Raw genomic sequence first — 72,089 nt, forward strand, 5'->3', positions numbered from 1 at the left:
TACCCCGGGAAGTTGATGTACCAACTTACCAAACGAGGCCCATAGTTTGTTGCTTCATCTTCTAGGGTTATGTTTTTGGATGTTTAGGGTTTTCCATTGTTTCTCAATAATAAATAGGCCTTTGAGCCTTATTGTAACATAGTTTAGAGGCATGCAGCCGCCACATCTCTTCTTAGAGATAAGCTACCATCGCCCGAGCTAGTCTTACTTCCATTCTGTTTGTAAGCATATTTTAGTATTTGGTATTGATGAAATGAAGTGTTATTTCTACTGCATATTTGTATTTATGGTTATATATGTAATTTTTTGTGTTCCTGTTTAAATCTAGATCAGTGGTATGAGAGGAGGTCTTCTCTTTCTCTATTTTCCTTTGCATGTCCCCAACGAGGTCGAGATATAAGGAGTTAGGGCTCGATCTGGTTGAACCTTTGCAAGATCAGCCTTGCAAACCTTGATGGCTGCCCATGGAGGAAGAAAAGAAAGACGAGGGGGCAAGAGCTCCTATCCAAATATTGCTCGAGGAGGCCCTCGAGAAACAAAGCAACGTGATGATGGATAGCTTTGCCCATATCCTTCAACGGATGCCCACCGATGGTGCATCCACATCCAACAGCCACTATGGAGGCTCAACTCCTTTCAAGGTACAAGTAAACTTTGAAATTCCTATATTTGAGGGCCAAATAGATGCAGACACCATAGATAAATGGTTAAATCTATTAGAAGGATATTTTTCTGTTCATGATTTTTCCAGCTGATAAATATTACTTTTGCTCTTCTCAAACTTGCCCCACATGTCAAGGACTGCTGGGAAATCTACTGTGAATAGAAGGATGAAAGTACGACCTCACTTTTTTTGGCCACACCCACTTGGAATTTGTTCTTGGATGCCATCAAGGAGAAGTACTACCCTATTAGGAGCTATGAGGATAAATACATCAAATGGACAGTGCTGCGATAGGCAAGGGACCAAGATGTACCAGAGTTTACCAACACTTTTCATACCCTTCACATGAAATTAGGTATCAAGGATTCTGAGAAACAATTGGTACTCAAGTACCGTGGCTGCCTACATAGGTATATATAGGATGAGATGGAGTTCTTGGAAATCTCCTTGCTTGACACAACGTACCGATATGCCGTTAAGATCAAGCAAAAGTTTAAACAGAAGAAGCGAGAATTTGGATCTGCGAATCCCAAGCAAGGGAAAGGTGCCCCCAAACCGCAGAACAAAGGATGAAGCCAAGGCGGGGTGGTCCAGGACAACCCGCCAAATCCATAAGGAAATAACAACACCGTGAAGCCGAAGAAGGACATGGGAAAGTGGTGTGAGTTCCATAAGAGCTCCACTCACAACACAAGTGAGTGGAAGCACATGCAGTCACTGGTGGCCAAGTTGAAGGCTTCAGAATCAGATGCATGTTCTAACTTTGAGTCAGAAGATGACAATGGGAATGAGAAAGGGAAGCAGATTATCAATGCGGAGCCCAACACCACTGTTGCCACCATGAAGATCTAGAAGGAGGAACTTGAAGATCCAGAGGACGAGGAGTACATCTTCCACTCCCAAATGTTGGTAAATGGTTCCTCGCTACAGTTCATTGTTGATAGCGGGAGCAAAAAGGACCTGATTTCGGGAGAGGTTGTAATGCGTCTAGGCTTACCGACGATATCACACCCACAACCATACAACATTGGGTTGCTTAACCAAGGACAAGATCTGTTATGAAACCAGCTCAAGAAAATATAGAAAAGATAGATCAACGCCTTAGAATTCAGCCTCTTCGAGGGGGCAACCTCCTTTACATTACATAAATGAACAATTCTTGGATGATACAAATGAAAAGACCTCCTTTCTATATATAGGAGTCTAAGGGGTTATAACATAATCAGAGCCGACATAACAATAATAATGTAAGGGCACAATAATAACAATAGTGGGATTCTATGTGGCGCAATAGTAACAATATGGGCACTACATGGGTACATCAATATAATAAGTGGGTTATACTAACAACAATAGGGCGTTACACTAGTAGTATAGGGGCCTGACATGCCCCTCTCCTTCAAAAAGCGTTGTCCTCAACGCTTGAGTAGTTCTTGATGCTTCTGTATAAAATTCTTGTCCTCCCATGTGGAATATTCAGCGGGTAAGTTCTTTCACTTGATGAAATACTTTGAAATTGATCGATTTCATAGCTATCGGGTTCTTGTTTCTGTGACTGCTCCAGGTTCCAATATGATTTTTCCTTCCTCTTCAATTTCTGACAATATTGCTTGAATTGGGATCTTTTGCAACTTTTGAATAAGTGGCTGGATACTTCTTCGTCCTTCTTCCATTCATCCCTTGCTTCGTTTATCCAATTTGGTTGGATAATATAAATAACAAAAAAAAATGCTTCCACATCCTCATCCTTGAAGAGTATTCTCATTCGGTAAGGTCGCCATTTTTTAAGTGCATGTAGTATTGCCAATATTTCCTTCTCATAAATAGCTTGCTTGAGATGTAGCAGTAAAAATACCCAATCACCTACATCAAAACATTTTTCACTACGATGTTGATCTACCTGTTGTTTCGTTTGATTTTGCACCGAAGTGGCGTTATCCTTTAAAAGTTGGAGAACTTGTTCTTGATGCTTGATGTGATCTTTCTCTGCTTGAACCTTTTTCTTCTTGATATGCCCTTCTAGATTTTGAGGAGTGGTAATTTATTCCCGTCCTTTACAAGATATGGTCGGATTCATTTCTTGATGCTCAATGTGATCTTTCACTTCTTGAACATTTTTCTTCTTGATGTGTCCTTCTATCTTGATAGTTTGAGGAGTGGTAATTTCGTCCATTGAATTACAAGATATGGTTGGATTCATTTCTTCTTTCTCGATGTGATCTTTCACTACTTGCACCTTTTTCTTCTTGATATGTCCTTCTATCTTGAGAGTTTGAGGAGTGGTAATTCTTTCCAATGCTTTACAAGATATGGTCTGATTCATTTCTTCTTTCTCTGGGGTGGTGTCCTGGCATATATCCTCTTCTTTTGATGTTTCTTGATCCTTTTCTTCCTCCTCTTCATATTCTATGTAAAATAATTTCTTCTCAGCACACCTATGACCTTTAGTGCATTTGCTATCACAATTGTAACAAAGCCCTTTTTCTCTTTTTTCTTCCAATTGTTGTGGTGTAACCCTTGTAGGTTGTGGAAGGCTAGGAGAAACAACACTTCCATCTTTATAGTTGTGAGGGTATTCTTCCTGGTTTCCATAATTTTTCTTTCCATTATGTCACAAAGCCCTTTTACTCTTTCCAATTGTTGTGGTGCTGCTCTAGAGAAGCTGTTGCTCTTTGTATCCTCATAATGTGCTATCATTTCCTCCGTGAAAATTGACCACGTAACAAGTTTTTTACGAGAACAAAGCCCTTCATACCATAAAAATTGATCTGGGTCTAAATATGAAGATGCATTACATACCTTTTGTAACAGTTGTACACCATGTAGATCAAAATATTGCTCCATTTGAAGTATCCAATTTACCGGATCCTTGCCATCAAACTTCCTCATCTTGCTTTTTCTTGATTTTAGGAGCTCGACCTTGAAATGATTGTAACTCTGTACTTTTCAATCACCTAGTTCTAAATTTGTGACCTGTAGTAGCCCTCTGTGTCCTCTTTCCAATGCCACAAGTCTGACCCAAATTGGATTCTCCAAGGAAGAGTTATGCGAAATCTCCCACAGTGACTTGATTATAGACTAGTTCAGTAGAGCGAACTTGTACGACGTGCCACGAGTCACTGTTTCGACCTTTGGATCTGAAAAACACACACAAGAAACTACAGTCCGTCCTCTTTCTGTACCTTCTTATGAAACTTCAATCCGATCCCCAGAGAGAAAGTTATGATGATTTTCCCCAGGTCACCTGTTTTGAGTGTAATTCAGGAGTCTGCAAAAAGACCAACTTCCTCAGATCATATATCCGAAAATTTCGTGCGAAAAGCTCTGAAATTCCTACCCAAGGTTTAGCGCGATTTCTTCTCAAATGGGTTTTTTTTGCGACTTCTGAAACGTCATAGAAAAAAAAGTTATAGCGAAAATGCCACGATGACCTGTTTGGAGCAGTGAAACCCTAGAATCCAAAGCTCTGATACCAAATGTTATGAAACCAGCTCAAGAAAAGATAGAAAAGATAGATCAACACCTTATAATTCAGCCTCTTCGAGGGGGCAACCTCCTTTACATTACATAAATGAACAATTCTTGGATGATACAAATGAAAAGACCTCCTTTCTATATATAGGAGTCTAAGGGGTTATAACATAATCAGAGCCGACATAACAATAATAATGTAAGGGCACAATAATAACAATAGTGGGCTTCTATGTGGCGCAATAGTAACAATATGGGCACTACATGGGTACATCAATATAATAAGTGGGTTATACTAACAACAATAGGGCGTTACACTAGTAGTATAGGGGCCTAACAAGATCTTCACGTCAGCTAGTAGTTTCGCCTTCCATACAACATCAAGCCCTTCACGGATGAGGTATTATGTGATGTTGCTCCCCTTGATGTTTGTGTTGTATTATTAGGCCAACCATACTTGTGGAAGTGACATGCTATGTATGAGTCAAAGGCTTGCACTGTTATTGTTACTTTGGGAAATAAGTTGTACAGGATACCAGAGGTAGCACTGCTTATTGTCATCTATTTTGTTACTGCAAAAAAGTGTACTAAGCTCATTTCCGAAACCAGGAAATTTGTTTCCTTGATGACATGCCCTTAGGCAAGGAAGAAGACGGTAGCCATGGCCTCTCGATAGGTCCCCTCCGTATGACACTAATAGATGGAAAAGTTCATGGAGGAGTACAATGACATCTTCACCACCCTCGTAGGGGTGCCTCTGCACTGTGAGGTCAAGCACTCCATCGATTTGACCCCAAGTGCATCGTTGCCCAATGGACCAATATATTGGCGCTCCGTTCTGGAGAATGATGAAATAAAGAGGCAGATTGAGGAGCTGTTGAAGGAATGACTGAGCTCATTTCCCTGTGGGAGCACAATCGTGTTGGTAAAGAAGAACGATGGGACTTGAAGACTCAATATTGACTATCGGGCACTGAACAAGATTACTGTTTGGAAAAGGTACCTGATCCAAAGGATGGATGACCTTCTGGACCAACTCAAGGGTGGGGGGAATGTTTCAACAAGATTGAATTGAAGTTTGAATATCACCAGGTACCAATCGAAGCCTCCGATGTGTGGAAGACTATCTTCAAATCCAAGGAGGGCCTTTTCGAATGGTTGTTTATGCCTTTCGGGTTGACAAATGCTCCTGTAAGCTTCATGAGGTTGATGGATGAAATCATGTGACCATTCACCAACTCATTTGTAATGGTATACTTGGATGACATCTTGATCTTCAGCTAGAGTTGGAAAGAACACCTCCACAACATCTGGCAGGTTCACCAAACACTACAGTAACACAAGTTGTGTGCCAATTTGGAGAAATCCACTTTTGTCATGACCTAGGTTCACTATCTGGGATACATTATTGATGAACGGGGGGTGCATATGGATCCAACCAAGATCCAAGTCATTTGGAATTGTCTAGCCCCAACCACTCTGACAAAGTTGCACAACTTTTTGGGTCTTGCCAATTTCAACAGTAGGCTCGTGTTAGGATTATCTCATATAACTTGGCCCTTGAGTGAAGTCACCAAGGGAGGAGCGAAAGTAAAATTCTTTTGGTTTTAATATTAACAAGAGGCATTCATAGAGTTGAAACATTGCCTTTGCTCTGCACCAGTGCTCACTTTACCAGACTTGCAACATCCATTTGAGATCAAGACATATGCCTCTGACTATGCTATTTGGGCAATCCTTACTCAATAGAGGAATTGAGTGGCATATCACATTGAGACACTTTTAGACACAATCTGCAAGTATCCCACTTACAACAAAGAGATGTATTACATTGTGCAGGCCTGCCAACAATGGAAGCATTACATTTTGGGGAAGGAAATGGTCATCCACGTAGACCACTGACCCCTGTAGTTCATACAAACAAAAGGGAAGTTGCAGAATGATCGCCATCAGAAGTGGTCCACATACCTGCAACAGTTCCATTTGAATATAAATTATAAGAAAGGCAGAACCAATACTATTGTAGACGGCCTCAACTGACCACTGATCATGGCATTAATCACCATGCTCAACTCTTGTGGGCACGAGACTTCTAATTGGCCACTTCTCTACGAAAGCGACCCAGAATTCGGCGACACATACCAGACACTCTTGGAGGGTCAACAAGTTCTTGATTTTCACCTCTAGGATTCTATGTTATGCCACCTGAGATACCTTTGTTTTCCTTCAAGTGAGCATGCCAAGATGATTTGGAAAGCGCACTATAGTCGAGTTGTTGGGCATTTCACGGTCGAGAAAATGGTGGCAGTACTACAAATGTATTTCTATTGTTTGAATCTTCGACAGGATGTTGAGAAGTACAATAGATCCTGCACTCCCAATGCCATTGCCAAACCAACCATCTAGAAGCAAGGCATCTACACTTCGCTCCCTACCCCTAGTCGACATTGAAAATCCATCGCCATGGATTACATGTCGGGCCTTCCTTCTACTATGCATGGCAACGACTGTGCTTTTGTGGTCGTCGGCAGATTCTTGAAGATTACCATTATGGTGGCTTGTAAGAAGAATATCACAACAGAAACCACTGCTAAACTCTTGTTTGAATGAGTGTGGGTACACTTTTGGATCCCAAAGTCTATCATGTTAGATCACGACAACAGGTTCATTAGTGCATTTTGGTCCAGTCTCTAGTCAATGCTGGACATGAAGCTCACTAAGTCCACAACTTTCCATCGCCAAAATGGATGGCCACACAGAGGTCCTCAATAGGATGATTGTACATATTTTGCACATGTACAATTCAAATCTCCCATGGACATGGGATGAGAGCCTCCCCTATGTCTAGTACAGCTATAATCGGGCTCTCCATAGCTCAATTGGCCACAACCCTTTACAGGTGGGCTTGGGATTCCAGCCACTATGTCCCATTGATGTCTCCATATCATTTGCGGTTGCTGAGCTAGATTTAGCTCATGTCTAGTCGGAAGTCGATACAGCAAACAACTTCATTAAGAACATCCAACATATCTACGAATAGGTTAATGACATTCTGGAGAACTCAAATGCCAAGTACAAACAACGACATGATGAACATCGGGTGCAACACAAGTTTCAGGTGGGTGACAAAGTCTGGTTGCATTTGCAGAAGGAACAACTTACCAAAACCTATCGGAAACTCATACCACTTTGATATGGTCCTTACACCATTCCCAAGGTTGTGGGAGACAATTCATTTGAGCTCATCATTCCCTCATTCCTTGTCCTGCACCGAGCGTTCAATGTGGACCGCCTTCGACCATACTTCCAACCATTGTTGGACACATCAGACATTGCAGAACATCTCACACCTACAGAGTTAAATCCAGATTACATGGAACAAGACACATCTAATCGAATCATGGACACGTAGTGCAAGAACAACCGATAGCAAAGGATCCAACTATATCGAGTTGTCAAAGTAGGCCAAATCCTTCTCCAGGGCAAGTGGCTCACTAATGACCAAGTTCAGGAGAAGTTTCCTCATCTCTTGGAGGAACTCAACGCAATGCAGACCATTGCTTCCTAAGGGGGGAGGAATAATCCAGGTGGATATTTGTGGCCACCCACCTATTCCACTTGGACCCCCACCATTGTTTATTTTAGTTTTTAAGTTTCCTTATTTGTAGCACAATTTACTATTTTTGGCAGTTTTTCAAGTCGTGAACTTTTAGAGTCGTTTTGAGGCCATAAACGACATTTTCTCAAAAAACTGGGACCAACATGGGTCATTGTCTCATGTTGGCCATTCAAAAGTTGTATTCCTTAGATATATATTTCTAACGAGGTATTGCGCACATCAAACAAAGATCATATTCCAAAGGTATGACCCCAGGAAGTTGATGTACCAATTTACCCAAATAGGGCCCATAGTTTGGCGCTTCATCTCCTAGGGTTATTTTTTGGATGTTTACGGTTTTTCATTGTTTCTCAATAATAAATATACCTTTAAGCCTCATTGTAACACAGTTCATAGGCATATGTAGCGACCACATCTCTCCTCAGAGATAAGATACCATCAATCGAGCTAGCCCTGTTTCCATTCTGTTTGTAAGCATATTTTAATACTTGGTATTAATGAAATGAAGTGTTATTTCTAATGCATCTTTGTACTTATGGTTATATCTGTAATTTGTTGCATATGTTTAAATCCAGATGAGATGAGTAGAGTAGATTCAAGTCTATTGTTTTAGTAAATTACAGTTAGCAGTTTGAATTTACAATGAATTTCTACAAGACGAGATTTGTGCCTATAGTATATCATAGGCTACAAGCCATACTTTTTAATACTTGTATCCACTTTCTATTTAGAGAAGTAGAGCATAGAAACTTCACCTTCTAGCTACATTTTTCTCCCAAATTAGTTTACTAGGTCATATCTTGTGTCAAACCATGGTTTGTGAGTTTTGATTTCACTATTATTTATTTTTTGAATAATTTTAATTTTCATGCATACACAATTAATAGGAATTTATAGTTCTCAAAATGTAAAGAGAAATAAAACCCTGATAGTGTAGATTTTGGATTTTCAAATATAGTTTTATCATATATGTTTAAGAAACCATCGAGTGGAATATCCATGATAGTTTACACATCAAAATAAATTTAGCAAATAATGATATAATAATAAATTAAAGTCTAATGATTGCTAAAATAAGGTTAATGATCTATTTAAGTATTTAAGGTTGTTGGAGGGGAGAGACTTGATGCCACAGAGACATGTGATGGTTTCTAACAACACATCATAAAACTTGATTAACTAGAAAGGACAAAGGATTTAGTAGATCCATGAGGATCTACTCATAATCAACATCACTTATCTATGAGCATAGTAAAAGGGAAACTTATGCCTATTATTTTGTATATGTGTGGGTGTTGGCTAAGTGCTAACCAAGTCCCAAGTTGCACTAATAAGACTTGTGTGTGATGCAAATAATTGAAAAGTTTTTAATGGTGAGGATGTGAGGGAATCAAGGAAGAGGAGATTCATCACACGGAAAACCTCCTTGAAGAACCCCATTGTCATCACTAGAGCTAGCTCTCATATTGTGCTCCCTAGAGGTAAATAATGAAATCTTAAGAGGGCACCAAATAACTGAAGGGGAAGTAGAGCACCTTCCATTAGGGGTGGGAAATCCTGAGGGATTGGGGGAGTATAATAGATTATCTCCAACTAAGGACACTAATAGGGAGCTCCAAAATATTAACCTCCTAGAATTTGCTAGAAGTCATACCAACGAACAAGTTGAAGCATAGTGAGAGGGAATGACAAGATGTTTCACACTGAGAACATATACATAGAGATATTCCAACTTATTAATAGTTATATTGATTCATATTATAATTAATGAAAAAATTAGTATGATTTAAAAATTCTTGATTATAAAAATATTTCAATTAGGTTACTAAATATAAGTAGATTCAATTGATTTTTATATATTATAAACACTTTATTTAGAAGAATACTAACCATGTGTATATTACATTAAAAGAATTTTAAATAATGATAATTCATATTAGTAACTGTGATATTTTATAATGAAGAATATTTTCATATTTAAAAATATGAAATTTATAAATAATACTGTCAAGGATGAGCATAAATTTTATCCTCTTAATCTTTGAAAAAAATCATATATATATGTTTGCCAAGTTAGAGAATTCAACATGCTTGACCTTTGGCTTGAGAAACCATTACCTAGAATCATTTAAACCATCAATATCACCAAGAAATTACACAATAGATTTTTGTGTAAAATTACTAAAATTCACATCAAAACCAAATAAATTACATAAATATATAATTATTTTAATTAATATTAATTTCCTATAAAATTATATTTATATAAATATAATTATTCTAATTCATAATTCATATTATAATTAGCAAAATATTTAAGATTGTTAGTATTATATTCAATATGAACAGATTTGAGTGAAGTAATGGTAGATTCAATTTAAGCTTAGGATATGGTTATTTGTAGATGCTCCTTTGTTTCTCTCGGGTTCTTATTAATTTTATTGCAATTTTATTTGTTTTTAAAGAAAATTTATAGATTAATAAAGTTTTTGCCATTAAAAAATTATATTTATTTTATTTTTTATTTAATCTAAGATTTTTAATATTTTATATTCATATTTATTTTATTTTTTATTTAACCTAAAATTTTTAATATTTTATATTCATAGTGTAGATATATTAATTTAGGATGTATAGATCAATTTTTTGTCCATGTATGGGCTAGCCTTAGGGGTAACTGTGTGCTTCTAGTATAGAGAGGTAGTAGTAGTTATTTCTTTTGGATTTTTCTATTCTTGAATTTGGAAAAAATTAAGTTGAATCAAGTAAAATCAACTCTCTCCACCATCAAGTAAAATCATCCATCCATCATAGACATAGTAGTATAAGGCTAATTTGTGTAACCAAGTTCTACAGCAGATGTTGGGCTGGTCAAATGTTTGTCCTGATGGTACTACTTCTTCTTTTCAATGGCGGTAATGCTATACTCCGGGCTGACTAAGGGGAAATGGGTGATCAGAAAGAAAAGAAACAACAAAGCAAGAAAAGCATGGGTGAACTTAAACCGGGAATGGGTGATGCCCTAGAAGGGTAAGGTTAATGATCTAAATAGTTATTCGAAAAATTAAACCTTTTGACATTGATAATGTATAAAATTTTAAAAGCTATTTACAAGTGGAGAGTTGGAATTGTATGTGATTAATAAATTCACTATTAGCTTTATATATATGAGGTTGTAATTGTATGTGATTAATTGATTCACTGTTAGCTTTATATATGACAATGCCACGTTAATTATTAAAAAGTATACCATCTCCTTCATCTTGAGCAACATGTTAATGAAATAAATAAATATTTGATTTGTAATTATTTTTCATTAACCTTATATAAAATATATTTTTACCAATCTCTCGTTACAAACTTATTCTCTAAATCTCCTATATACACTAGAAAGCGTAGAGCACTACGCCTGTCAGCCCCTTGGTTTTATTAAATAATATTTCTACTTGTCTATACTGAAAGCGTAAAGCACTACGCCTCTCAGCCCATTGGTTTTATTAAATAATACGTCACATCATCTTTAATATTTCTACTTGTCTATACTGACTCGGTGTTGAAGGGGCTCATTCGTTGGTCCTCTCGAAGAGAGTGTTGGTCATTGGAATTTGCGCAATGACCATGATGTGGGGAACGGTTTTGTCAGGACAGGCGGCCACGCAGCCAGAATGACAGATGTTAGCCATAATCCTACCCATACACAGACAGATGTTAGCCATAATCCTACCCACACACAGCCATCCCCGCGAGGCCTACCATAATGCACAGACAGATGTTATCCATAATCCTACCCATACACAGCCATCCCCGCGAGGCCTACAAATGGAGGCTGCATTGGTGGTTATATACCATTCCACCCAGCGTTTCCCATTTCCCATTGTAGAGGTTATATATATCATTCGAGATGAGGTACTCATTTGCTTTTGCATTGGCAGTAATGGTAGTAGCACTGGTTGTGGGCAGTGCTGTAACACGCAGAAGATCCCAAGCGGAAGTTCCTTTTATAGTACTCTCGGATCCCTCCTCGTAGATCTAGAGGGAAACACTGCCTTCAGCGGTTACGACTACAAAGCATCGCGAGCAGGCTCACCCACCGCCTATGGGCGTGGGGTTTGCAATCAGGGAATCTCTCAGTCTGATTGCACCGCCTGCCTTAAAAACCTTGGGGGCCGCATCTGGAACATTTGCGGAAACGCCATCGGTGCTCGAGTTCAGCTAACTGACTGTTTCATCCGCTACGAGCAGAGCAGCTTCTAATTATATATTCAACGTCTGCCCAACTGCACAATACGCATCTAATATCTCGTCTGCATATATCTATGTTTATGTTAGTGTCAATAAAGCGTCTCACATGATCCTCTGAGCAAGAGAATCTGATGTTGTGCTATTCTCACCAGTCACCATAATAAAACTATCGTGCAGTTTCGTATTTTATTTTGCGGCCCGGTGTCGCTGCCAATTTCTCATTTTCGCGGTGTCGCGGCTTTTGTTTTCTAACGTATTACGTTTCACATCGAATTATTCATTCACTGAAATGTTATAATTCACTGGACTTTAGTTGCGGATAGTGCCGCTAATGTAGTTTTGAGTTTCGGTATTCTTAATTTCATCCTTTGAAGCTTCATAAACTAATAAGCGAAGTTCTTAATATTTTTATTCATATGCTCTAATCTTTTATATTAATCTTGTATATTCATTTCAGCGAAGTTCTTAATATTTTTATTCATATGCTCTAATCTTTTATATTATTCTTGTATTTTTCTTATGTATTAAAATTACTGGTTATACCCAAACTTGATTATACCGTGTGAAACCATCTAGCAGGGACATCATTCCAGAACCTGTTATCCTTAGCAACGTGGTTTCCATATTTGGTAAAAGATAATTATCCTTCTTACATGCTAGATTAAGGTTTCTGAAATGGACACAAAGTCTGATCGTTCCATTCTTCTTTCTAACAATCACCACATTGGAACACCATGATGAAAGCCTAGTCTGAGCAATGATTCCAGCTACTAGCATTTTTGCATTCTCCTTTTGGACTAAAGGGGCCAACCTAGGGTTTATCTGCCTAAGCTTCTCACCAAAGGGCTTAGCATTCTCATTCTTTAACAGGATGGGGTATTTAATGTAAATGAATAAATTTATTTAGAAAAAAAGCCAATATAATTTCTTTTAAATATAATTTCTTTTAATACCTTATAGATTTGGTTGAAATGATGAAAATTACCTTTTAAATAAGGTTTACGGGCTTATTGTAATTTTGAGGAGGAAAAGAATGGAACTACAAATTTTAATTTAAATATTTCATATAACAATAAAAGATATAAATTTAAATTCTTGTCAATAAGAATAAAAGATATAAATTTAAATTCTTGTCTAATTATTGATGGCCACCTCTATTAAAAACTTAACTTTTAAATATCAAGAACTTTTAAATATGAAGTTTTATGGTTGATTTGAAAAAATGAAGGTGGGGAAGTTATTTTTAATTTCGTTGTTATATATATATATATATATGAATGATAATGGTAAATATAATTTTTTCTATAATTATTCATTTTTAGCTTTTATAATAATAATAATAATAATCATCATAATTTTTTTTAAAATGTAATCAATCCTTCTAGTTTAGAGTGGACTTTTTTGTTCTTCACCTCTTCAATAAAAGACTTAATTTTCCTGTGCCCCTAGAAAAAATTTTATTCATGATATTATATGTAACATCGAATTTGGAATTAAGGACTTTCCACATAATATCATGGATGTCATTAGGAAAGACTTAGCTATTATTGTTAAGAAAGCTAAGCCTCCTAAAAGAAACATTAGCAAAAGTTAGTTCCTTGCCTTAAAAGCCTTAAGGGAAAACCCTAATATTGTACTAAAGGCTCATAAAGGAGGGGCATTCATGGTCCTTGATAAGGCTAACTATGTTAACAAAATGATTGATTATCTTCATAATGGCAGTAGCTACATTAAGCTTAAAAAGACTCCCCTTAAAAGAGTGTCTAAACAAATCACACTAGCCATTAAATCTAATGCTTATATTGATCCCCTTAGCAAAAAGCTTATTGGGAGCAATCCTCTTACCCCCAAATTTTATGGTCTTCAAAAGGTCCATAAAAATGGAGTCCCCCGAGGCTAATTGTCAACATGTTATGAAACCAACTCACAAAAAGATAGAAAAGATAGATCAACGCCTTAGAATTCAGCCTCTTTGAGGCGGCAACCTCCTTTACATTACATAAATGAATGATTCTTTGATGATTCAAATGACAAAACCTCCTTTCTATATATAGGAGTCTAAGGAGTCACAATATAACCCAACCGACCTAACAATAATAATATAAAGGCAGAAACATAACAATTTTAATAGAGGGATTCTATGGGGCATAATAATAACAATATGGGGGCAATAGGGGCACAACAATACTAATAAGGGGTATAAGTACAATAGTAATGGGGTAATCACTAGTATTATAGGGACCCAACATGCCCCTCTCCTTCAAAAAAGTGTTGTCCTCAACGCTTGAGTAGTTCTGGATACTTCCGCATAAAATTCTAATCCTCCCATGTGGAATCTTTAGCGGATAAGTTCTTCCACTTGATAAGATACTATGAAATTGAACGATTTCGTAATTGTCGAGTTCTTGTTTCTGTGACTGCTTCCGGTTCCAATATAATTTTTCCTTCCTCCTCAAGTTCTGGCAATATTGTTTGAACTCCGAGCTTGTCGCCTATAACCTTTTTCAAACATGAAACATGGAAAACTGGGTGCAATCAAGAAGCTGCAGGAAGCTCCAATTTGTATGCCATAGTACCAATCTTTTGCAACACCTTGTACGGACCATAATACTTTGGTGATAATTTATTATCCTTCTTAGCTTGCTTGAGGGACATTTGCTTATATGGTTGTAGCTGTAGGAATACCCAATCACCTACATCAAAACTTCTTTCACTGCGATGTTGATCTCTGTGTTGTTTCATTCTATTCTGTGCCAACACGAGGTTATCCTTTAAGAGTTGGAGGACTTGTTGTTGATGTTCGATGTGATGTTCCATTGCTTGAACCTTAGAATTTTCCCTTAAATATGATGTGATGGATGGTGGTTGATACCCATAAAGTGCCATAAATGGGGTCATTTTTGTTGCTGTATGGAAGGAAGTGTTATACCACCATTCAGCCAGAGGCAACCATTTGACCCATTGTGTCTGTTTATCAGATACAAAGCAACGAAGATATCCTTCCAAACATTTGTTTACTATCTCAGTTTGCCCATCAGATTGAGGATGATAAGATGAGCTATGAGCTAACTGAGTACCAAGACAAGAAAATAATTCTGTCCAAAAATTTCCAGTGAAAATGGGATCTCTGTCACTTACAATAATCTTTGGGTTTCCATGTAGCTTTTGAATTGTTTCCATAAATGCAGTAGAAACTGTACTGGCTTTAAATGGATGTGATAATGCACAAAAGTGTGCATACTTGGTAAGTCTGTCAACTACCACCATGATGACACTCTTTCCCTCAGACTTGGGTAAACCTGTGATAAAATCCATTGAAACCTCCTCCCAACGTTGGCTTGGAATGGATAAAGGTTGTAATAGACCCGGTGTCTTAATTGTTTCAACTTTATTTTGTTGGAAAACCAAACATTCAGCCACAAACTTTTGAATATCTGATTTAAGGCCATCCCAAAAAATTCCTTCTTAACCCTGTGGTAAGTTTTTAAAAATCCTGAGTGCCCTCCTAAGGGAGAAGTGTGCAATTCCATAAGAATCTTTTGTTTTAGCTTGGAATTCTTACAGAGGTATAAGCGATCTTTGTACCATAACGAATCATTTTTCCAGCTAAATGTACGAGACGTACTGGAATCTTGTTGTAACTTTCGAATAAGTGCCCACACTTCTTCGTCATTCTTCCATTCCTCCCTTGCTTTGTTTATCCAATCTGGTTGGATAATAGAAATGGCGCACAACAATGCTTCCACATCCTCATCCTTTCTTGAGAGTGCATCTGCCACCACATTTTGCTTCCCCTTTTTGTAGATGATTTCAAAGTCATAACCCAACATCTTTGTGACCCACTTTTGTTGCTCTTCAGAGGATAATCTTTGTTGTAAAAAGTATTTGAGGCTATCAAGAAACGTTCTTACCTTGAAGTGTCTACCCATTAGGTAGGGTCGCCATTTCTTAAGTGCATGGAGTATTGCCAACATTTCCTTCTCATAAATAGCTTTGCTTAAAAACTTTCCCTTGATTGGACGACTTTCAAAAGCAATGGGTCTTTCATCTTGCATTAGAACAGCACCAATTCCATTTCCTGAAGCATCACATTCCACAATAAAGGTTTTTGTGAAGTCTGGTGTAGCTGATATGGGTGCTTGGCTCATTGCCTCTTTAAGATGTTCAAAGGCCTTTGTTGCTTCCGGAGTCCATGAAAATGGATCTTTCTTCAATAATGTTGTTAGAGGTGCTGCTATTCTCCCATAATTCTTAACAAACTTGCGATAATACCCTGTCAACACGAGAAATCCTCGCAGATGCTTTATGGATGTGGGGATTTTCCATTCCTTAATGGCTTTAATTTTGCTAGGGTCTACCTTAACTCCTTCATGAGATACAATATGACCCAAATATTCCACCTCCTGTACTCCAAAGAAACATTTGGATCTTTTTGCATATAATTGTTTCTCCTTCAATAGTTGTAGCACCTTGTCAACATGTTCAACATGATCCTTCCAAGACTTGCTGTAGATTAGTATATCATCAAAAAATACTAACACAAATTTTCTAAGGAATGGTTTGAAAATTGAATTCATCAAACCTTGAAATGTTGAAGGTGCATTGGTAAGGCCAAAAGGCATGACCAAAAATTCATAATGACCCTCATGAGTTCTAAATGTTGTTTTCGGAATGTCTTCAGTCTTCATTCTGATTTGATGATATCCTGAATGAAGATCCAACTTGGTGAAGTAAATTGATCCATGCAATTCATCCAGTAATTCATCAATGACAGGAATGGGGAACTTATCTTTAATAGTGAGCTTGTTGAGCTCCCTATAATCCGGACACATGCGCCATGATCCATCCTTCTTGTGCACCAATACTACTAGAGTAGAGAAAGAACTTTGACTCGATTGAATTATACCAGCCTCTAGCATTTCTGCAACCATACGTTCAATTTCACTCTTTTGGACATAGGGATATCTATACGGCCTGATGTTTGGAGGAACACTTCCTGGAATCAGATGAATAGCATGATCATGATCACGCATAGGTGGGAGACCTTTGGGAGTCTCAAATACCTTGGAATGATTGTCCAGGACTTTTTGGAGATTTGACGAAATAGATGATTCCGATGTGGAAACATCTAGCGAGCATAATTGTGCAATTACACCTCTTTGCTCCTTTCTTATAAGCTTTGTCATACTATTAGAGCTGATTATCTTTCTTGGTTTCCCTGCAATACCCCTTAATTCAACTTCCTTTCCTTCTGTAGAAAATTTGATGAAAAGTTCTTGAAAATTAAAAGCTATTGTACCCAGGGATTGTAGCCATTGGACTCCTAGTACAACATTAGCGCCTCCCATTGGAGTGGAAAGCATTGGGCTAGTCAATACATATTCTACCATGGATAGCTTGATATTATGGCACTTACCAGAGCAATTTATTGTTCCTCCATTTGCAATCATCACTTGACACTCTGGCGCTAGATATAGGAAGCAGTTCAATTCTTTTGCTACCTTACAATGAATACAATTGTGGGTGTTTCCTGAATCAATCAACACTATTACCTTTTTCTTCTTGATTTGTCCTTCTATCTTGATGGTTTGAGGAGTGGTAATTCCCGCCAATGTATTACAAGATATGGTCGAATTTATTTGTTCTTCATCTAGGCTTTGTTCCTGGAGTATATCCTCTTCTTTTAACCTTTCTTGCACCTTTCCTTCTTCCTCTTCACAATCTATGTAGAATAATTTCTTCTCAGCACACTTATGACCTTTAGTGTATTTGCTATCACAATTGTAACAAAGCTCTTCTGCTCTTTTTTCTTCCAATTGTTGTGGTGTCAACCTTATAGGTTATGGAAGACTAGGGGCAACAACACTTCCGTCTTTATAGTTGTGAGTGGGATGCTTTATAGTTGTGAGTTAGATATTATCCTTTAAAGACCCTATGAACACATAAATCCTATGCTCCTCTGGAATATCTTTTACCCTTATGTTCAATTTTTGGAACTCCTTAATGTGCTCCATTATTGAACCCTTTTGTTTGAGACTTATCAATTGGCTAAAAAAAGTGTTGCTTTTTGTATCCTCATAATGTGCTATCAATTCTTCCGTAAAAACTGCCCAAGTGATAAATGGTTTATGAGAGCAAAGCCATTGATACCACACAAACTAATTTGGTTCCAAATATAAAGTTGCCATATGTACCTTTTGTGTGTTTTGCACATTATTGAGATCGAAGAAATGCTCCATCTGTAATATCCATGTGGTAGGATCCTTTCCATCAAACTTCCTCATATCGATTTTTGGAATATGGTGAGTCTTCGATCCAACATTAGCGTCTATGGAATCATGATTAACATTTCTTTTGTTCTCATCATGAGTTTCCTTTAGTACCCTTTCACCCTTAGGGACCATTCTTGTAGAAACTTATTCATATTTATCTTCAATTCGTCCATGTTTGTCTTCAAATCTATCTTCAAATCATCCATCTTATCTTCCACGTCAATCATCTTAGCTTCTATGCCTTTATTTAAACAGTCCATCTTAGCTTCTACACCTTTCTTTAAACCATCCATCTTAGCTTCTACATCTTTCTTTAAACCATCCATCTTAGATTCTGTTCCTTTTTGTGCAAGGGACAGTTGTTGCACTTGGTCTTGTAATTTTGATATATCATGTTGCATTTCTTCTTCTTCTTCATGAGTCATGCTAGAGCTTTAAGGTTCCTTACTAGGTGTTTGCATTTTCTTTCCTCAGGGCATTAGTTATCGATAATAATGATCTACTATACCCTTTGAATTCCTTCAAAATAAATTTTCAAACCAAGCTTAAGAAAAAATTTAAGAAAAGCTACACACCTTTTTTCACCTTGTAGGAGCTCGATATTGCCTCTGATGTATCTCTGTATTTTCCAAACATCTAGTTCTGAATTTGTGAGCTGTAGTAACCCTCTGTGTCCTCTTTCCAATCCCACAAGTCTGACCCAAATTGGATTCTCCAAGGAAGAGTTATGTGAAATCTCCCATAGTGACTTGCTTATAGATTAGTTCTGTAGAGCGAACTTGTACGATGTGCCACGAGTCACTTTTTGACCTTTGGATCTGAAACATGCATACAAGAAACTACAGTCCGTCCTCTTTCTGTACCTTCTGACGAAATTTCAATCAGATCCCCAGAGAGAAAGTTATGACGATTTTCTACAAGTCACCTGTTTTGAATGTAATTGAGGAGTCTGCAAAAAGACCAACCTCCTCAGATCATATCTCCACAAATATCGCATGAAAAGATTTGAAATTCGGACCCAAGGTTCAGCACAATTTCTTCTCAAATGGGATTTTTTTGTGAATTCTGAAACGTTACAGAAAAATAGTTATAGTGAAAATTCCATGATGACCTATTTGGAGCAGCGAAACCCTAGAATCCAAAGCTCTGATACCAAATGTTATGAAACTAGCTCAAGAAAAGATAGAAAAGATAGATCAACGCCTTAGAATTCAGCCTCTTTAAGGGGGCAACCTCCTTTACATTACATAAATGAACAATTCTTGGATGATTCAAATGACAAAACCTCATTTCTATATATAGGAGTCTAAGGAGTCACAATATAATCCAGCCGACCTAACAATAATAATATAAAGCCACAAAAATAACAATAGAGGGATTCTATAGGGCACAATAATAACAATATGGGGGCAATAGGGGCACAACAATATTAATAAGGGGTATAACTACAATAGTAATGGGGTAATCACTAGTATTATAGGGACCCAACACAACACAATAGGCGGGCCATCTTATCTTCTCTCTAAATTCATGGCTCAAAAGCCCAAACTTCTTGTTGGTCTCACTCGGTCCTTTAAAAAATACTTTGCTTCCTTTATCAAGGAGGTGAAAGATATTATACTTGAGCGAGGGGATCAATTAGTGTGCTTTGATGTTGTTTCCCTTTATAACAAAATCCCCATAGAAGAGGCCATCACAATCATTAATCACATAACTAATAATGACACTACCAAGTTAGTAGCTTTGTGAGTTACTTCCACTTTTTTCAAATTAGAAGGTGAGTTCTTTGAACAAATCTGTGGGGTTGCTATGGGTTCTCCTCTTACCCCCATAGTTTCTAACTTATTCATGGAATATTTTGAGATCAAATCTTTCGCCTTTGCTCCCTTTTGCAATAAGAAATGGAAAACATTTGTTAATGACACTTGTGTCCTTCGACCCCATGGGAGGGAGAAATTATATTTGTTTCTCCATCATATTAATTCCAAATATGAATTCATCAAATTCACTATAGAGGTCAAAGTTAATGGGTGCCTTCCCTTCCTTGATATTCTCCTCTCTAGGATGGATGATGGTTCTGTTTCTCACCAAGTTTTTCGCAAAAAAATATCACATCGAACAGTATCTCCATGTCGCTTCTCATCATTTCCTCGCACAAAAAATGGGAGTTGTTAACACTCTTGCCACCTAAGCTCTTAGGATTTCAGATGAAAAACACCTTGAAGAAGAGAAATCTCAACTTTTGAGTGTTTTTGAAAATAATGGCTATAGGAGACAGCAAGTCCTCAGAGCCTTTCAAAAAGTCTGTAAAGAATCTTGAGTTAGGCGTGCTCCTCATGAACATAATTCTAATGTGTTTGTTCCCTTAATCGAGGGTACCACTGATAATATTGCTCATATTATTAAAAAGAATAAATTTTCTAAGATTTTCAAGCCCCTTACTACCATTAGAAACTTTCTTAGATATGTTAAAGACCTCGTTATCCCTAAATACATGAAATGTGTATACTCAATTCCTTGCTCATGTGGGGTTCCTTACATTGGTGAAATTGGTTGATCCATCAACCAAGGAATTGAGGAACATGTAGAAGACATTAGACATTGTCGCTCTCATTCCTTAACTTTAGTCGAGCATGCAACGAAATCTAAGGACCATGTCTCAATTGAGGATACCTATGTCATCAATAGGGTTAATAATTTCTATCATAGGAAGCTAAGAGAAGCCATTAAGATTCAAAAACATGTGATCAATATCAACAAAGATGATGGTTGGAAATTAAGCAGAATTTTGATCCCTACCCTTTCCTCTTGACCGTTTTCTTTTCTATCATGTATGTTTTTTTTTAATGTATAAAAACTAGTTTTAGTTTATTTTTATTTTTATTTTTATTAATTTAACATTATTATTATTATTTCGTCCTCATTCTTTATTCTATTTAGAATCAATTATCTTACATTATCTCATTGAAATTAATTAACAATTTAATTATTAAAACATAAATACTATTTAGTTTATAACCTTGAATATGAATAGAAATAGTCAATAAATAAATATTATCCCATTAATTTATTATTATTTTATATTATAATTCAATTTTAATTCATTTTATTGATTATTTAAATAATTGATTAATTAATTAATTAATTAGTTTTATATCACACTAACTAATTCTGAACAACCTTTTCCTAACGACTAGTTTATAATGGTTATTCGAGAATGATCAATTCTCAACAAGGATACTTCTCTCCTATTTAAAAAATTGTGAAGATTGAATTTTTCACCTTTGTCATGAGGATGAACCACATTAGTTGGTTTGAAGCATCGACCAAATCTCAAGAATGTGATCAATCCGAAAGATAGTAGAGTTAACAAAAGATAAAAAGGAACAATATAAGAAAGTTAAATTAAGAGAAATATTAAATTAAGTAAAACTTAAAATAAAGAAATAAAAATTGAATGATCACACATAAAATGTGTGTATGTGGTCTACTTTCCATTTTTTGTCTATTTAATGGCGAGTGAGGAGGATGTGATTCATCCATTCCTTTATCCATTCTCTTGGGAGAAAAGTGTTGTGAGATAAAGGATTCTGTAGCAGTAGTACGTTGATTGACGGCTCAAGGGTGGCTAGTTGTAGAAAGATTATGTGCAACTAAGCCTACTATTGGGTGGAGATTCGTCCCCAAAATATTTGTTGATGTTAGGACAATTCAAAGATCATTCAACTCCAAAAGCAGAAAATATCATCGATACAAGAAAGTCGTCTCTACTCGTGTTTTTGAAAAATCTATGCTAAATAGTTGAATAATTGGGTCTCTTGACTACAAATTGCATAATTGATCTAATTATTTATATATTTAAATTGTGGGTTGTTACATATGGTAAGTCGGGTTCGACTCTATGTGACCTTTAGGTAGAAGTTTGAGAAAATTACTTAATTAAATTCATCAATCATTTTGCTTGCGATGACATGGAGAAATTTTATGAAAATAAAATTGAGAAATAAATACAATTTTTATCTTTCTTCTATAATAATTATTATATATATTATTAAATAAATATCTTTATTTTTACTATAATTATAATGAAAATTATTAAATAAATATCATTATTTTTACAAAAATTATTATGAAAAATATTAAATAAATATCATTTGTTTTGTGAAAGTAGATAAACTCTCTTTTTTAATAAATTTTGGATGTATATACATACTCTACAATATAGTAACATGGATACTTTAAATACATTATTATATTTTCTTTTATGTTTAAAAAGTAAAGAAACACAATTAATATTATATGTGCATAAGTTATTAATCTCAAATTATAATTTTTACATATTAAGTATAAAAGTGAATTACTTTTTTGAACTAAAATTTTATTTTAATCTTCTTATTTATTTAACTTAAAAAATATTATAGGTTAATTGTTTATATAATTATTATTATAAACTTTGTGATTGTATTATGAAATAAAAAGTTAATAGTTATATTTCAAATGGAAAACTAGTTATTGACAACTATACGTTATATTTCAAACATACTAGTTATTAACTAAAAGTATTTTAAATTTTATTATTATTATTTATTTTAACTAACAGTTATCTTAAGTTAGTTATATATAACTCTTCATAAATAATGAAGAGTTATTTTAGTGTTCTTTTAATCTTTTTGATTTATTTTTTAAGTTAGAAATTATTTGAGAATTAGCTAGAATAAAAACTAATTATAAATAATTAAAATTAAAATTCTTAATTATAGATAACTAGAGTTATATCTCAAACTCAAAAGAAAAACCAAAAAATTAAAGAGAAGTTCTACTTAATTTGTTATCACATACATAATAATATAAAAGTTATGTATTTGTAAAAATAGAATAATAATGATATAATAACATTGTTAGAGAGGTGGAAGTTGGCCTTGTCCCAGATCTTCTCACGATGAAGAACTAGGTTTTGAGCTAGGGTTTGGTGCTGGTAACCATGACGGATCGAGGAGGAGGGAGTTTGGCTCCCTCCTACAGTCAAATAACTGCGAACAGAAGCAAGGAAAAGGATCTGCACAGCTTCAAGAAACCAACGGAGGCGATAACTGAGGACACCAACACAGGAAATATCAAGATTCATGAACAGAGAGGAAATCATGAGGAAGATAGCAAGGAGAAGAGGAAAGAGGGTAGCAGTCAGAAAGATGCACCCCTAAGGATAACAGGGATCTACAAACCCAAGATGACCATCACTCCTAGGGTCATTTTGAGTGACCCAATGCTACAGGTACACAGAGATCACATGACAGAACATGCGATCATATGCAAATTTATGGGGATCTGGCCGACAGAGAAAGCTTTACATGCATGGATAAGAAACCACTGGAAACCCAAAGGGGAAATAAACCTGCACCTTGGATCCAAGGGCTTTTTTACGGTGGTGTTCACAAGCTTAGAAGATAAAGACAAAGTGTTTGAGGGAGGACCATACTTCTACGCTATTGTAGGCCTTTACATGCGACCATGGGTGATAAATTTTGTCCCAGAATGAGAAACGTTCACCTCAGTACTGGTATGGATAAGACTATACTCCCTTCCTTTAGATTATTGGCTGCCAAAGTCCTTAAAAGCTATTGGCAATAAACTAGGTCATTTTATTAAGATATCAGATGTGACATTAAGAGGCAAATACACTTCTTTCGCCCGAATCTGTGTGGAAATGGACTTGTCTGGAGCACTCCCAAACGAGATCATTTTAGAAGTTTATGATGAAGAGTGGGCACAGATGGTAGACTATGAGCACGTACCATTTAGATGTCGTAAATGCCATGAACACGGGCACCTTTATAGAGACTGCCCATCAAACAAAGTGGAGAACAACAAAAAAACCACCACAAGTAAAGATCCCGAGGGTTTCACCAAGGTAGCGGGAAAGGGGAAAGGAGGAAAAAGGAATCAAAAGAAAATCAATGAGGATGAACAACGGAGCCACAACAGTTTCAAAATCTTAGAAGAAAATATAGGAAATAAAGGGGAAAACCAGGGATTGGAAACTAAAACAGATGAGAAGGACAGGGACACTAGTATGGAGGACATACCAGAGGACAGACAACTACAAGATGATACAACAAGATTTATGGAGCTCAACAGGGACCATGAGATGACCCCAAGTGAGGCAGGAATGGAGGACCATGAACTATAGGAGATTATTGAGAAGGAAAACCTAGATCTGGAAACATTTCTAGAACACGGTATTAACAAAGTAGTTGACTCCCTGCCAAAGGAGGAGTTTAATAGGGTTCAACAGCTCTTCCTATGGTGCTCACAGACGAAGAATTATGGAGTCAAAAGAAAACATGATAGCCAGGAAAATAAAGGGATGAAGATCATGGAAGAAACACACAGGCAATCCTCTAAGAACCCGAGTAAGAAACGAGGAAGGAAAATATAGATATGAGTTGTTGACACAATGTGGAAAACACATGATCAACTCAGGTAAGATGAAAGGTCTCACCAGTTACTATTTTACAAACCTATCTTAATGAAGTTTACAACATGGAATATCAAGGGTCTAGGTAGTAAAAGGAAAAAATAAATCTTAGCAATAGAATAAAAGAAGAAAAACCTGTTATGAAACCAGCCCACAAAAAGATAGAAAAGATAGATCAACGCCTTAGAATTCAGCCTCTTTGAGGGGGCAACCTCCTTTACATTACATAAATGAATGATTCTTTGATGATTCAAATGACAAAAACTCTTTTCTATATATAGGAGTCTAAGGAGTCACAATATAACCCAGCCGACCTAATAATAATAATATAAAGGCACAAACATAAGAATAGAGGGATTCTATGGGGCATAATAATAACAATATGGGGACAATAGGGGCACAACACTATTAATAAGGGATACAACTACAATAGTAATGGGGTAATCACTAGTATTATAGGGACCTAACATGCCCCTCTCCTTCAAAAAAGTGTTGTCCTCAACGCTTGAGTAGTTCTAGATGCTTCTGCATAAAATTCTCATCCTACCATGTGGAGTCTTCAGCGGATAAGTTCTTTGACTTGATGAGATACTCCGAAATTGATCGATTTCATAGCTGTCAAGTTCTTGTTTCTGTGACTGCTTTCGGTTCCAATATAATTTTCCCTTCATTGTCAAGTTCTGACAATATTGTTTGAATTGGGAGCTTGTCACCTATAACCTTATTTAAAGATGAAACATGGAAAACTGGGTGCAATCGAGAAGTTACAGGAAGCTCCAATTTGTATGCCATAGTACCAATCTTTTGCAACACCATGTACGCACTATAATACTTTGTTGATAATTTATTATCCTTCTTAGCTCGCTTAAGGGACATTTGTTTATATGGTTGTAGCCATAGGAATACCCAATCACCTACATCAAAACTTATTTCACTTCGATGTTGATCTACCTATTGTTTCATTTTATTCTACACCAACACAAGGTTATCCTTTAAGAGTTGGAGGACTTGTTGTTGATGCTTGATGTGATGTTCCACTACTTGAACCTTAGAATTTTCTCTTAAATGTGATGTGATGGATGGTGGCTGATATCCATAAAGTGCCATAAATGGGGTCATTTTTCTTGCTGTATGGAAGGAAGTGTTATACCACCATTCAGCGAGAGGCAACCATTTGACCCATTGTGTCTGTTTATCAGATACAAAGCAACGAAGATATCCTTCCAAACATTTGTTTACTATCTCAGTTTGCCCATCAGATTGAGGATGATAAGATGAGATATGAGCTAACTGAGTACCGAGACAAGAAAATAATTCCGTCCAAAAATTTCCAGTGAAAATGGGATCCCTGTCACATACAATAATCTTTGGGTTTCCATGTAGCTTTTGAACTGTTTCCATAAATGCAGTAGAAATTGTACTGGCTTTAAATGGATGTGATAATGCACAAAAGTGTGCATACTTGGTAAGTATGTCAACTACCACCATGATGACACTCTTTCCCTCAGACTTGGGTAAATCTGTGATAAAATCCATTGAAACGTCCTCCCAACGTTGGTTTGGAATGGATAAAGGTTGTAATAGACCAGGGTTCTTAGTTATTTCAACTTTATCTTGTTGGAAAACCAAACATTCTACCACAAACTTTTGAATATCCGATTTAAGGCCATCCCAAAAGAATTCCTTAACCCTGTGGTATGTTTTTAAAAATTTTGAGTGCCCTCCTAAGGGAGAAGTGTGCAATTCCATAAGAATATTTTGTTTGAGTTGGGAATTCTTATAGAGCTATAAGCGATCTTTGTACCATAACAAATAATTTTTCCAGCTAAATGTATCAGATGTACTGGAATCTTGTTGTAAATTTCGAATAAGTGCCCACACTTCTTCATCATTCTTCCATTCCTCCCTTGCTTCGTTTATCCAATGTGGTTGGATAATAGAAATGGCACACAACAATGCTTCCACATCCTCATCCTTTCTTGAGAGTGCATCTGCCACCACATTTTGCTTCCCTTTTTTGTAGATGATTTCAAAGTCATAACCGAATATCTTTGTGACCCACTTTTGTTGCTCTTTAGAGGATAATCTTTGTTCTAAAAAGTATTTAAGGCTATCATGATCTTTTTTTACCTTAAAGTGTCTTCCCATTAGGTAGGGTCGCCATTTCTTAAGTGCATGTAGTATTGCCAACATTTCGTTCTCATAAATAGCTTTGTGTAAAAACATTCCCTTGATTGGATGACTTTCAAAAGCAATGGGTCTTTCATCATGCTTTAAAACAACACCAATTCCATTTCCTAAAGCATCACACTCCACAATAAATGTTTTTGTGAAGTCTGATGTAGCTAAGACCTGTGCTTGACACATTGCCTCTTCAAGATGTTCAAAGGTATTTGGTGCTTCTGGAGTCCATGAAAATGCATCTATGTTCAATAATGTTGTTAGAGGTGCTGCTATTCTGCCATAATTCTTAAAAAAGATGTGATACCCTATCAACCTGAGAAATCCTCGTAGATGCTTTATGGATGTGGGGATTTTCCATTCCTTAATGGATTTAATTTTTCTAGGGTCTACCTTAACTCCTTCATGAGATACAATATGACCCAGATATTCCACCTCTTGTACTCACCCAATAGTTATAGCACCCTGTCAACATGTTCAAAATGATCCTTCCAAGACTTGTTGTAGATTAGTATATTATCAAAAATATTAACACAAATTTTCTAAGGAAGGGTTTGAAAATGGAATTCATCAAACCTTGAGATGTAGAAGGTGCATTGGTAAGGCCAAAAGACATGACCAAAAATTCATAATGATCCTCATGAGTTCTAAATGTTTTTTTAGAATGTCTTCAGTCTTCATCCTGATTTGATGATATCCTGAACGAAGATCCAACTTGGTGAAGTAAATTGATCCATGCAATTCATCCAGTAATTCATCCATGACAGGAATGGGAAACTTATCTTTAATAGTGAGCTTGTTGAGCTCCCTATAATCCAGACACATGTGCCATGATCCATCCTTCTCATGCATGAATACTACTGGAGCAGAGAAATAACTTTGACTAGGTTGAATTATACCAACGTGTAGCATTTCTACAACCCTATGTTCAATTTCACTCTTTTGGGCATAGGGATATCTGTACGGCCTGATGTTTGGAGGAACACTTTTTGGAATTAGATGAATAGCATGATCATGATCACGAATAGGTTGGAGACCTTTGGGAGTGTCAAATACCTTGGAATGATTGTGCAAGGATTTTTGGAGATCTGGAGAAATAGATGATTTCGATGTGGAAACATCTAGCAAACATAATTGTCCAATTACACCTCTTTGTTCCTTTTTTAGAAGCTTTGTCATACTGTTAGAGCTGATTATCTTTCCCGGTTTCCCTACAATACCCCTTAATTCAACTTCCTTTCCTTCCACATAAAATTTCATGAAAAGTTCTTGAAAATTAAAAGATATTGTACCCAAGGATTGTAGCCATTAGACTCCTAGTACAACATCAACACCTCCCATTGGAATGGAAAGCTTTGGCCTAGTCAATACATATTCTCCCATGGATAGCTTGATATTATGGCACTTTCCAGAGCAATTTATTGATTCTCCATTTGCAACCATCACTTGACACTCTGGTGCTGGATATAGGAAGCAATTCAATTCTTTTTCTAGCTTACAATGAATAAAATTGTGGGTACTTCCTGAATCAATCAACACTATTACCTTTTGTGTGTTTTTCACATTATTGAGATCGAAAAATTGCTCCATCTGTAATATCCATGTTGTGGGATCCTTACCGTCAAACTTCCTCATATCGATTTTTGGAATATGGTGGGTCTTCAATCCAACATTAGAGTCTATGAAATCATGATTAACATTTCTTTTGTTCGCATCATGAGTTTCCTTTACTACCCTTTCACCATTAGTAAGTATTTCTTGTAGAAAATTTGTCAAATATGTCTTCAAATCTATCTTCAAATCATCAATCTTAGCTTCCACGCCATTCATCTTAGCTTCCACACCCTTTATCCTAGATGCCACGCCATCTATGTTAGCTTCTGTTAGCTTTTGTGACAATGAAATTTGTTGCACTTGGTCTTGTAATTTTGATATATCATGTACCATTTCTTCCTCTTCTTCATGAGTCATGCTAGAGCTTTCAGGTTACTTACTAGATGTTTGCATTTTCTTTCCTTGGGGAATCAGTTACCAATAATAATTCTCTACTGTGCCCTTTGAATTCCTTCAAAATAATTTTTCAAACCAAGCTTAAGCAAAAGTTTTAAAAAAATGTACACACCTGTTTTCACTTTGTAGGAGCTCGATATTTCCTCTAATGTATCTCTATAATTTTGGATCATCTAGTTCTAAAACAGCGACCTGCAGTAGCCCTCTGTGCCCTCTTTCCACTGCCACTAGTCTGATCCCAATTGGATTCTCAAAGGAAGAGTTATGCAAAATCTCCCAGAGTGACCTGATTATAGACTAGTTCAGTAGAGCGAACTTGTACGATGTGCCACGTGTTCCTATTTCAACCTTTGGCTCTGGAAGATATATACAAGAAACTACAGTCTGTTCTCTTTCTGTACCTTCTCATGAAATTTCAATCTAATTCTTAGAAAGAAAGTTATAACGATTTTCCCCAGGTCACCTGTTTGGAATGTAATTCAGGAGTTTGCAAAAATACCAACTTCCTCAGATCATATCTCTGCAAATATAGCGTGAAAATCTCTGAAATTTGGATCTACGCTTCAGTGTGATTTCTTATCAAATGGGTTTTTTTTTTCTTCTGAAACGTCACAGAAAAATGTTATAGAGAAAATGCCATGATGACCTACTTGGAGCAGCGAAACCCTAGAATCCAAAGCTCTCATACCAAATGTTATGAAACCAGCTCACAAAAAAATAGAAAAGATAGATCAACGCCTTAGAATTCAGCCTGTTCGAGGGGGAAACCTCCTTTACATTACAGAAATGAATGATTCTTTGATGATTCAAATGAAAAAACCTCCTTTCTCTATATAGGAGTCTAAGGAGTCACAATATAACCCAGCCTACGTAACAATAATAATATAAAGGCACAAAAATAACAATAGAGGGATTCTATGGGGCACAATAATAACAATATGGGGACAATAGGGGCACAAAAATATTAATAAGGGATAAAACTACAATAGTAATGGGGTAATCACTAGTATTGTAGGGACCTAACAAAACCCGACATGGTGTTCATTCAGGAAACTAAGTATTTGATGGATAAAATCAAAGGAGTCCACAGTAATTGGTTAAGTAGGTTTGAGTATCTAGAAGTTAAGGCAGACAGCTCGGCAGGTGGGATTCTTACACTTTGGAACCCCCAAAAACTTAGCATCTTGGATGCAGAAGCATCCAGGAACTATCTTTTGATGGTAATACAGCCTGTGGGTGATAAGGAAAATTACATGATGACAAATGTCTATGAACCTCAAACACTGGAAGAAAAAATTAATCTTCTCACCTCCCTTGAGGAGCTCAGACGAAGACATCTCAATCTACCTTGGATTCTCGCAGGATATCTCAATATGATCAAATCTATTACAGAGAAGAAAGGTGGCACTAGAGCACTAGGAAGAGACTCTACTTCCTTGCAGAACTTCATTAATAACATGAGATTAGTGGATGTTGAAACAATAAATGGCATCTTCACCTAGAATAGCAAGAGAGGGGGGGCTTCTCAAGCTGCCTCTAAACTGTATAGATTCTTAATCTTAGAGAACCTTTTTCTTACAGGCCCTGACATGTCAGCTGTTATCATTCCATTTGGAGGATCAGACGACTGGCATGTCCAACTTAAAGAAACTTTTATTGGCTCACTAAGGAACAAACCTTTCAGATTTGAAAATGTCTAACTCTCTCACCCTGACTTCACTAACAACATTGAGAAATGGTGGATGGAAAAGTTGCCCTACCACGGCACTAAAATGTACATGCTACAACAAAGAATTAAATACATCAAGATCAAACTCAAAGATTGGAACAAGAAGCAGTTTGGTAATATTTTCAAAGCCAAAAAAGAACTTGAACATCAAATCTAGGAGATCAATCAGATTATGATTACAGATGGCTTCACAGAGGAAAGGAATTCACAATTTGTTGTTCTTAAGAGGGAATGGAATGAAAAATGCAAGCAAGTGGACATTTTCTAGAGACAGAAATCAAGAGTTCAATGGATCAAAGAGGGGGAAAGAAACACAAAATTCTTTCACAAGTCAACTCTAAGTCACAGGTCACATAACAAAATTTTGAAACTCAAAGATTCTCAAGGGAAAGAGCTGGTCACCCACAAAGAAATGGAGTCTCTCCTAGTGCAACACTTCCTTAGCATAGCGACAGAGCCGCTTTTAGACAGGTCATAGTTTATTAAGAAATTCACAAGGTACATCCCCAAGCTTGTAACGAGGGAAGACAATCATAATCTCAATCATCCAATATCTAAAGAAGAGGTCAGGGAAGTTATCAACAAGATGCAAAATGGGAAATCCCCTGGCCTGGATGGCTTTAATGTAGATTTTTTCAAAGCCTGCTAGAAAATAGTCAAACAAGACATCTTGGATGTAGTGGAAGACTCAAGAAGATCCAAATCGGTCCTGAAGGCTCTCAATGCCTCCTTCATTGCTTTAATTCCGAAGCAAGAAAAATCCATCACATCGAACAAATTCAAAGTAATAGTTCTATGTAATGTGGTGTACAAGATTATATCCAAAGTGATCGCTAATAGACTCAAGCCACTCCTTCCAGCACTCATATCTGAGGAGAAAACTGGTTATGTGGAAGGAAGACAGATTCTCAACAATATCATACAAGCACATGAGATGGTCCACTCCTTGAAAAGCAACAAGCAAGCTGGAATGATCATACAGCTTGACCTAGAAAAAGCTTATGATAAGCTAAGCTGGTCTTATATCAAAGAAATGTTGAAAGCTTATGGTTTTGACCACAACTAGATCAAATGGGTCATGGCCCTGGTTTCATCAGCCAGTTTCTCAATCTTGCTCAATGGTTCACCCTCAAGAACTTTCATACCTTCTAGGGGACTAAGACAAGGTGATCCGCTCTCCCCCTTCCTCTTTGTGCTCATGATGGAAGGACTAGGAAGAGGAATAAAAATGGCAAGTGCTGAGGGAAGAATCCAAGGTTTAAAATTCACCATAGATGGCAAGGTATCAACTCACCAACAATTTGTGGATGACACTATGCTGCAGGGCATTCCCACAGTCAAGGAAGCCAAAGCTTTTAAACAAATCCTGAATGACTTTGCTATGGCGGATGGCACAGAGGTAAGCCTGGAAAAATATAAAGTTTTCTTTTTTAACATTGACATTTCTATTCAAAGAAACCTCACCAGAATTCTAGGGTTCCAAAGGGATCAGTTACCCTCTAAATACCTTGGCATCCCCCTTACAGACAAACCCCTGAGCAGGGAAGTGTGGGAGCCGGTTGTTAACAAGCTTCAGGACAGAATAAGGAAATGGACAAGTAGATCTTTGAATTTAGCAGGGTACCTTGTGCTTACAAAAGCTGTCCTCCAAGCCATACCTATCTTCATGATGTCAACTCTGCCTGCCCCTAAAGGAGTTCTGCAGAAGATCAGGAATATGCAAAGAGATTTTCTTTGGGGAAAGGGGAGGAGAAAAAGAAATGGGCATTGGTAGCTTGGGATAAGCTTTGCAAACCTAAAACCCATGGAGGTTTGGGGCTTCATGACCCCAAAACCCTTAGCAGAGTCTCAGGTGCAAAAATCTGGTGGAGATGGCTAAAGGAATCGGCATCCCCTTGGGCAAAGGTTTGGAAACAAAAATATGCACAAAATTGGCAGGAGAGGGATCATATTCAAATGTCAGGGCTTATCAAGGGCTCCCACATCTGGAATCTTTCTTGGGAAAATAGAAGCATTATCCAGAAGCATAGTTTCTAGGAGATTCGAGATGGAAGCTTGGCAAGATTTTGGGAGGATAACTGGCAGCAAGAACCAAACATGTTCAGGGAAGAACTAACCGATCTCAAGAATGACACTGACAACAAAGGTTTATATCTGGTTAAGGATTTCTGGGATCAGGATAGGAGCAATGACAAATGGAGAACTTGGAAGGATCTAGGCTACAAGGAAGAGAGCCCTTTGAAAGCTCAGGCAAATTCTCTGGCTATGGATTTGGAACAGAGGAAGATTTTGGTTTCAAATTCGGTCGATCAATTAAGATGGGGAAGGAACACAAAAGGTAACTTTAACCTCAAAGAAGCCAAGCAGATAGACACAGGGTGTGCTTATCAGTACCCAAATGAGGTCTGGAAGAACCTTTGGCAGGACCCGCATTGGATGAAAATAAAGCTCTTCATATGGTTGGTTCAACAAAAGAAAATTCTAACTTGGGATAATCTTCTAAAGAAAGGTTTTGTCAGCCCATCCAAATGTTATCTGTGTGGTACACAGGAGGAGACGATGGAACACCTACTCAACCTTTGCCCTTTCACCTCTACCCTGTGGGATTGGGTGGCCTCAGTTTTCAGACAAACTGACAGGGATGGCCTCAGCATTACCAACACTCTGAGTAGGTGGAGAAGAAACTTCTCAAGCAATGAGCTCATAAACAATGCTTGGACTCTGGTTCCAGGCTTCCTAATCTGGAATGTCTGGAAAGAAAGAAATGGCAGGATTTTCAAAAGAAAAACTGAATCAACCCAACATATTATTGCACAGATTTTAAGACAGCTCAAAGAAACTATTGTTGCCATGTTAGGGGGACCTACTAAGATGCCAAATCGGGCCCAAGATGATAGTATAATGCTGCGATTGGGTCTCCAGTCACTTGTTCCCCAGAGCACACATAAGGATGTTAGACAGATAAATGTTGATAAAGTTTTTTGGCAACCTCCACCACATGGTTTCTTGAAAATCAACATAGATGGAGCCTCTAAAGGTAACCCAGGGATGGTTGGTTTTGGCAGAGTTATCAGAGATGAGCAGGGGTGTATAAAGGACATCTTTCATAGTCATCTGGGCATAGCCACAAACAACATGGCGGAGCTCATGGCCTTAGAGCAGTGCCTGGAAATACTGATTGAGGCAAATTATCATAATGCCATTATTGAAGCTGACTCAGAATTGGTTATTAAAGCGGCCAAGTAGCTCTGTAATGGAAAAGCACCTGAAAAAGTTTCTACATAGTGGCGACTTTTGCAGGTATTTCAGCGCATACATTCCCACCTACAAACCCTGAGACCAGCCAGACTCGAACATGTGCGTAGAAAAGCAAACATGCTAGTTGATCGTCTAGTGAATGAAGGAGTGGTATGCAAAGACAGTTACAAAAGATATGAGTGGGACTCAACTCCCTTGGGAAAATTGCGGGAGGATTGTCAAAGACAGGCAAACAAAGACATGGAAGAAATCCAAACCACTAGGACTGAACATGAAGGAAGACCAGAGGAAACTAGAGAAAGCAGAAGTATAAGCCTTTCATAAGCCTTTCGTAGGTGAAGAGAGAAGAAAATGGTGTGAAAATGAGCGCTCCATAGGAGAAAAGCTCTGGATAAACAACAGGCACCTTTTTCGGGCGCTGACAGTGGATCACACCTGCCTGCGCAATCATATGGATTTCGGGTGGAAAAGCAAGCAGAGGATAACCGCCTTTTCAGACCCAAAGTTTTATAGATTGGTGGTTTCATTCCTTTTCGGGTCCGATTGGAAAATTAAAGAACGTGCAACTTTCTGCTCCGAAATCATGGAGAAGCGTCAGATCTTCCGGGGCCGGATCGTATGGGTTTCGGGCTCAAAAAGTGCTCATAACTTTAGTGCCAATTCAGACCCGATGCTTTATAGATTGGTGGTTTATATTCCTTTTCGGGTCCGATTTGAAAATTAAAGGATGTGCTACTTTCCGCTTCGAAATCATGAAGAAGTGGCAGATTTTCAGGGACAGGATCATATGAACATCGGGCTAAAAAAGTGCTCATAACTTTAGTGTCAAGCAGGACCCGAACTTTGATTAAACTTTGGCTCTCTCTCATTTTTTCGAGTTCATGTTTGGGTAAATAAGGATGCTTGGTATCTTTCTGCTAGTGTTTAGGACCATCAGTTTTCCCAAAACCCTGGATAGGTTTTTGTAAGCCTCCCATTGAGGGTTTCAAGTCATCTGAGTTTTGTTATAGCTGGTTAACTTTAAAAAACCTGTGTTAGCCTGTTCTAGTCCTTAGTTTGTAAGGCTTTGTAAATTATGTAACCTATCTTGTGGTTAATAGAAGGACCAACTCTTATTTGACCAAAAAAAAACATTGTTAGAGAGGTTTATATATATGTATATATATGTGTATGTGTATTAGAAGAAAAAGAGGTGGAAATAGATGGTTTTTATAAAAGTATTTGGGAGATGACTAAAACAAAATTCTATTTATGATTTGAATATAGGGTAGTGATTTTTCTTTTTACTATGGATATATTTTCATGGAAATCATATCAATTATTTAATGTAGAACATGATACCTTCTTTTTAGTTATGTGAATCTTTTTTATATTCAATTACTTATACTTTTATTATTTAAATTATCTTCTAATGAATGAACTAAGATTTTGATTCCTTGAAAATAAAAATAAAATAAAGAAATCAAAATCAGAAATCTATGAAAATTATTAGCGTACCTCCAAGGCTCTCTCCCTCTTCCCTCCATTTGACTCGATCACAAGGATGGGATAAAGATAAAGCATAGTAATTCAAAGTTAGGGATTTAGTAGCTTTTGAAGCAAATCCAAATCATGTGAGCAACAAAATTTTCTTGCTATACTAAATAAATAAATAAATACTAAAAAAATAGTTTAAATAAGGTTAGGGATAATAAAGATTTGTGCCTAAAATTTTGTTTTTGAAGGAGTTTGTTATTTGGAAAGATAAATCTAGTTATATAATAAATAAAAAAATAAAATCAGTTGAGGTATTAAAAACGAGTGTTGTGTAGAATATATATTGATATACAATACAAAAATGAGTAGCAGTTTTAAAGATTGGGACGAAATTTATAAGTTTAATTATTATTAAAGTACTATGTTGAAATGGGTAATGAAGGTTGAATTTCTTTAGTTAATTTTAAAATATTGTGTTAGGATTGATAAGCTATTATTTTATTTTATTATGTATTAGAAGTACGTTGTAATATTTCATTGTATGAAAGTTTATAAAATTATTGTCTATATTAACTCTGAGTGTGGCATTTGATTTAATAAGAACTTTGAGTGTAAATTAATATTTGATAAAGAATTTATTTTAACATTAAAGGAAAGAGAAGATGAAATAAAAGAAGAAAAGATGCAAGTATTGAGATCATATTTGATTATTTACATTGGAGGAGAAGTGAATAAATAAAAACCTAGTGATAATGATTTGGATTAGTAGGTTAAGTAAGATGGCGTGATTGAAATTTTTGATTGGTGATGAATATTGGTAGTTTGTTGGTTGGCTTTTCTCTAAGGATGTAGCCTCTTGAAGAAGGAAATAATTGTAATGAAAACCTAACTATGAACATTAGGAAGAGGTCATCCAATATGAAGTAACATTCAAGACTAATAATCGGCTAAAATTGCCTAATTACATCTGCAAACTAGGCGCGGGAAATCATATGTGAGTGAATTAAGGTGGATTATGTACAAATTGATTGTTTTGAAATTAATGTAATTCATATGTGCCTTAAAGAGGTTGTATTAAAAAATAACTATAGGAATTGCATTTTCACAAAGATATTTATGTTTTCACTTCCTAAGTTGCACACCTTTTAGAGTGGTGCATTATGGAAACTTAACGAAATATTCGAAGGTTGAAGTGTTTTAAGTCTTTTATATCCCAATGAGATGAGGGCCAATCCACAAAAAAAAGAGTCAAACTTATTTATGATGAAACTATGGGCCGTGAGTACTATGACAACCTACTAGGAATGATGTATTTTGGAAGTGAGAATTTAGTGATATAAATGAAAGGAGGTAATGCTTATCAATTAACATGTTTTCTTATCAAATGCAAAATATTAGTACAATATACAATCCATAAAGAATTGGGAGTTTCATGTGGAAAGTATTTAAAGTGTATGGAATATATTTAAAGTGATTATAGAATAAAAGTCAATATGGTATGACTTTGTTCATTGTTCAAATTATCTTTCGGATACATCGCATAAGGATTCTTTTTCATCGACGTTCCGAACCAGCAATGGTGGTTCATCTTCAGGATGTGAGAGAATGTTGAAAGACTGGTCTTATTTTTCACTTATATATATGGAGATGCTTAGCCGACAGATGTAATTGATTTAATTATTCTTTTTCCCTTAGGTTTATGGTTAAAAGGGGAAATAAAATGATACAACATTAAAATAATAGTGCCAACAGCTACCATTGTGGAAAAATAAGTATAAGGAGACAAGGGTATTAAAAATTATTAAAAGAAGAAAAATGGAGGGCTTCTAAGATTGCTCCTTAATCTAAATGGTATATGAAGTTATATAAGAAGGAATAATGATGGAGGAACTTACAAATTTATTATTAATGATAATGAATGGTAGTCATGGTGACCAAGATCAACTTGGAATAATGAGACAAATAGAGAATAGTATTGGATACGTACTTAAGGGAATGAGTGGAAGTTTCATAAACAAGTGTAAGAAATCAACAAGAAGTAATAAACTATCCTAGAATGTGATGGAAGATTTTGTAATAGACATTGATAACAATTAATGAAGTTTAATGATCATGATAATTATTAATTTCATTACAGTTGTAGGGTAAACTATGATTACATAATCCATGAATGTCTACATGACCGGAATAAAGAAGCTAAAAATAGAATTTTGGAAGAGTTTGTGAGTAGAAACTTAGAAAATGCCCTAGGATTAAGGTATTGTTTTCATGGTAAGTCCAACATTAGTAATATTTGAGCATGGCGGTAAAGTGAATAACAACAATATGAAATTTTAAAATTGGAGAAGCTAATTAAATTTCATACAATTATTAAGGTGCATAACATTAAAGTGTGAATGGAGCTGTGAAAATGTAATAATGTCTAGGGCTAAACTATTGGGTCTATCTCTAGAAAGTTCTCTTAAGAATATTGATGAGTAGATTGAAAAATATGATTGGTATGAGTCATAGTGATGACCTAGAAAATTTAAAAGTGTCAAGATTGGAATTTGTGAATGCTTGTAATTGGTGAGAAATGACAAGTGATAAAATAGAGAAAAGTTTCAAGGATACGAATTGTTTAAATTTTGGAAAAAGGAAATAAACTATGTATACTAATGAGAAAACATTGAGTATGAAGCATGGTCAAGCGGTATCAATATGGGAACTCGATGAAATAAGTAGATATTTTGTGGATGTACAATAACAATTACGCGTGTGATGGATAAATCACCAAGGGAAAACAAGGCTTCATGAAGGTGGATTAATCATGGCATAAGACTTAAATAATGATGACCTAGTGTATTTGTTCCATTTCAATAAGAAAAATATATATAAGATCATGGGATTTTAATTGATATTGATAATTTAGAGAATGATTGTACAACCAGTAATATGTTAACAATGAATTCCACTAAAACTTCCTTGGGGAAGGAAGATTACATGACAAGAGGTTATGTCTCAAGATGATGATGCTAATTTTAAACTTAATGATTTACTTAAATTAGTATACCTACAGTGTAAATGATCAACTTCCTAGTTCATAGTAGTGGGAATTATTATTGAAAATTAATCGGTATCTTCATGAAAACATGACACTAATAGTATTGGTGAGATAGCCTATAGCCTAGAGAGATTTTGAATAGTCTTATTTCTTAGTTGGTATTAATTGTTTATACAAGCAAATGAAATTGATTTTATGAACTATGATCAGAATGTGTATAGTGTATTATTGTTTTATATCTCATAAGTATTGAGATGATTCTCATATTAATGATGTTTCATGAGGTGATGGTATGTGGTAAATGGTATAGTTATGATGAGAGGTGAATGACGCATATGTGGTTCTTTTATATATATTTTTATGATAATGATGTTGTATGTTTATGATGAATATGATATTCACAGTGATTATGATGTTATGATATGAGGTATATTGACATGTGCACTTATTATGTGATGATATGTCTTTGATGTTCATTAGTTGATTTTATAACTTAGGAGGATATTATGATGTGAATTATGTGGTAATTGTATGTAGATTTATGATATGTAGAATTATGTGATAACAAATATGTTATGTTCTGATAATGAAATGCAAGAGTTGGCATGGGAGTTATGTTATATGATTTTATAGTTATAACTAATGCATCGGATGTATGTTGAGATGCGGTGATTGACAAAAAATCCACAAATGGACTACGAGGATTGGCTTATTTCATGATCTTGTGGGTGCCCCTACATGTGAGGGAGAATATGTAACACCATATGGGCTAGATAGAAACTCAATCAGCACTATATATGTCAATGGTTCCTTTGTCTTGAATAGCTCTTGATGGAAAACTCTTGAGGGGTTGTGGGATCAACTTGAGGACACTAAGTGACTGATATAGGGGACCAAGTGCCTGAAATTAGAATGGGATGTTGAAGTTTGGCAGGGGTGTAAGGACATTGATGCCTAGGTTTGTGCTCTTAGTGAGTGTGGAGGGAGTGGGCCAACCTTACAAGATGCCCAGAGTCATTCAGTTTGGGACTAGATGCCTACCTTGGGGTAGCTAAGATCTGAGCTAGGTGTAAGCCTTCGAGCCACCCTTGGGCTATGGTACTGACCTGGTTTCGAAAGTGGAAAAAATGATATAGATTCCTTGAGATTTCTGGGATGTTGTGGAAACTTTCGATGCCTTCTAGTTATACTAGTTCAACAGAGGGTGTAGCAAAAATGTGAAGTAATAAATAAATAAAAAGTTAAATGATTCGATTTAACTTCAGGATGAAGTTCGTTAAATAGGGGGAGTATGTACTGCTCCCTAATATCAATAAAGATAATAATAAATAAATAAAATAATATAATGTTAAAATATAAGTACATATATAATAAACAATAAAGAAAAGATAATAATAAAAGATAAATAATAAATTTTAAAGAAAATATAATAACAATAAATAAATAATAAATAATGAGGAGAATATAATAATAATAAATAAATAAAATAGTAAATAATAACTTGGAGTTATATATATATATATATATATATATGTATGTATGTATGTATGTATGTATGTATGTATGTATGTATGTATGTATGTATGTATGTATGTATGTAAACTATAAAAATAGTAAAAATAAGTAAATTCAATAAAAAGTAAAAAAGAATAATATAAAAAAGTGTTAAATTAAGAGAAATAGTAAATCAACTAAAACTTAAAATAAAGAAATAAAATTTGCATGTTCATACATGGAATGCGTGCATGTGGTCCCTTTCCATCTTTTTGTCTATTTAATGGATGAAGAGGAGGTTGAGATTCACCCATTCCTTCATCCATTCTCTTGGGAGAAAAGTGTCTTGAGAAAAAGGATTCCCCAGCAGTAATATGCTTGTTGAGGGCTTCGGGGTGGCGAGTTGTAGAAAGATAATATGCAGTTGAGCCTACGGTTGGGTGGAGAGTTTTCCCGAAAATATTTGTTGCGGTTAGTAGAATTCAAAGAGAATTCAACTCTAAAAGTACAAGTAAGGAATATCATCGATACAGGTAAGTCATCTCTACTTGTGTTTTTGAAAATTCTATGTTAAATAGTTGAATAATTGGGTGTGTTGATTATAAATCGCATAATTGATATAATTAGTTGCATATTTAAATTTTAGGTTGTTAAAATTTTATATAAAAAATATAATATATTTCATTATATAAAAGATTTTAAATTCTAACTTAAAAAGATTGGTTATATGTGTGTTAATTTATATTGAAGAAAAAATTACATATAAGTTTTAGTGTGTTCACACATGCTGGATATTTTAATGTGAGTGATAACTTTATAAATTGCAGTAATCTTAGAGGCTCTTATATATATATATATATATATATATATATATATATATATATATATATATATAGATATATATAGATATATATAGATATATATGAAAAACTAGTAATTATCTTTCCTAAGTTTGGATATAACAAAACTTGAGTTAAATCAAATTTATCATAAAAAAACATCTTCTCAAATTTCCACAATATGAGATTTATATCTTAAGAAATTGTATCCTTATTTACATTTTATAAATCCCAAATACAATAAATCTATGTTATTAATATGAAAAATCTATAGTTGATATCGAATATTTTACTTCAATTATTTTTAGAAATATATACATCTTCACATTTTTTTATGCACAATTGTAAAGATTGATGTTCAAATTTTTTTTCCCACTACTAATGATTTTTAATAGTATTGAGATAGATGCTCACTTTGTTTATTTTCTTATTATTAATAAATTTTAATATTATGTGCGAAGCAATAATATATATATAGTGTATTGCTCATAAAGTATCATGAGTATATCAAATTTATAAAAATATGAATAATTTAAAAAATGATAAAACTAATTTAATTATATAAATAAAAGGGTAAAATTTTATATTCTTAAATCTAATTATAATTGAAAAAATCACTGTATGATACATTTCACATTATTAAATTGATGGATAAACTAATTTAATGTTTATGAAATATTTATATAGTTTCATTAATTCTTCCTCCTTATTTTGTTGTATAAATGGATCTTTTCATTCATAAGAAAAAGTTACATATAGCTTGAATTCGCAAAGGAGGACTAAAATACAGGAGATTTTTGAAACTAATAATAATCCTACCGAAAAATGACCATGATAATGACAACCACGTGGAAGACTTTGATTTCAAGGGGAACATGCATGTCACTTTTGCACGAATTTTCCTAAGTTCACTTTTCAATGTTTTCTTGGATTAGTGTCATGTTGCTATTGTAACCTCATTTTTAGCTTCTTTACTCGTGACCACCTTGAATTCCATGATTTAAAGCCAAGATTGATGTGTGAGGAAATCAATTCCAACCAATTTCTTCGAAGATATACCTTATACAATATCAATAGACCTTATACAAAATCATAACTTCTTGAGATAACATGACCTTAAAATATTTTCCATGCCATTATGCCACAAGGGCGATCAGTCATGCATCATCCAGATCCATATCTTCTAGCAAGTCTTCTACTTTGTCCTTTTCCAATCGGGACCTTATCATTTCCGGTGGTAATGAATTTTGTTGGTGCTCTTTAAGATAATTTTTCTTTCCATCTAAGGGGATATGGGATTTACCTTTTGTTGATTGCATGCTTGATGGAATGTTGAATTACTCTTGGGGCTCCTTCGAATAGTTTATTTCTGATATAGGGATCTCATTAGGATTTGATGTACCCTAGGCAAACAAATTTCTTGTTCATTGGTGGGTTTTACATGAATCGAATGTATCTTTATGAGAAGGATTTTTTTGAAACTATTCCTTGGTAATCATTGGACAATCCTAATAATATGTCCATATTCATGACAATGTCTACATATGAACGACCCCGGATGCGGGTGTTTGTGGTGCGATTTAAGTTGATGGGACAGGAGTTGGGCAAGGCAAGATGCCACTTGCCTGACCAGTACAAGGATCGTGGAGTGGTTATGGCACTTGGCGCACGACACAATCGCTTGAATGGTTATTCGGATTCGCAAGGCCATCGGTATAGCTAGAACACTAGGTCTGTAGTGAAGGAGTTCAGCTTCGCACGCACCAGCATGTAGCAGAGAGCACGAGCCATCAATGTAGCAGTTATGGGAGGAGACTCCCGAGACAAGGAAAGGAACATTAAAGCCAGAGAAGGGCCTGGGGGGATGGACATTTCATTGGCTCTGTCGCTCCTCCTACTTACCTTCGTTCCCGCAAAGAATTTCAAGGAGAATGAGGGGAATTGGATCCTAGTGTTGATGGTCTTTTCCTTCCCTGCAAGGCTGGTTTTACTACTCCCCAGGTATCTTTCAGGTATTGCAAACTGGTCTTCTCATTCACATATCTTGGCAACCAATTTCTTTGTACGGTCTTTGGTTTCACACACGAGCAGGGATTCGGCGCACCAAAAGGAAGGGTCTGAGCTCGGCAAAGGAGTCTCAACAAGTTGGCAAAGCCGCTGCCAAGATTTTACTCTGCAGCTGCAATCCCGGACCTGGGACATCGTCAATTGCAGGATACCTTGACTGAGACCATGAATGGGCAGCCGCAGGGGGCCGCCGAGAAGGGCCCCAACTGAATCGTCCTCCAGTGAATTGTCAGGGAGGCGCATGCTTTCATCTCGCAGCAGAAGAGGAAGATCATGTGCCTCCAGCTCTTGGCCCAGACCTATCCCTACCTCTGGCTCTGCCATATTTACCTTTGATAGTGCTCTAAACAGGCCCAGGATCACTGCCTATTTTACAGTGGTTTTTTAGGAAGAAAGTCAAGTTGATGATTTAAGGACTCAGGCAGGGAATTCAAGGGCAATCCGAGATCCCTCTTCATCATTTCAGATGGCTGCAGAAAATGCCCCTCAACAGGAAGCAAATGAACAAGTGGGCAGAGCACAAGAGGCGATGATGGTAAATCCGGGTCCCATGGCTTAGAATGTGACTAAGACAGAGGAATGACCTGATATGGGTTGGTGTCGAATCATAGAAGAGCCCATTGATGAATAGCAAATCCACCCACACTTCTTTTTTTGGTAGAATGCCCCTCACCACTGGGCACGGTTGTAAGGCGACTTGGTTCTAGGATCTTTGGTATCCCTCAGTTTATTTTGAGTTTTTGAATTGTCTTATGCATCATAGATCGTTCCCCTACGTGGGACACAAAATTAGACAATTTTCAAATGTGTTTGTTCTGGACAGATCTGCCTCCTACAGGAGCAGAGTGCTTGACTTCGGTCATGATGTAAATTCACTGTTACCCTGTTAATATAATAGATATAGTTTTATGTAGAAAAAAAAAATGTCTACATATGAAGGAGACTTTTTCGTAATCTAGGGACTGCTTCGAAACATTATCATGATAGTATGTGTATGTATTGAAGGGAGTAGGAGATATTCATGTCTACATAAATCCATTCATAATAAGTGAACCAATACCATAAAAAGTTTTTCAATGGCATTTTCGATGCCTTCAAGGATTTCCACGTCCACATATTGGTTGGGAAGATAAAAGAGATGGACCCACACCTTCGCAGCAATGAAATTCTCCTTCTATGGATTATAATTATCATTCCAGAATCACATGAGGAGCTCTGCATTGCTAAAAAGATATGCCCCCCCTTCAAAATCCTTTGATCTATCTTCCTATCTAAACTAAATATCTTTAAAAACAAATCTTAGCCCCTAACTCCAATTCTATTTGACATTGGGTGTTGCATTTATTTTAGATCCATCGAATCAAACCCTTTTTAGAGGGCCATAATAAATTTGCACATCAGAGCATGATCCTACATATATTGGTTATATTATCTAATGTTATTATATCTAACCTCATATTTTGGATCTTACATTTCCTTTCACACACAGCACCCTAGATCCTTAACTTGCCACAATGCACCTAATGAAGAGTTTCTTGTAAAACCATAAGCCCCTCTTTTCCCACTTTATCTATGAAAAGGATGCCATGCACAAGGAGATTCATTGGGAATACCTATGTATTTATACTAATTACAAAATCCCGAAAGGAGTAGATCCACCTCTTACAAAGTGAAAAATAGATGAATAAATATGTAGAAGAAACATAGGAGAACCAAAAAAAATTTGTTATATCGATTTAGGTTCCTAAAGATATCTAATCTATAGAGGTGATTTAATGTCTAGTATGAAATATATTTATAGTGAGAAAATAAATAAGATGTTACTCTATTATAGTGTTAGATTATAAAATAATAAATAAGAATAAAAAATAATAAAAATAATAAGTTCTATTGAATTTACTATATTATAAACAATTTATTCAAAATAATTATTCATAATACTCGTATTACATTAAAATAATAATAAAAATAATTCAAATTTATAATGTCAAAACTTAATCTTTGAATGTAATTATTAATATTTCTAAATTTAAATTATATATATATATATATAGATATATATATATATATATATATATATATATATATATATATATATATATATCTATATATATATATATATATATAATATTATTAAAAATTAATATAATCTGGTTCTATAAATATATAATAAATCCAAAATGAAATTATAATTATTAAATTCATACACAGCATGTCACTTCCACAAGTATGGTTGTCCTAATAATACATCACAAACTTCAAGGGGAGCAATGTCACACAATACCTCATCTGTGAAGGGTTTGATGTTGTATGGAAGGCAACATTGTTAGCTCACATGAAGATCTCGTCCTTGGTGAAGCCACCTGATGGTGTCCGGTTGTGGATGTGTTGTGGTCAGTAAGCCCAGCTGCTTCACGACCTTTGCTGCAATGAGGTTCTTTTGGCTCTCACTGTCGACAATGAACTATAGCGGGAACCCCTTTACCCACATTTGGGAGTGGAAGAGATGCTCCTCCTCCTCTAGATCTTCGGGTTGCTCCTTCTAGATCTTCGTGGTGGCAATGGTGGTGTTGGGCTTGGCATCAATAATCTGCTTCCCTTTGTCATTCCCCTTGTTGGGTTCTGACTCGGAGTTGGAACATACATCTGATTCTAAAACCTTTAGCTCAGCCACCAGTGACTGCTTGGCCCAACACTCACTTGTGTTGTGAGTGGAGCTCTAATGGAACTCACACCATTTTCTCGTGTCCTTTTTCGACTTCACGGTGTTGTTCTTTGCTTGCAGCTTTGGCGGGTTGTCTTGGGCCGCCCAACCTTGGCTTTGTCCTTTTTTTTGCAGTTTGGGAACACCTTTCCCTTGCTTCAGATTCGAAGATCCAAAGTCTCACTTCTTATGTTTAAACTTTTTCTTGACCTTGACGGCATATCGGTATGCCGTCCCGAGTGAGGAGATTTTCAGGAATTCTATTTCTTCTTGGATGTACTTGTGCAGGGGGCCACAGTATTTGAGTATCGAATGCTGTTCTGAATCCTTGATACCCAACTTTGTGCGAAGGGTATGGAAAATATTGGTAAACTCTGTCACGTCTTGGTCCCTTCCATGCCATAGCGTGGTCCACTTTATGTATTGATCCTCATAGCTTCCAACAGCGTAGTACTACTCCTTGATGGCATCCTAGAATGAATTCTAGGTGGGTGCAGCTAAAAATATTGAGCTGGTACTTTCATATTTCTACTCGCAGTAGGTTTCCCACTAGTCCTTGACATGGGGTGCTGCTTTGAGAAGAGCAAAAATAATCCTTTCCAGACTAGAAAAATCATGAAGAGAAAAATAACCCTCTAGCCGAATTAACCATTTATCGATGGCCTCTGTGTCTATCTAACCCCACGTGCGCCTGTTATAGACATTTTTGTGCCTTACAGCATTGAGCATGAAATGTCCATAATTCAAGGGATCCAAAGTCCCTAAAAGAGTTGTTCCTGCCCCTAAAGGAACAAGGTCAACCAATGACAGCTTCTCCCAGAAGTTCTCCACCAAAAACCACTCAGAATCAGTCAATTCAGGATCAATTCAGATGCTTTACTAGCTGCCTGCCTTGCAATGCACCCCAGTACACTAGCTAGGTGCGTTGCAACGCACCTAAATGCACTACCAGGGTGCGCTGAGCGATAAATGCCAAATGGCAGTATCATTCCGCGAGGTGTACAGACACTGGAAGCTTCCAGAATCTTCCTCAATGACACTTGCCTCAATGAATTTGACTAGTGATGAGTAAGAGGCTCTTAACCTCCAAGTGGAAGCAAGAACTGACAGAGAGAAGCCACAAGTCAAAACATAAGCTGACTCATCCTCTCTGCTTACATCTATATATGGATCCCTCACCCAGAGATCCAGGAGGCTGGAATTTTGTACTTTGCAGAGAATTGCTGTTGGTTTGAGATTGATATTAGTACATTGGGTGATTTATGCTTTGTTGGAGGTGAGGAAGGGATTCCTTTGCTGGGAGGTAGATGCCGGATTGGGACTCACTAGGTTGTATCTCCTCTTGGACTTTCTTATCATATCAATAAAATTATTTGAGTTTCTCCTACATGCTGTGTATCAATGATGTTTTGTTATATTTGCATGTTTAGCTTAATCTGATCCTAAGCTTTTTATGAATGTAAATCTATATCTTCGTGTAGTTTCTCTCTTCTGTGATCTTGCAGGAATTCGGTGAAGCTGGGCCGGTAAGGGAGCAGGGAGCTGGGAGCTAGTGAAGAGAGGAGCGATTGGATCAACAAACTAGCGGAAGACACAGGTTAGTTACATCCTTCCTCTTCATTTATGTTTCATAAAGAAGAATACTCAAGTAGTTTTCCTTGTTTGTTGCTAAGGCACTATCACACCTCAGAGTGGGATAGGGGCATTCTGAATAGATACTTTTCCCAACAACAAATTGGCGACTCCGCTAGGGATCGTATCTAGTTAGTTTATTTGTGTTTCTATTGTTGTTCTTCTCATAAACTTAGGAGTGGAGAATCGAATTGCATTTGCCATTTACAAATGCAAAGTAGAGATCTGCTACTCTAGTCCATTTACTGGGCCTGTTTATGATCTGAACAGCTGATCCACAAATGTGCTAATTGCCCTTTGTGATAGCTCTTAGTCCTCCTTTAAATCATCCCTCTAATTGTACCTTGTTGATAGCTTTTAAAACCGGCCAAAAACCTTAGATTAAACTGCAAACCGTGACCCAGAACCCAGAGACAATTCTCGTTTCTGCTTCAGCGCAGGCTCTGTGAAGAGACTCTACATTTCAACGTAGGTCCCGAGAGGGCTACCTGCACTGCAATTCAGTTTCTCTGTGCAACAGGTGCGCTGATCAGCCTTTGCCCTGTGCAGCTGTGGTTCTTTGCTTCTTTTTTATCTCTGATTTTTGCAGCCTGTTATCAGTGAGTGTACCTATTGAAAACCCCTTTTCTTTGCCTTAATTCTGCCTCAGTTGTATAAAAGAAACTGTATTTGTTACATCATTTGCAGTTTCCCATTACAAAAGTAAACTAGTCATACTGTCGCCCTTAGATCTAGACCTGTCGTAAGTGTCGTTTTGATCTTAGGAGTAAGTTTGTTTACTGTTGACAGTTGATTACGCTTTTACTTTTGTCTTTTGGTTTGAATTTATGAATTTCTGGTGTCGAAACAAGTGTTTATTTCAAAATCATAAAGTGTCGTAATTGTCTCTACTTTGTTTTGATTTCAAAAGAAGCTTGTTTGTGTTTTTCACTTGAAATCGAATTCAAATTTGTACAACAACTTTCTTTTTAGGCATTAATATTAAGAAAGTGAAAACAAATACATGCACAAGTGCATTTTCATTTTGACAGTTTGTATGGTTTGATTTAGGAAAAGTGCATTTACAGTGTGGTCTATGCTCTTTGAGAAAAGATTGTGTCTTTCTTTTCCCCTTGTAGCTAGGATTTTCATTGTTGAAAAGAGATAAAAGCTTGCTTATCATCTTTAGACTGCATTTAGGAATTGTATCTACATCTCGTGGTGATCCAAAAAGGCAAACTTCTAAGAAAGATCAACCTAAATAAATTGAATGAACTTAACAACGCTTTGTAACTTAACGCACAACATAGAGGTCTAGGCTAGAGATGTGTTCCGACGTCGTAAAACCTCGTAACTGTTGCCTCACTGATGGTTGGGTGGTTCCTCCTTAGAGACGATAAGTGCCAGTACAGATTGTGCTCCCACGTACCGTCGAGTATATATTGGGAGACCCCTATAGGCTCAAAACCTTTATCCATAGGAAGCCGTGTCGGCCTCCCTACTGATCGCAATGCACTGAACATAGCATTCGGGAAGATTGACCGCCCGTACCCTAAAAAGTATTCTGCGGTTTTGCGATTGGTTTGGTACACCCTCTACCTAGAACTCCAGAGCAGTCCCTTTCGTTCCTTTTCAGACTCCTTAACGGAAAAGGTCCATCTGAGCACTTGTCACTTCAGGCTCATTAAAAATCGAAGGAGACTAGAGTCATCTTTTGTTTTTTCTCGACTCTTTAAAATTAAAAAAAAAAAGTTGTGTCAAAGCGTGTTAAAATTTATTTTAAACGGAATAATCATCACCATTCCCTCGTTGGTCTTCGAAGTTAGTCTCTTTTCATCGCAAGTTCTTGTAGAATCACTAGAAAATCTTTTGGATAGACTAAATATGTCTGAACAACCGTTGACATCCAGGACTGTGTCATCCGACGCAGCAGCGGCAGAGCCTCCTGCTGCTACTCCAACGATGTTCGATGGTATATCATCTGTCCCGGCCAGTTATCAACAACAAGCTGGAGTCCAATTAGGGACAGTTTCGATGACATGGTCAGTTCCTATTTCTTCATCCGGATTATCATCTGGTATTTCTTATGTTGAAACTCAACAAATCGATCCAGTGTGTCCTCAAAGGCCAATATACCCTTTAAGTATTGGATTTCCACCATATGGAGGTCAGTATGCCCTTTCATTGTTCCCTCCCGAAGAACGACCATATGGGAGTTTACAACAAAGTTCAGGTCAAACTAGAATTACATCCAGTGGTTGGGTACCAATACTGCCTCAGCAACCAAGGGTTGCATATTCAATGCAACCAGTCCACCCTGTGTCAAATATTCCCACTATACCTGGTATGGTGATTGCGTCGCAAGTACAAGCGCTACCTGTTGTATGTCAACCCCAAGTTTCTCAGGTTACAATACAACAACCTGTTGTCTCGACAACTCAATCACAACCTTAGGTTAGTGCCTCCTTATCTGGAGCGACTCAGGCTCAAACAAGTACTATGACTCCTCATCTTGGTCAATCATCCAGTATTGGACAACAGCAAATGGTCGAACAACCAGGGCTGGTTCAATCTCAACAACGCAATTCCAGCAATCATATCAAGGACCTGAGCAACAAGTCTTTGTAAGTAATGGGCAACTGCATTTCCAAAGCGGTTATCAACAACCATACAATAATGGTTATGCCCATCAACCTTGTCAAAGTTGCCAGCATCAAATACATTATGCTGGTATGCAAAGACCCATTGCTCAGGCGATTCCATCTTATCCTGGGTATGTTCTGCCTAACCTGAATCAACAGTTGCCCTTTGTAGCAACTCTAGAATTACCAGATCTAAACTGGCTGATGAATGATCCAATTGCTTATGCCCCTTGGTGGCCAGCGATTCTGCATAAACTTCCGTCAGATATTCCTAAATTTAATGGAAATCCGGGTGAAGATCCGTCGAATCATGTGATGACCTTTCATCTGTGGTGTTCATCAAACACTCTAAATGATGATTCAATAAGACTTCGCCTCTTTCAGAGGACGTTAATGGGTCCAGCGGAAAAATGGTACATCGAATTTCCTAGAGCTTCGTTCGACAACTTCAGTACCTTAGCCACAACCTTTTTAACCCATTTTCAGTTACCAATAAGGTACGAAACGGGAACAGAACTTCTTACCAACTTCAAACAGACAATGACCACTCACATATCTGATCATATACATGAGTGGCGACGTCGTCGTAGGATGGTAAAAACGTATGTCCCCGATCAGCTCTTAGCTGAATGGTTTATCAAGTCATTACTACCTTCCATCATGGAAGATGTGGCAAAGGGGGGAGTTGTAACAGAAGAGCAAGTTATCGCTCATGCGCAATAACTAGACTTGATTTACACTTAGTCCGGCACGCTCTACGACAAAATACCTGACGCCCCTAGACCAGAATTCTCAATTCCTCCTCCTCCTAAATCAAACAATGACTCTCATGCCAGCGATGACGTGATTGGTACGACAGACACGAAATCGACAAAGGCTACATCTAAAAAGGCCTGTAAGATTTCTAGTCATAATGCAAATGAGGAACTTCTTGCCTCGGAAGTAAATGCCGTGTCGGCCGACAAGGGCAAACAACTGAAGCAACCAGGGGGCAAGAAGAAAAAGAAAGGGAGAAAAAGGAAACCCCCTGCGGGGTGTCATATATGCGATGAGGATCATCGGACGAGAGATTGTCCACATAAAACTGAAGTTAAGAAACTCTTTAAGAGTTCAAAAACCTCAGCAGTATTGACTGATCCGTTTCCAAGCCCGAGAACCAAAATGGTTGCTAATCAAAGTGCTTCCCTATCCCAAGTGATTATGTTGTCTATCTCAAAGCAGCAAAATGATGCTTTGGCAAGGAATAAAGATTACGGGAATCCACAGGTGTCGAATAACAAGGCTAATGAATAACCTAGTAGTTCGACAACAACTTTGACCAAAGTTGTGCCACCCATCATTCTTGAACAAATGATAAAGTCGCCAAAGGGAGTAGTGCACAAATCGACATTTAATCCTCGTGCAAAAATAGCACAAAATTATAATATAATAGAGGACCTGGCCCACTCGCCGTCCGCTATGTCGACACTTGAGGTACCGCAAAATTGCCTCTCCCAAGAGCAAGCTTTATTATCAGCAATAGGTGGGATTGACCCAATGGATTCCAATCTTGTGGCCTTTGATCATAAAGGATATGACCCTCAGTTACCAGCTCAACTAGCTTTCCTTATTCAAGTGAAAGCCCTCAACAAAACTGTTCATCGAACAATTATTGATGAGGGGGCATCTACATGCATTATGTCGATGAGTTGCTGGAAAACTTTAGGATCTCCAACCTTGTCGCGATCTTCGACAACATTAAAAGCATTCAACGGAAGGACATATACCCCATATGGTATCCTAAGTAACTTGAAAGTTGAACTAGGAGGGAAAATAGTAGAAATTGATGTTGAAGTAATCGACGGAAACCTTGATTACAACATCCTATTGGGAAGACCCTGGATATATGCCATGGCCGCAGTTGTGTCGACCTACTTCAGGAAGATTTCTTTTCCCTTCCAAGGAGGAATTACAATCGTCGACCAACAAACATTTCTCCCCAACAGTTCACAAGTTACGGGAAGCATTCCAATGATCCATGGAAGAAATCATTTGCTCCAAAATATCGGAGTAGGTCTCCTAAAAGACCCTGCCATAATGGGTACTTTTTCCCTACCGCCTCCGAGTAATCTGGCGGAAGTGGCCACAGTGGAATATGAAACCTTCTATATCTAATGAATTTGGACTCCGAGGACAGTTCTTATCCCGTGTCGACCTCGTTAAAAAATGAAACAAGGAGTCATGAGGAAAGTTCTTTTACTGTATCAACCTCATTAAAAAATGAAACAAACCCCCTTTCCAAATCTCAAAGGTAAACCTTCATTCCAACCACTGAGTTGAATGCAATGAAGCTTGGGGGGCATGCACCTCGATTTGCGTTATTATGCTGGGGGCATGCGAACTTATGCACCTCGATTTGCGTTATTATGCTGGGGGCATGCAAACTTCATCGAGCAGTTTTAGCGCATAGTTCAAGCTCGTTAAAAAATAAACATAAGATCGAGAAAATGTTTCGACCCGCGTTTAAGCTCGTTAAAAAATGAACTATCCTCCGGTAAATAACCACTGTGAATGAAGCATTTTCAGCCATTAAAGCCTTGGTCGTGTTTGCACCGTCACCTCCACTTTTCCATTGACCGATCATTCACCTCCATTTGATTGTTTACCCATTTTGAGGAATAGCTGCGAAGAGTGATTTCACCAGCCATCCTTGTGACACTATCGTGATTGGAGAATTCCAAACTTTACCTGGAATCAGCTGCTACCCGTTTTATCACTCGTTCCTTAAAAGACGAGTCTTCTTTAAGCTCTTTTCATCTGACTCGTAAAATATGAAAAGATTTCTGAGTTTTGGCCTTCCAACTCGTTAAAGCGACAGGAAGTGCTATCCCTCCTCTAGATTTTAATCTTTTTGGACCTGCGGGATTATTGCACAAAAAGATCGAGCGCTTGTTTTGTTCGGATTGTTAAAACTATCGAAAATTCATCCATTCTGTATTGTTTTATACTTTTTCGGACTTAAGGGATTAGATGATGAAAAGGGAATTCCGGAGTTATCTTTATGTACCTTTTCAGACTCCCTAAAAAGGAAAAGGACCGACTTATCTTTGTCGTTAGACTCGTTAAAAATATTAATAGCGACAAACTTGTCTTTAGACGAGAATGAGTTTCACTATCGCTAGGCTCGTTAAAACATAGCGATGGGTTTGCCCGAAGGGCAAATTATAAAACAGGCATATGTTATCCTCCTCAAGCTTGACAAAAATAAAGAGGTACTGGTCAGAAATGACTGGGGAAAAATTGGGAAGAAAACTCAAAGAAACTTTATTGGTAGCAAGTCGCTCTTGAACATGACACTTCCACTCCGTGCCAGAGTCGGGTTGGGTTATTTCATTCACTGGTCACATCACCATGGTCACACCATACCATCCACATTTGGGGTAAATGCTACCGATCCATCACATAAGTGTCGCCGACATGTTCAAGAGAAGTCATCCAAAGAAGTCACCCGTGTCCCATCCACTACCATACATTATACTTCACTCTTTCATGATCGCCACCCTGAACCGTATGTCACCAAATCGTTTTCACCTCCATCAAAATCATTTGCTCCGTTCCGTGTCATTGATGTGGGATTCATTAAGGCCCTCCTTTGACGGATCGTTTCTTGTCGACATCAGCTCATTATCCAAGAAGTTGATCTAGGAACACCCCTTCAGTACTTTGAAGCTTGCATGCCTCAATGGCAAGTTTCTCACTTCCGGTGACAGGTATACATCAATGACCTTTGACCGAAAGATTTTGCGTGGTGTTCGACGCCAAGTCATTTTTTCACACCACGTGAATTGTACTGCAGTACCTTGAGGGTCATTATCATTATCGGTGATTCCTCTCGCGCTTGTTAACAATTTACATCATTGACTGGTAATCAAGCGATGTCTTTCCATGTTCGACTTCAAAACATTTCTCACATGGATCGACTTGTACTTAGAGTGAAGATCAGACGAGATTGAAGACCCCAGATCTAGTTTCATCCATCCAGGCTGCGATATATATTCAGGAAAAATAAAGACATTGACATGTACAGCATTACGGCACAGATAATCATCCTACCAAAAGGATGATGATTTCATCAAAATCATCAGTCTACCATCAGACGATTTTCTGTTCTATGTACAGAAAAATGAATTTATAAAGCTGAGCATGGGAATGCCCGCCTCAGCTAGATCATGAAAACAGTATGAAAAATAATGTGTTGTATTGTATCTTATTACAGGTCTCCTCCCAGCATTGGAAGAACTTCGGATCCTCCTAATAAAGCATTTCACCCGATAAACGGCCTCATACTTTAGGGGGCAACTGTTATAGACATTTTTGTGCCTTACATCATTGAGCATGAAATGACCATAATTCAAGGGATCCAAAGTCCCTAAAAGAGTTGTTCCTGCCCCTAAAGGAACAAGGTCAACCAATGACAGCTTCTCCCAGAAGTTCTCCACCAAAAACCACTCAGAATCAGTCAATTCAGAATCAATTCAGATGCTCTACTAGCTGCCTGCGTTGCAATGCACCCTAGTACACTAGCTAGGTGCGTTGCAATGCACCTAAATGCACTACCAGGGTGCGCTGAGCGAGAAATGCCAAATGGCAGTGTCATTCCGCGAGGTGTACAGACACTGGAAGCTTCCAGAATCTTCCTCAATGACACTTGCCTCAATGAATTCGACTAGTGATGATTAAGAGGCTCTTAAACTCCAAGTGGAAGCAAGAACTGACAGAGAGAAGCCACAAGTCAAAACATAAGCTGACTCATCCTCTCTGCTTACATCTATATATGGATCCCTCACCCAGAGATCCAGGAGGCTGGAATTTTGTACTTTGCAGAGAATTGCTGTTGGTTTGAGATTGATATTAGTACATTAGGTGATTTATGCTTTGTTGGAGGAGAGCAAGGGATTCCTTTGCTGGGAGGTAGACACTGGATTGGGACTCACTTGGTTGTATCTCCTCTTGGACTTTCTTATCATATCAATAAAACTATTTGAGTTTCTCCTATATGCTTGTATAGCAATGATGTTTTGTTATATTTGCATGTTTAGTTTAATCTGAACCTAAACTAGTTATGAATGTAAATCTATGTCTTTTATGTAGTTTTCCTCTCTTGTGATCTTGCAGGAACTTGGCAGCTAGACCAGTGAAGGAGCAAGCAGCGGGAAGCGAACAAAGGAGAGAGTGATTAGATCGACAAACTAGCGGAAGACACCGGTTAGTTACATCCTTCTTCTCCATTTACATTTCATAAAGAAGAATACGAAGATAGTTTTTCTTGTTTGTTGCTAAGGCACTATCACACCTTAGAGTGGGATAGGGGCATTCCGAATGGATACTTTTCCCAACAACAGCGCCACTGCCCAATGGTCCAATCTATCAGCACTCCATTTTGGAGAATGATGAATTCAAGAGGCAAATTTAGGAGCTGCTACAGAAAGTTCACATCCATCCGACTTCATCGCCCTGTGGGAGCCCGATCGTGTTGGTATAGAAGAAGGATGGGACGTGGAGACTCTGTATCGACTATCGGGCACTGAACAAGATCACTGTCCATAATAGGTACCTGGTCCCATGGATTGATGACCTCCTGGACCAACTGAAGGGGGGGGAATATTTCAGCAAGATCGACTTGAAGTTAGGATATCACCAGGTACCAATTGAACCCTCCGACGTGTGGAAGACTGCCTTCAAAGCCAAGGAGGGCCTTTTCGAATGGTTGGTTATGCCTTTCAAATTGACTAATGCTCCTGAAACCTTCATGAGGCTAATGGATGACATCTTGCGGCCGTTCACCAACTCATTTGTAATGGTATACTTGGATTACATCCTGATCTTCAGCCAAACATGGGAAGAGAGCCTCCACCACATCTAACAGGTTCTCCAAATACTGTAGCAACACAAGTTATGTGCCAGCTAGGAGAAATGCACTTTTGGCATGACCCTGGTTCAGTACCTAGGATACATTATTGATGAACAAGGGGTGCATGTGGATCCAGCCAAAGTCCAAGTCATTTGGGATTGGCCCTCTCCAGCCACTTTAACGGAGCTCCACAACTTTCTAGGTCTTGCCAACTTCTACCGTGGGTTCGTGTTGGGATTTACTCATATCACTTGGCCCTTGAGTCAAGTCACCAAGGGAGGAGCGAAAGCAAAATTCTTTTGGTCTAAATCTCAACAGAAGGCATTCATAGAGTTGAAAGATCACCTCTGCTCAGCACCAGTGCTCGCGTTGCCAAACTTGCAACAACCATTTGAGGACGAGACAGATGACTTTGAATATGCTATTGGGGTAGTCCTTACTCAACATGGGCATCCAATGGCATATCACAGTGAGACACTTTCAGACACAGTCTAGAAGTATCCCACTTATGACAAAGATATGTATTCCATTATGCAGGCCTGCGAAAATGGAATCATTACATTTTGGGGAAGGAAATAGTGATCCACATAGACCACTGACCCCTCCAGTTCATACAGACCCAAGGGAAATTGCAGAATGATTGCCATCAGAAGTGGTCCACATACCTGCAACAGTTCCATTTGAATATCAAGTATAAGAAGGGTAGCACCAATAATGTTGCAGATTGCCTCAGTCGACCACCAATCATGTCATTAACCACCGTGCTCGACTATTGTGGGCATGAGACTTCTGATTGGCCACTTCTCTACAAAAGAGACCCTGAATTTTGCCACACATAGCAGACACTCTTGGAGGGTCAGCATGTTCCAAATTTTCACCTCCAGGATGCCTTGTTATTCCACCTAGGTCACCTTTGTGTTCCTTCAAGTGAGCATGCGAAGATTATTTGGGAAGCACACTATAGTCGGGTTGCTGGGAATTTCGGGGTTGAGAAAATGGTGGCAGTACTGCAGAAGCATTTCTAGTGGCCAAATCATCTATAGGATGTCGGGAAGTACATCAGATCATGCACTTCCTACGCCATTGCCAAACTGACAGTCAAGAAGCAAGGCCTCTATACCCCGCTGCCTACCCCTAGTCAACCTTGGGAATCCATCTCCATGGATTACATGTCCGGCCTTCCTTCCGCTAAGCATGGAAATGACTGTCTTTTTGTTGTCATTGATAGGTTGTCGAAGATGGCCATTATGGCGGCCTGCAAGAATAATATCACAATAGAAGTCACTGCTAAACTCTTCTCTGAACGAGTGTGGGTACATTTTGGGATCCAATAGTCTATCATCTCAGATCGAGACAACAGGTTCCTGAGAACATTTTGGTCCAGTCTCTGGTCGATGCTGGAGACCAAACTCACTAAGTCCACAACCTTCCATCCTCAAACTGATGGCCAAAGAGAGGTTGCCAATAGGATGATTGTACACATTTTGTGAATGTACAACTCAAAGCATCTGTGCATATGGGACAAGAGCCTCCCTTGTGTTCAGCACAGCTACAACCGGGCTCTCCGCAGCTCGACTGGCCACAACCCTTTTCAGGTGGGCTTGGGATTCCAGCCACTATGTCCCATTGATGTGGCCATGCCATTTATAGCTACTCACGTAGAATTGGCTCATGTCCAGTCTGAAACATATAAGGAAAACAACTTCATTAAGCACATCCAACATATTCCCCAGCAAGTCCATGACATTCTGGAGAAATCAAATGCCAAGTACAAGCAGTGACATTATCAACATCAGGTTCCACACATATTTTAGGTGGGCACCAAAGTCTGGTTGCATTTGCAAAAGGAACACCTCACCGGAGCCTATCAGAAACTCAGACCACTGTGATATGGTCCTTACCCCATTACCAAGGCTATGGGAGATAATGCATTTGAACTCAGCATTCTCCCATTCCTTGGCCTGCACCAAGTGTTCAATGTGGACTGCCTTCGGCCATACATTCCACCATTACTAGGCACATCCGACATTGTAGAACAACTCACACCCACAGAGTTAAATCTAGATTGCATGGAACAAGCTGCAACTGATGAATCATGGGCACACAAATTAGGCACACTTTCCAGCAGAACATCCAACTGTATCAAGTTGTCAAAGTAGGTCAACTCCTTCACCAGGGGAAGTGGCTCACCAAGGACCAATTTTAGCAAAATTTTCCTCATCTCATGGAGGAACTCAACGCAATGGGGACCATTGCTTCCTAAGGGGGGGAGGAATGATGCAAGTCAATATTGGTGGCCACCCACCAAGTCCACTTGGACCCCCACCATGTTTTCTTTCAGCTTTTCAGTTTCCTTAATTGTAGCACAGTTTACTATTTTTAGCAATTTTTCAGGTCCTGAATTTTCGGAATAGTTTTGAGGCCCTAAATGACAATTTTTGGGAAAACTGGGAGCAACATGGGTCCATGGACTGATGTTGCTCTTCCCAAAGTTGTAGTTCTCAGATAGATCTTTCTAACAAGATATTGTATGCGTCAAATGGAGATTGTATGCCAATGTTACGACCCCGTGAAGTTGACATACCAATTTACCCAAACAGGGCCCAAAATTTGGCGTTTCATCTTCTAGGGTTAGGCTTTCAGATGCTTAGGGTTTTCCATTGTTTCTCAACAATAAATAGGCCTTCGAGCCTCATTGTAACACAGTTCAAAGACATGCAGCCACCACATTTCTTCTCAGAGATAAGCTACCATCGCCCTAGCTGTTTCTTTCCATTTTCTTTTTGTAAGCATATCTCAGTATATTACATTAATGAAATGAAGTATTATTTCCATTGCATCTTTCTGTTTATGGTTATGTCTGTAATGTGTTGCGTTCCTATTTAAATCCAGATCAGTGGTATCAGAGAAGTCTACTTTTTCTCTATTTTTCTTTGCATGTCCCCAACGAGGTCAGGATATAAGGAGTTAGGGCTTAAAATGGTCGAACCTTTGCAAGACTAGCCTCTCAAAACCTGACGACCTCCCATGGTGGATGAAAAGAAAGATGAGGGGGTAGGAGATCCTATCAAAATCTTGCTCAAAGAAGCCCTCGAGCAACAATGGAACGCGATGATGGACAATTTTTCCCAAACCCTTTAGCGGCTACCCAGAGGAGACGCATCGGCTTCCCACAACTACTCTAGAAACGCCACACTATTTAAGGTACAAGTTAATTTTGAAATCCCCATATTGGAGGGTCAGATAGACATAGAGGCCATCAATAAATGGTTAAATTTGCTAGAGGGTTATTTTTCTATTCATGATTTTTCTAGTCGAGAAAATATTATTTTTGCTCTTCTCAAAGTAGCCCCCCATTTCAAGGACTGGTGGGAAACCTACTGTGAGCAGAATGATGAAAGTACTGGCTCACTATTTTCAGCCGCACCCACTTGGAATTCATTCTGGGATGCCATCAAGGAGCAACACTATCCCGTTGGAATCTCTGAGAATCAATACATAAAGTGGACCACGTTGCAACAGGGAAGGCACTAAGATGTGCCAGAGTTTACAAATATTTTCCATACCCTTCGCACAAAGTTGGGTATCAAGGATTCAGAGTAGCATTTGATACTCAAATACTGTGGCTACCTGCACAAGTACATCCAGGAAGAAATAGAATTCATAAACATCTCCTCACTCGGCACAACATACCGATATGCAATCAAGGTTGAGCAAAAGTTTAAAAGAAGCGAGACTTTGGATCTGCGAATCCAAAGCAAGGGAAAGTTTCCCCCAAAATGTAGAACAAAGGACAAAGCCAAGGTGGGGTGGCCCAAGACAACCCACCAAAGCTGCAAGAAAAGAACAGTACCTCTAAGCTGAAAAAGGACACAAGAAAATGGTGTGAGTTCCATAAGATCTCCACTCACAACACAAGTGAGTGTCGGGCCAAGCAGTCACTGGTGGCTCAGCTAAAGGTTTCAGAATCAGATGCATGTTCCGACTCTAAGTCAGAACCTGACAAGGGGAATGACAAAGGGAAGCAGATTGTCAATGCCAAGCCCAACGCCACCATTGCCACCACGAAGATCCAGGAGGAGGAACCCGAAGATGGAGGGGAGGAGGAGCGTCTCTTCCACTCCCAGATGTCGGTAAAGGGGTCCCCGCTACAGTTCGTTATCGACAGTGGGAGCCAAACGAACCTCATTTTTACAGAGTTCATGAAGTGGCTAGGCTTACCGACCACAGCACATCCACAACTGTACACCATCGGGTGGCTTCACCAAGGACAAGATCTTCGCGTGAGCCAGCAGTGTTGCCTTCCATACAACATCAAGCCCTTCACGGATGAGGTATTGTGTGAATTTCTCCCCTTGAGGTTTGTGATGTATTATTGGGACAACCATACTTGTGGAAGTGACATGTTATGAATGAATTAAGGCCCCGTGCTATTATTATTACTTTGGGAAATAAGTTGTATAGGATACCAGAGGTAGCACCACCTACCACCATCTCTTTGGTTATTGTAAAACAATGCAGTAAGCTCATTTCCAAAATTGTGAAATTTGTTTTCCTGATGATATGCCCTCAAGGAAAGAAGAAGACGGTGGCCACGACCTCTAGATAGGGCCCCTCCGCATGACAACTATAGATGGACAAGGTCGTGGAGGAGTACGAGGAGATATTCACCTCCCTTGGAGGGGTTCCTCTGCACTGTTAGGTCAAGCACTCCATTGATCTGACCCTAGGTGTACCACTGCCCAATGGTCCAATCTATCACTGCTCCATTCTTGAGAATAATGAAATCAAGAGGGAGACTCAGGAGCTGCTATAGAAAGGGCACATTTGTCAGAGTTCATCACCCCGTGGGAGCCCAATCATGTTGATACAGAAGAAGGATGGTACATGGAGACTCTGTATTGACTATCAAGTGCTGAACAAGATCACTGTCTGTAGTAGGTACTTGATCCCACAGATCGATGACCTCCTAGACCAACTAAAGGGGGCAAAATATTTCAGCAAGATCAATTTGAAGTTAGGATATCACCAGCTACCAATCAAACCCTCTGATGTGTGGAAGATTGCCTTCAAAGCCAAGGAGGGCCTTCTTGAATGGTTGGTTATGCCTTTCGATTGACGAATGCTCCTGCAACCTTCATGAGGCTAATGGATGACATCTTGTGGCCATTCACTAGTTCATTTGTAGTGGTATACTTGGATGACATCCTGATCTTCAGCCATAGTTGGGAAGAGCACGTCCACCACATCCGACACGTTCTCCAAACACTGAGGCAACAAAAGTTATGTGCCAATTTGGAGAAATGAACTTTTGGCATGACCCAGGTCGAGTACCTAGGATACATTATTGATGAACAAGGGGTGCATGTGGATCCAACCAAGATCCAAGTCATTCAGGATTGGCCCTCTCCAACCACTCTAATGGAGCTCCACAGCTTTCTAGGTCTTGCTAACTTCTACCACAGGTTCGTGTTGGGATTTTCTCATATCACTTGGCCCTTGAGTCCCGTCACCAAGGGAGGAGTGAAAGAAAAATTCTTTTGGTCTGAATCTCAATAGAAGGCATTCACAGAGTTGAAATATTGCGTCTGCTAGGCACCAGTGCTCGCATTTCCAGACTTGCAATAACCATTTGAGGGAAAGACAGATGCCTCTGACTATGCTATTGGGGTAGTTCTTACTCAACATGGGCATCCAGTGGCATATCACAGTGAGACACTTTTAGACATAGTCCGGAAGTATCCCACTTATGACAAAGAGATGTATTCCATTGTGCAGACCTGCCAACAATGGAAACATTATATTTTGGGGCAGGAAACGGTCATCCACACAGACCACCAACCCCTCTAGTTCATACAGACCCAAGGGAAATTGAAAAATGATCACCATCAGAAGTGATCCACATACCTGTAATAGTTCCATTTGAGTATCAAGTATAAGAATGGAAACACCAATAATGTTTTAGATTGCCTTAGTTAACCACCGATCATGTCATTAACCATAGTGCTCGACTCTTGTGGGCACGAGACTTCTGATTGGCCACTTCTCTACAAAAGCGACCCAGAATTCGACCACACATACCAAACACTCTTGGAGGGTCAGCTGTTCTAGATTTTCACTTCCAGGATGCCTTGTTATGCCACCTAGGTCACCTTTGTGTTCCTTCAAGCGAGAGTGTGAAGATGATTTGGGAAGCACACTACAGTGGTGCTACTGAGCATATCAAGGTCGAGAGAATAGTGGCAATAATGCAGAAGTATTTTTGCTGGCTGAATCTTTGATAGGATGTTGGGAAGTACATCAGATCATGCACTGCATGTGCCAGTGCCAAATCGATAGTCAAGAAGAAAGGCCTCTATACCCTACTGCATATCCCTAGTCGACCTTGGGAATCCATCTCCATGGATTACATGTCAAGCCTTCCTTCCACTGAGCATGGAAATGACAGTGTTTTTATTGTCGTCAACAGGTTCTCGAAGATGGCCATTATGGTGGCATGCAAGAAGAATATCACAGCAGAAGCCACTACTGAACTCTTCTTTGAACGAGTGTGGGTACACTTTGGGATCCCACAGTCTCGCATCTCAGATCGGGACAATAGGTTCCTCAGTACATTTTGGTCCAGTCTCTGGTCGATGCTAAACACTAAACTCACTAAGTCCACAACCTTCCATCCTCAAACCAATGGCCAGACAGAGGTTGTCAACATGATGATTGTACACATTTTGTGCATGTACAACTCAAAGCATCCCTACACATGGGATGAGATCCTCCCCTATGTTAAGCACAATTACAACGGGTCTCTCCATAGCTCGACTGGCCATAGCCCTTTTCAGGTGGGCTTGGGATTCCAGCTACTATGTCCCATTCATGTGGCAATGCCATTTACAGCTACTCACCTAGATTCAGCTCATGTCCAATCCGAAACAGATAAGGAAAATAGCTTCATTGAGCACATCCAACATATTCACCAGTAAGTCCATGACATTGTAGAGAAATCAAATGCCAAGTACAATCAATGACATGATCAACATCGGGTGCCACACAAGTTTTAGGTGGGTGCCAAAGTGTGGTTGCATTTGCAAAAGGAACAACTTACCGGAGCCTATCGGAAACTCAGACCACTCTGATATGGTACTTACACAATTAACAAGGTTGTGGGAGACAATGCATTTGAACTAAACATTCCCCCAATTCTTGTCCTGTACCCAGTGTTCAATGTGGACTGCCTTCGCCCATACTTTCCACCATTACTAGACACATCCGACATTGTAGAATAGCTCACACCCATAGAGTTAAATCCAGATTGCATGGAACAAGCTACAATCGATCGGATCATGGACACATAGATCAAGCACACTCACCAGCAAAACATCCAACTGTATCGAGTTGTCAAAGCAGGGAAACTCCTTCACCAGGGCAAGTGGCTCACCACGGACCAAGTTCAGCATAAGTTTCCTCATCTCATGGAGGAACTCAATGCAATGGGGACCATTGCTTCCTAATGGGGGAGGAATGATCCAGGTGGATATTGGTGGCCACCCACCAAGTCCACTTATACCCCCACCACGGTTTCTTTCAGCTTTTAAGTTTCCTTAATTGTAGCACAGTTTACTAGTTTTAGCAGTTTTTCGGGTCCTAAACTTTTGGAGCTGTTTTGAGGCCCTAAACGACGTTTTTTTGTGAAAATTGGGAGCAACATGGGACTGTGGACTAATATTTATATTCGCAAAGTTGTAGTTCTCAGATATATCTTTCTAACGAGATATTGTACGTGTCAAATGGAGATCGTATGTGAAAGTTACGACCCCGGGAAGTTGATGTACCAATTTACCCAAACAGGGCCCATAGTTTAGCATTTCATCTTCTAGGGTTAGGTTTCTGGATGTTTAGGGTTTTCCATTGTTTCTCAACAATCAATAGGACTTCTATCCTCATTGTAACACAGTTCAGAAGCATGTAGCCACCACATCTCTTCTCAGAGATAAGCTACCATCGCCCTAGCTATTTATTTTCATTTTCTATTTGTAAACATATCTCAGTATTTTACATTAATGAAATGAAGTATTATTTCCATTGCATCTTTGTGTTTATGGTTGTCTCTGTAATGTGTTGTGTTCCTGTTTAAATCCGGATCATATAAATATATAATAAATCCAAAATTAAAATATAATTATTAAGTTCATATTATAATTAAAAAAATATTTAACATTATTACTCTTACATTCAGTCTAATTCAATTTCACCTCACCAATATATTTTAATTTTCATATCGGTACTCATAGTTCCTTTTTTCTCTTCTTTTTTGGGTTCCTTTTGTGTTGTTACTTGCTTTTAACAAAATAACATGAAAGATTATATTTGTATTTTAAATCTTTGCAAAGTATGTTACTTTGAATATGTTTTTAATTTTATTATGTTTATAAAATAATAATTATATTAATTTAGAATTTTAATTTTTGTGAAAGACATATTAATTTTTAATATTGGTTAATTAATGTTATTAGTTTTATTAAATAACTTTTTACATAATTTTTCCATTTATCTGTCTATTTTTTCCATGTATTTTCAGTTTCATACTTTTATAAGATTCTACATGTGAGAAACCTCATGGATCTTATTTGTTTGTTTTCTTGATATAAGATGATGTGGTAGTTGTGTGAGACCCACATGGATTGCACCAACTCATGATGGATAAACGATCTAGAGGGATTCTATCATTATTTTGGAAGATTTACAGGTTGAATCTTAATGGGGGAAAATTCGATCATAATGGATCTTACAAGTTGTAACTTACTGGGGTCATAACATTCGTTCCAAGCCAAAAAGCCCAGAAAGAAAGACTTCAAAACCAATAGACAATTAACTCAAGTTTTGGGTGAAGTTCTAGTCAATTTAGGGAGTTTTTCGGTCATGTACACTCTCTTTCCTCTAAAATCTCAATGATCAAAGTTCCCACATGGATTATAAGGGGCCTTAATGGAAAAATAAGGTATCACATTCTAAAAAGAAATATTTATAAAAAGAATCCTGATATCCTTTTAATATAAGAGACCAAATGTGATCACCTCATTCTAAGTCAGCTAGTTGAATTGCATGCAACGTACTCACGTCTCACATTTCTCACTGAGAATTCATCACAAAGATTTTTCATTTTTTTAAAATAATTGCTTGATTGAGCATCGACTACTTAGTCTGATGGAGATGGTAAACATCCTCGAGAATGTGCTATGAATGAAGGGATGAAATGGAGTTTCAAGTTATGCTTATCATTCTCCCTCTATGCATGGAATTATATCAACCTAATCAAACCCGGCTACTTAAATGTTATTTCCCATATCTTATTTCAGTACCATACCAAAAACATGCATGACCATACCAACTGTATACCATGACCCCATGCATGACAACAAGAACCTTGAAAACATCAAATTTTACCCAAAGAGAGCCCAACCCACTCTAATACCACCCTATAACTGCTTCCCCGCACATTTATCAGCTTTCACCACTTTTCCTCAGGTAACCATGAGCTGAGGGTCATTATGATAAGACTCAACCTCCTAAATGACCTTAAGAAAATGGATTTGGCAACTTAAGACCTTATTGACTTCCCTCATGTGTTACAGGACCTCTAGAAGTTACCCAACCCTTCCAGGTGTCAAACGCCTAAGCTAAATATATTTTTCACTGACCTAGGCTCTTAGTCGCTCCCATGAAGAGGCCTCTAAGAAATTGTAAGCCTCCAGTCACTACCATATTCCTTCTTCCTAGTGACTATGAACTTTTCCAGTCAGTTCTATGCTAGTGACCCTGAATTCTAGGCCACTCTTTCAAGGCTAGGACTCAAGCCTCTATCCAGAACTTAATGAAACTTGCACAAATGATGAATAACGTAGAAATAAATATTCTAAACCAAAAAATTGAACAAGGACTTCAATTGATAGCTCTCAACCAAGAAAAATATTTTATCAAACACATGGTAAACATGTAACATACAGGTCGTGAATGCATATTTGAACATAGGGATTTGAAACTTATGTGAGCTTCAACAAAAATGAAAAATTCCTTCTCACATTTTTTTTCAAAACACCAATTAGGTCATGCGTTAATTAATAAGACATTCATTAATTAAAATGTTATAAGAGCCATACTTAGATCTTCTTGATTCTGGCGCCACAAACGGTTCGAAAAACGGTCGCGTATGAGGAAGTTATGGCAAAAAGAAGAACTTGTCCATAACATTAGAAATTTTAATTTTTCAAAAAAAAATAAAAAAGGAATATTCCGCCGGGCATGAAATCTGAGGCAACCACCAAACATTAAATGTAACTGCAGTTAAGTTGGTATCAGAGCTCAGGGTTTTGTGTAAAGATCTTCTAACTGTCTTGCAAAGTATTGATGCTTACCAGGTTGAAACTCAAAAGAGGGGAAGGACAGTTGACTAGAGAATGAGAGAATCCTTAGTCAAGGAAGGCCAGAGAGCCATCACCTCCACCTTCAATTTCACCCTCAAGAGTCTCAGCAGAAGCTTCAATGATGTCTGAACATGAAGGAGAAATTCCTATAGAGACAGATCCAAGAGAAGAAGAAAGAGTCTTCAGAAAGGCTTTCTTGGACCTCACTGAAATGGTGAGGATATTGTACCAAGAAAGAAATGATAAATTGGCTAGAGAAGGGTCCAAACATCTACATGAAGGAGAGGGCTCTTCAGGAGGTAAGAAGGATGATGATCATTCCAAGAAAGGACATGGAAGAAATGGTGATCCACCACCCCCATCTTCACCTTCTTCCTCTTCATGCTCGTCTTCTTCTGTTCATAAGCATAGATCCTCTGGAAAAAGTCCTTTTTTGAAGCTTGATGTAGAATTCGAATTACCTATGTTTAATGGTGAAGTGAATGCAGAAAAGCTTGAAAACTGGATTAGGCAGTTGGAAGTTTACTTGAGGATCCAAAATATGCATGATGATGCCACAAAGATTCAGTTTGCTTCTTTGAGAATGGATGGAGCAGCATTGGTCTTGTGGGAGGCCAAGACTAAATAGGAGATCAAGAAATTTGGTAAGGTTACCTTAACGTGGCCTGAATTTCTGTTAGCCATTAAAAAACAGTTTTATCCTCTTGCTCACATGCAGAAGGCCATTATGAATTGGCAAAATTTCAGACAACTTAAGGGTCAGAGTGTCCAAGACTACACCCAAGAATTCAGGAGAAGAGCTCTCTTGTTAGGGGTAGATTTGCAGACCCATGAAACCTCGCTGAAATACATTGGTGGCTTGGATAGCTACCTTAGACACACCATCTTGATGTTTAACCCTACTAGCCTGGATGAGGTTTGTGTCCAAGCTACCCATTTAGAGGCAAGGGGAGAAAACACATTTGAAGAGGGTAGAAACAAGCCCCCCAAGGGGAAAAAAAAGAGAAAACATCCAAGGGAAAGAGAAAAAAGAATGCATTTATCAAACAGGAGAGTGAGAAAGTGATCTGTAAACACTTCTAAACCAGGTCGTGAGGAGAAAAACTATTGGAAATTATATCCTGAAAAAAGACCTCAATTTAACAAATCCAAAGGGAAACAGAAAACTGCTGCTACTACATCTACACCACAAGATTTAGGGGAAGATTCAGGTGATGAAACCAAAATTGCAGCCATGGGTTTGAAAAAATTGAAGGGAAAAGAAATTGAAACTCAAGCCAGCACTAGTACCTCAAACTGCCATGTACAAGCTCCTAATGAGGAAGAAAGAATTTAACTGTTTCATGTGAGGGTGATTTCAAAACATACTAAAATTGACACACTTTTTGATAGTGGGTCACAAGCAAACCTTATATCAGAGGACTTGGTCAAGCAGGTTAAACTTGAGACCGTTCCACATCTGAAGCCATATCCACTTGGATGGATTTGCAAGGATGCAAATTTACAAGTGTCAAGAAACTGCACATTGCGCTTTGCAATTACTGCACATTTTATTGACACAGTTGAACTTGATGTGGTACCTTTTGATATAGCAGGAATTGTTTTGGGAAGTCCTTACTTGTTTGACAAGAAAGCTATCTTTCATTGCCATGAAAACAAATATCATCTGTTCAAAGATGGCAAGGAGTTCATTGTTAGAGCTCATCGCAAGAAGACAAATATAGCGATGGTGAATGCAAGACAGGTAAAAAGGCTAGTCAATTCAAGTAAGAATTTTGTTCTTCTTATGATTAAGCCCAAGGTTGATGTGAATCATGAGTCATTTGACAATCGTGATCCAAAACTTAAATCAGATTTGTATGATGTAGTTGATGCATATCATGAGATGTTTCAGGAGCCTACAGGTTTGCCTCCTAAGAGGGAGATTCAGCATGAAATCCATTTGCATCCAGATTGTCCTCTTCCAAACATAGGCATGTACCGTATGTCTATTATGGAGAATGCTGAAATAAAGAAGCAAATCAAGGACTTGTTGGACAAGGGTTTCATAAGGCCAAGTACTTCGCCATGTGGGTCACCGATTGTATTGATTCCAAAGAAAGATGGCACTTGGCATATGTGTGTTGATTTCAGGGCCTTGAACAAGATAACGGTAAAGAATCGTTACCCACTCCCAACGATAGATGATTTGCTAGACCAGCTGAAAGATGCTCGATATTTCACTAAGCTAGACTTGCGCAGTGGATATCATCAAGTAAGAATTGAAGAAAGTGACATTTGGAAGACATCCTTTAAAACCAAACAAGGACTCTTTGAGTGGCTTGTGATGCCGTTTGGTTTGTGCAATGCACCTGCAACTTTCATGCGGGTAATGGATGATGTCTTGCGTCCTTTTCTTGATGATTTTGTTATTGTCTACTTAGATGACATCTTAATTTTCAGCAAGTCTAGAGAAGATCGTGTCATGCATGTTAGAAAAGTACTTGATGTTTTGAAGAAGAATGAGTTATTTCTTAAAATGTCAAAGTGTGAATTTGAAAAGACTTCTTTGGTTTATTTGGGACACATAGTAGGAGGAGGTGCTTTGAGAATTGATCCTGCTAAGATTGAGGCTATTGTGAAGTGGCCTACTCCTAAATCCATAACAGAGGTAAGAAGTTTTTTGGGTGCAGCTCAATATTGGAGGAAGTTTATCTCTAACTTCTCTTCTATAGCAGCTTCTATGCATGCAGTGACAAGTGTGAAGCATGCTTTCCAATGGGGAGGCAAGCAGCAAAAATCTTTCGAATCTTTGAAAGAGAAGATTAGTTCAGCTCCAGTCCTTGCATTACCGGATTTGAGACAGCAATTTGAGATACAAACTGATGATAGTGATTATGCTATGGGTGGTGTTGTTGTAAATTATCCTACATATGATAAGGAGTTGTATGCGTTGGTACAAAGCGTCAAAAAGTGGAAACACTACTTGATGGGCAAAGAAACTGTTATACATACCGACCATCAGCCCTTACAGTACTTGCAATCACAAAGCAAGTTACAACAGTCACGACACTTCAGATGGATGGGCTTCTTGCAACAGTTCCATTTGGTAATAAGGTATAAGAAAGGTACTTTGAATAAGGTTGCTGATATTCTTTCAAGATCTATTATTGGTGCTATTACTTTACTTAAGAATGATTCCATTGTACATGATAGTTACATAGAACAATATGCATCTGATGAAGACTTTAAAGATGTGTATGCTAACTTGAGTAAAGGAAATCATGTAGAGGAAAATGACTATCAGATGCATAACAATTTGCTGTTTCATTTTGGCAAGTTGTGTATACCACAGGGGGAGAGGATAAATGTCATAAGAGAAGTTCATTCTTCTCTTATTGCTGGCCATTTTGGTGTGAGCAAAACAGTTGCACATCTATAGATGTATTGCTATTGGCCTCGCATGGTAGATTCTGTTTCAAGGTTCATAAGAGGTTGTTCATTATGTGCTACAAGCAAGCCTAGCAATAGGAAGCTTGGTTTGTATACTCCTTTGCCGGTACCTTCTAGACCATGGGAGAGCATCTCTATGGATTTTGTAGGAGGTTTGCCAAAATCTCGAAAGCAGCATGATTATTTATATGTAGTATTTGATCATTTCAGCAAAATGTGTATACTTATGCCTTGTAAGAAAACTATAACTGCTGAACAAACTGTTGAATTATTTTTTCATCATGTATGGATTCACTTTGGTTTGCCTACTTCCATTATTAGTTACAGGGATTCCAGATTTGTGGGGAATTTTTGGTCCAACATATGGGAGATGATGGACACAAAGTTGAAGAAAAGTACTGCTTTCCATCTGCAAACAGACGGACAAACCGAAGTTGTGAACAGAACCATTGTTCACCTCTTGAGAGGTTATTGCAGCAAGCATCCCAAGCTTTGGGATGAACATTTTCACTACATACAACATGCTTACAATCGTGCCAAGCAATCTTCCACAAACACCTCACCATTTGAAGCTTGTTTTGGTTACTTGCCAAAATCACTTATTGATTTCATTCTTGAGAAAGATGTCGCCATTGACGGACATAGTGACATTGACAGAGCTCGTTCATTCATTGAAAGAATTCAGCAAATACATCAGCAAATTCAAGAACAGCTTGAGAAGAGTCAAGGAAAGTACAAGGAAAGACACGACAAGCATAGAGTCGATCACAAGTTTCAAGAAGGAGATGACGTATGGCTGTACATTAGTAAGGAAAGGATGCAAGGAGAAGGTAAAAAGCTGAAGCCTATTCGTTATGGTCCATTCAAAATCCTCAATAAGGTTGGAAATAATGCTTTTCAATTAGATTTGCCTTCCTACATGCAAATGTATTCTGTTGTCAATGTGGAGAACTTACGTTTGTATGAACCTCCTTTGATTGCTGATCATGAAAATGCTGTTCAGCTGCCATCTATAGAAGATTTCTCGCCAGAATTCTTAGATGAGCTGAAAGAAGATACAATCCTTGACAGAAGGACACGCACTTCAAGGAGGGGCAGTGTAGATTATGTTCGGGTTGGTTTCAAAGGCAGCAAACCGAACAAGGCAAAGTGGATGGAGGTGGACAGAGTGAGGGAGCTGTACCCTGACCTCTTTAACAGGTAGTTGAAGGCTTTTGGGGTCCAAAAGCTTCTTAATGGGGAGGCGTGATCAGGTGCTCATGTCCTAAGTGTCGTAAAATGCTCAAAATTTAAAGTGCTTAGAACTAGTTAAAGGTCAAATGAATGGAAAGTGCTCATCTTCGCAATTCCGACGCCGCAAATGGTTTGAAAAACGGTCGCTGTATGAGGAAGTTATGGCAAAAAGAAGAATTTGTCCATAACATTAGAAATTTTAATTTTTAAAAAAAAAAATTAAGAAAGGAATATTCCGCCTACACGAAATCCGAGACAACCACCCAAACATTAAATGTAATTGCAGTTAAGTTGGCAGAATTTTGGCAGGAGCGCCAAATTTGGCGGACCCGCCGTAATTGGCGGAGCTATCTGGAGTTAACTAAAGTTAGCTGGAGTTTTTCTAGGGGCAAACTGGAGAAACTTTAAATGGCCATAACTTTGGCTAGGAAAGTCAGTTTTGGACGAATTTGTTTTTGATTTCGGGTATTTTAGACCTTCTAAAGCCATTGGTGCAGGTATTATAGCCATCTGAGGTCACTTTCAGAGGTTTTGGAGCCGTGAAAGTTCTAGGAGTCACTAGGGCCCAGTTTTGTGAAAACTATATAGGGTTGCAGGTATCCATTGGAGGTGATCCAATCGTCAATCCTAAAGGATTCAAGTGTTATGAATCTATTTTTACCATCTATTTCTCTTGTAGATGATTCTATTCAGCTGTATTTTCAATTTGACCATTTAATAAAAACAAGGACAAGCCCGGTTGGGAGCTTTGGACCCAGCAGACGTAGCCCTGGAGGGGGTGAACTGCTTTATCAACTTCTTTTGCATTTGTGGTTGATTTATTTTGCAGATAAAATTCATTTTAATGTGTTAAATAGTAAAAGGAAATAACTCTGCTATGTTTAAATGGGTCATTAACAGCTGAAAATTTCATGTGTTTTCTTTCTGCAAGACATGGAAATCTTTTAAACATGTTTAATTCTGAATTGAATACCTTGCGAACAAATTTCAAGTAGTTTCAAATTCAGATAGATAATATTATCAGGTAGATAATAGGGATAACACAACCATTAAAGCCACATAATAACAAGTATAATTACTCATCCAAGACAAGAGAAACTTAGCTCTTATTAACCACATGCAAAATCTAACCAAGTGAGGGATTTCCATATACCACCTAACTATAGATTGGGTTGAGCTAAATATTTCTCTCATCCAATCACCCCAAAGCACTATTCCAAGAATGAATGTGGGATCTCATGGGATAAACCGATTTATAAATAACCAACAGAAGCCATAGGGTAAACCACCTCCACCCTCACCGTACTATGATCTCACCTAAG

This window comes from Pinus tabuliformis, chromosome 4_1 (assembly GCF_031772625.1).
Source record: "Pinus tabuliformis cultivar Carrire ecotype Pingquan chromosome 4_1, CPIR1, whole genome shotgun sequence".
Classification (NCBI taxonomy): Eukaryota; Viridiplantae; Streptophyta; class Pinopsida; order Pinales; family Pinaceae; genus Pinus; species Pinus tabuliformis.